Below are 72,089 nucleotides of genomic sequence, written 5' to 3' on the forward strand. Positions count from 1 at the left end.
TAAAATCTGTGTGATGTTGGTGTAATGTAGGAGTCTTGATTCCTGTTGAGTCTCTACAGAGCCGAACCGACTTTTATTCAGCTCTAAAATAGGAGTATGAATCGGCCCTAAGCCTCCACCAGAGGGGGCTAAAGCCCCCCCTTGCCCCCTCCCTGGAGCCGTCCGTGCAGATTCCGTAGCGGTTTCATGGTCGCAGCCTACGTATTTCCTGTAGGCGGACTCGACGTAGCTGCGGGGTTTAAACCATAGAGTATTAAAAGGATAGAGACTAAACTAACGCGAAGCTCCGCCCCCTCTGCTATTCATGTCAGTGGAAGTTGCTCAGTGGCGTTTTGAAGCACCCGGAAGGCTGCCGGAAGTACCGTCTTTTCGCTGATTCAGCATTTCACCGAGGTGCACTCTGGGTGCACTTCCGCATTTGGACACCAAATGTTGGTGTCCAAATGCGGAAGTGCACCCAGAGTGCACCTGGGCTTTACATTGGGCGCTCGGTTGCACGGGGTTTCCTCGTCAAGAATCCACGGGTCCGCCTGCAGTCCTTCCTCTTACCACTAGGGCCCAGCGCTTCAACATTGGAGTGCATAGCTGGCCCCTTGGTTTAAACCCTCACCAGGCGCACCTCTTCCACTACAGTGAACGGTAGAGTGACTGATGTTAGTTTGCCTCAAACTTTACTCTTTTACCTGCTTTTTTACTAACACTAACATTACAAAGATGTCCAGAACATCGAGATGAACCTGTGTAGTTTATGGCTGCTCTAACAGTAGTGGCAACATAAAAAATAAATAAATACGGAATGTCAAAATATCCGCCGCGGTGGCTGAGACCAGAGCCATTGAGTAATGTTTGAGACAAAGCAGTGAAAGGTCCTGAAAGATACATAATGTCAGTCTTACCCAGTCCCATACCCAATCTTTCTGTTTTATGAACACAAGGCTGCTGTATTTTATACCTCATACTAAGCATTTAAAGTATGAGGTATAAAGTACAGCAGCCTTGTGTTAATAAAACAGAATTTGGTATTGGGTTAGACTGGCGTTATGCATCTTTCACTGCTTCGTCTCAACCCTTACTCAATGGCTCTGGTCTCAGCCACCGCGGTGGATATTAGACATTCCTTTTTTCTTTTTTTTTATGTTGCCACTACTGTTGGAGCAGCCATAAACTACACAGGTTCATCTCGATGTTCTGGACATCTTTGTAATGTTAGTGTTAGTAAAAAAGCAGGTAAAAGAGTAACGTTTAAGGCAAACTAACATCAGTCACTCTGCCGTTCACTGTAGTGGAAGAGATGCGCCTGATGAGGGTTTAAACCCCGCATCTACGTCGAGTCCGCCTACAGGAAATACGTAGGCTGCGACCATGAGACCCGCTACGGAATCGGTCTATAGACGAATCCAGGAGCGGGTCTCATGGTCGCAGCTTACTTATTTCCTGTAGGCGAACTCTAGTCCGCCTACAGGAAATACGTCCTACGTGCTCCTGGATTCGTCTATAGAGAAGGAAAGAGAGTTTTACAGCATATTAGGCTGCAATATTTTATATTAAAATATATAAACTATTTTTGCTGGCTACCCCCTGGAACAGAGTAGCCTACAGTTTTTTTTTTATGAATCTATTATGTTAATAAATATCCCATAAACTCAACAAAACATGTCTGTTCACAGGGTGGCAGTCATGTACAAGAAATAATTAGATGATTATGTGTGTGAATATAATTATATATGCTTAAAATTGTTATAATTATAAAATTACTGTGTGTATATATGCCGGTATACAATGTAAGGAAAAAGCCAACTCGGATCATGACAATGAACACAATATTTTGGGCAGATCAAATCATTAGAAGAAAATAAAGGCAGGAGACAACACTATTTGTTTTGTATTTCTTCTTATAAATTCCCAGAGAGAGAGATATAAATGGCATTAAATGGGGGTCAGTAGCCTCTGCATGTCAAACTGGGGGGCCTTTTCAAATGGGGTCGCGTGAGGTCGACTCGGCCCCCAGCCTGGTACCCTAGTCAAAATATGGCCCTCGAGGAGCAGTAGAGGGTACAGTAGAGGGACCGCCACACGGTAACTGTCATTTCTCAACCGTTTCGGACGCTGGGCGGCACGGCCCCCTGGTCGCGTTCCTGGGGGTCTGGAACTTCCCCACCACCGGGGACTCCCACATGGTAACTCTGTCATTTCTCTACCGTTTCAGACACGGTGTGGCTCGCCGGCACCGGGCCGGCACCCTGGGTGCGTTCCTGTGGGTCTGGAGGTGTATTGCACTGATAACACTGGGTGTGTTTGATATAGGTACACTGACCACACTGCCAATACAAACTAATAGCTGAGTGTGACCCCGGTGTGCAGCTAAATTCGCCCCTAAAAATATATATAATTTAAATGTTAAAATGATTTGCCTATAAGGTGACTTGATTGACATAAAAAAAGGTCGGCTCAAACCCACAATACTTTTTTTTATTAAGTCAAAAAAGTGTGGGCACCCCTGCTGCAGGACAGGACAGGTGATCGGAACATCACAGTAAACAAAGCACAGGCATTCATTGTAAATGCACATTGTAAAACAAACCATTAGGAAATTGCACAATGCACATCATACAATGCTAAATGGTTTGAAAACCTTCTTTTTATTTTAGTTATCAGGCGTTTGTGTTAATCTAGTGGGTTGAGCTATCCCCTCCTTGTGCAAATATGCTCCACCCTATAATCAACCCTATTCTGTAGTGTACAAACAAACCAAAATACAACTGTCATTAAAACAACATGACAGCAGCATCAGCTACTCAGCAAGTGGCTTGATGTCCAGTTCCAGTGAATATGACACACAGTACGGAATAGTCTTCCATGTAATCCATGTGTGTATAGTGCAGTTTGGGATTAAATTAAAAGTTCCTACTGTATATCCAAAATAACAGGTGGAAAGTAACTACCGGTAAGCACATTTAACCTACTTAATAAGTAGTAATTTTGAGGGGTTTAGTTTACTCTAGTATTTGGGGGGAGTATTTTCAATATTGGGGCACAAATGGCCAACTATATAGGTTTAGAAATGCGTAAAAAGATCTACCAAAGAATCCAAGCCTTAAGGTATAACATTTCAATTATCGTAGATGCCTGACCTGGAACTACACTGATTGTGTACCTCGGCTGAAATAGACAAGAGCTAGGACCCAGAGTTTCTGTTTCTAGATTTGATTGACCTTCCCAACCAAAGAGCAGAACATTATTACTGGTATGTTAAAATGCCTCAGTGAAAACGGTTTTGATGATGCATATTTGAAGCAGGCAGCAGCACTTAATAGTTTCATTTGCAAGTGATGCTGCCAGTGTCATGTTGGGGCGGAAATCTGGAGTATCTTAAAAAAAAGCTTAATTGTGCACTTATTTAGCGCCTTTATCCAAGGCGCTTTACATAGATTGTGCATTACCACGCTCGCGATGACGTTCAGTAGGCTATTCTGTCGTCTGATAGGATCCTCTTACATCTCTCTCTCTCTCTCTCTCTCTCTCTCTCTCTCTCTCTCTCTGGGCAGAGCGAGCGTCTTTCTTGTTTATCGGGAGAGAGTCGAGGGGGGAAAAACATCTTCATTCACATAAAGGAACACCGAGACACAGGCTATTTATAGGAGAGGTTACAGTAACACCTGTAACCGATCGAATGCTGTGACTCGTCGCCGATTGTTGACTTTTACATTTTATGGAAATTAATTGCATTCTCTATTCTAAGAGAAACGCAGTCATATATATATATTGGCGATTATGGAAAATAGCATTTTATTTGCATCACATTTGATTGATGCACATTCAGATGAGTGAATGTTTTTAAAGGACAACTTTCGTTTTTTAGAAATCAGTTAATTATTAGTTATGTATGTAGGACCTATAGTTATAGTACCTACATAACTGTCAAAGCAATTTAGTCGAATTGCAAAACGGCGACCCCCAAAGTCGCAGGATTGGACGGGGCACATCTCTCAGTGTAACACAGAATCGACGCTCCACCTTTCCCCGTGCAGCAGGAGGATGACAGCTGTACAGTAACACATCATTACACAACATAATTGTACCTCTCCATTCATATCCGTGCCGCATCGCGCACACAACGCGGACGGATTTGAATGAACAAACCGGCTGGAATATTGACAACTTCACCCACGAAGACAATCTAATAATTAATCCCTTGCATGAGTTGATCTCTCCTCCTGCTCATCATCATCATCGCCACCAGGTGCATTCATTCAACATCTCTACCGTGAAGACTGAGGTGAAATAAGACCAGAGAAACCAACCCAGTTCAGAGGTAATTAAAGCTCCGTTGATTGTGCTCTGTATGTAATTAAAATAATGCTTAATTGGCAGTGCTGTTACAGTAATGATAATGCGATTAAAGCAGACACCTGGGGTGCGAACACATTTTTCGGTTCACCTAAAAGAAAAAAAGACAGGCCTGCAGTGCACACGGCTGCGTCTTGAATGATGAGCTTTATTTCCAATCATCTCATCTCATCTGTAGCTAACTCTAGTCGATAGGCCTATTCATTATCAGTGATATATTGACGTGCAGGGTAGGCTATACCTTTTAAGTCATGCAAACGTCTTTTTAGTTGGATGTTGACACCAACTTGTTCTAATTTGATCTGCTTTAACGTTATGGCCAGGCCACCCAGAAATAGACAAACTGCATGGCTTTTAAAACCCATACCGTATTTAGTTTACGGATTTCCAACGCCATAAACCAATATGTGACTGATGGGTGGACTGTATGCCAGCCAGTATAGTAGGCTATAGATAGAGCTATTCGTGCTAGAATTAATACTTGTAATTACAGATCAATGTATGCTAGAACCCATTATGTTTTAATGTGTGGACACACTGGACAGTAATGACAGCCATATAGGTTACTTTATGCATGCTAGAATAAACCTACCATAGAATGACTGCTCTCTAGTCTGAGTCATCTATAGGCGTACAGTAGACCAACAGTATTAGGCTGCAGGCTAAGCTAAACATGGCTGTGTTGGTTTATTTCGACACAAATGAAAAACTATTATGTAGATATATGATCACTAAGTACAAAAGCAAATTCCACCAGTTGTTACTGAATCCCACCCTCACTGCATTCAAAGGTACTGTAATGGACGTTGTTTGCCCCTTAAAATAAGTGTTAAATGTATCTATGGTCTTCTGTCATAATAATAATTCTGTCATCGTTACAATAGATGTGTGTGTTGTTCAGTGACAGGGTCGCTGTCTCAAAATACACTCAAAATGCATCTTCAGGTCATGGTACCAATTTCGTCTGATCAGGAGACAGATCTCATACAGGATATGATTAAATAAATCAATGAGCCAACAGAATTGGAATACTATCAAATTGAAACTGATGAATTGCTACTAATTTGTAACTGAAACTGAAAATGCATTTTCTGTTTAATATTAAGAGCTGGAGAGACAGGGAGACCCCTGTTATTGAACAAACTCCATAGCAGTGATTACGATCAGATATAGAGCTATACGTTTTTAACAAACATTTTTGTTTTAACCAAAATATTGCACTCACTCTTATATTTTTTTTGGACCCGTAAAGGTCCAATTGGTTCAATTTGTACACTACACTAGTATTCTGAGCTAAATACATTGAAGATTTGTGTTTAATTCATAGGTGCATCAATATAGAAACAAACTGGCCTCAAATTGAATTTGTATTCCCAAAGAACATATAACCGGCCAACAAAATCATTGTTGCATCGTAGTGTAATACTTTACTAGTATCTTATAAAGAAAGTGTCGTGTATTGGGGTCCATGGCCCAATTTGCCTATTCATTTGGGGTGAGTGTGTCGTAGACATGAAAATGTTCGAGGACTGCTGCTTTATCCAATGATGGCCAGGTTTACTTTTTTATTTGATTCCAGCCTAAAGTAAAATCAGCCATGTGAACAAACTGTTTCAGACATGTTTTTCATCTCATCAATATATCCATCCAAGATTAGATACACTTTGAGAGATTGAGTTTTAAAGACGGCGAAATGTTGTCTGCTGGAAACCTCATTATGTCCAAAACTGTTACTTTATAGCAAAAATAGCAGATCTACGAGCTCAAACACGATGTCACTGTAGTATGATGAAGTACTACATAGGACATTAATTTACGGGGACAATACATTTCATGCTTTTATTTCTTTGTGCCTTGACTATTGCAATGATGTGTTAAATGGGCATTTCAATTTCAAACATTTTAACATCTACTCGAGTTTCTGCACCGTAGGCATTTTTTAAGTTGCTTGATTAAAATCTGGCCCGGGAAATCTCAGTGACAGTCCCACATACAGGTAGGTAGGAATCGTGTGGACAGAAAAAACTTTGCATTGATGAAACCAGGTACAATGAATGCAAACTAATATATATTTCTATTCTTTGAATGTTATGTTTTTCCACTTTCCTCTTTAGTCTTTTTGATTTGACTGAAACATGTCTCACGTAAAAAACGTGAAACATGAAAGCACTCTTGTTTGACTGTCTCCATATATATATTTTTTTTCTTAACAAAATATCCTACAGGTGCCACATTCAAGGATGGTGCATTTAATTTAATTTATTTTATAGTTCACACAACACGTTATCATATTTTATATATGAATCCTTCATTCTGAATGGTCAATCACTGAAATCAGTGGTGTGTTATTTCTGATAATGACTGCTCTGCCCTATAACAGACCATTCTAAACAAAAGCTCAGCACCTGGCTGCACTGCTTGAATTTATTCTATATCCAACATGACAGCCATGTAAACAAACTAATCGATTTTATTTTCATCAACACTAAATTGTTTTCCGAGGTATGGCTATTCTGACAATCCACCCATGTTTGGTGCGGCTTGAAATTGATTCTATATCCAACATGACAGCCATGTAAACAAACACACAACTCACTCATTCTTGAGATGAGGGACAAAAGTGGAAAAAACATGTCCCACACATAAGAGCCTTATTTTATGTAAAAAATAAATTAATTCATAAAAATAAAAGCACTTGCAAAGTTAAGTGTAATACAGTTGTGTATTATTATGCCCTTAATTTCATTATAATTGTTTTCATATTCCATCTGAATTAGTTAAAAGCAGGCCCTGTACCCAAAAAGGCCTGTATTTAGCCTGTCCCCAGCAAGTGGCCACAATTTCAAACTGCCAAAAAAGTGTCTAATACTGTCACAATCACATAAATATACATACTAAATTAAAGTAGATTGTCAACAACATAGCAAATAATATACACAGTTAATTTTAATTTATATTTTCTATTAAATATCTCATATCAAATGTTCGTCCCACGTCTCCGTCAACTCCGTCAGGTTTTTTTAAAGTCTTAAATTAATCAGAAAATATTGTCGACAGATTTAGCCTGAAGACTCCTTTTCCAAGTCCCATTTATATTTGTTGCAACAGTGGAGTACCTGGTCTGACAAGCATTCAATTGTTTGATATTTTAAACAAACAATGTTGATAACAATGTGGTCACAGCTTTTACATGTCAACTCCGTCTGCACATTTTTATGATCTTTGTTAAGAATTCCAAAATAATGTTTATTATTTTAGTTTAGGGGTTAGGTTTAGCTAACAAAATTAAGCAAAAACAAAATGGCTACATTGTACTAAAGAGGGTTAAGATGAAAACAAATGCCATTTTGTCAACTCCGTCAGACGTCAACTCCGTCAGATTTTGTGTCTGACGGAGTTGACGTGTATCTGACGGAGTTGACAAAAGTGTTCCTAAAACAATAAAATTATTGTTTTTGAATAATGGGCAGTATTCTAATTTGGCACACAGTTAGAGCATGCCTTAAGGAACATTTTTGGCTATGGGGCCATCACAGATTTGTCTCGTGGTGACCATGGCAGCCATATTACAAAAGAGCCGCCACCTGATGTTATTTTACAATAACTCAAGTTCTACACCACCTAGGATCTTGATTCTGGTGACTAAGACCTCATTTTCAAGGATGAGGGATACAGTGGTACAATTTAGACTTTCCCTGTGACCATGGCAGCCATTTTTCAAAATGGCCGCCACCTGCTGTTATTTTACAATAACTCAAGTTCTACACCACCTAGGATCTTGATTCTGGTGACTAATCATACATTTTCAAGGATGTGGGGTACATTGGTAATATTTAGATTTGTCCTGTGACCATAGCAGCCATTTATTTTTCAAAATGGCCGCCACCTGCTGTTATTTTACAATAACTCAAGTTTTAGACCACCTAGGATCTTGATTTTGGCGACGAATCATACATTTTAAAAGATGAGAAATACAGTGGTACTATTTAGATTTGTCCTGTGACCATGGCAGCCATTGTTTTTCAAAATGACCACCAACCTGCTGTTATTTTACCAATAACTCAAGTTTTAGACCACCAAGGATCTTGATTCTGGCGACTAATCATTACATTTTCAAGGATGAACTTTCTCTGGGAGAGGTAAGGGCTTATTTCAGGTGCAGGTTGAGTTTCTACTGACAGGACATTAAAAGGAGGTGGGCTTTCTGGCCTTTGACTTGCCCCTTTCAGGTACAGATGCACAGTTTGACTTCACTGGCCACTGCAGGGAACTGTGGGGGAGAAACTTTGGTCTCTTGACACCCCGATTAGGTTCAGGGTTTTTTTGGTGGAGACTTGCCTTTCATGACATCTTTGCTGCAGCAGTTGATCTCCTTACTGCCAGTGGTGGCACACTCTGGGTCTCTGGGGCATTGTATCTTGGTGGCCTCCTGCCAGTGTTTCTCCATCCTTCTCCTGAGCTCTGTGTTCTGGGGCTCTGTTATAGTCAACTTACATTGTCTTGGCTGGAGATTGCTTTCCTGCAGGGTCCAGCCCAGTCTTGTGCAGATGGCTGCTGGCCCACCTGGAGGCCCCAACCTCACTTGTTCGGTTGGTGTGATTAGGTGGGGTGGTCTTCCCCAATCAGGATGAGGGGTTTGACCCTTTCAAACGGCAGTCTGGCCAAGTGTCTGTATTTAGTTGTGAGTTTAGATACAGGATACGATTGCTCACCCAGCCCCAGGTGACATGAGGTGAAGGCTCCTTTGATTTGGTAACATTGCTTTGGTTAACATGCTGGGGACACAGAGAAAGACACTGATGCCTTCAGTGTCTGCACATCCTGCCTGATGGTCCTGAAGCCAAATCTTCTGTCTTCAGTCTTTCGCTCACTGTTCACTGCTCACTGTTCACCTCACCGAATTTAGCCAAGGGGTCAAGGAGTTTGACCCCTAGTTTGGCCATAGACCCCCTAGTTTGGCCATAGCCACTTGCCCAAATGTGCCGACATGTGCTGACCTCATCACATCTGTGATGATGGCTATGGCCGTTTTTAGCCAACGTTTGTTTTTTGTGTTTTTGTGCAAAACTAATGCTTGGAATGGATCCAGAATCATGAAAAGCCCCTAGTTTGACATGCCACATGCTACTTAAAGCATAATGAAATTTAGAACATTTAGCCTTATATTGGTTGTTGATGGTACCCAACTTTCAGCAGCTGTCAAACATGCCCCTAGGGTGGTCAAATAGAAACCAATGTGGGATATGTTAGTAGACACCTTTACAAACATTGGTGAAGAAAATTCTTGGTAAGAAATGTATTCACAGATTTTATATTATTCTGATAATATTCCCTGAGTAAATTGGTAAAATAATAGCAGGTCCACCATTTTTTTAAATGTCTACCATCCATGGTCACAGGATAAATCTAAATAGTACAACTGTATTCCTCACCCTTGAAAATGTATGATTAGTCACCAGAATCAAGATCCTAGGTGGTGTAGAACTTGAGTTATTGGGAAATAACAGAAAGTTGGCGGCCATTTTGAAAAATGTCTACCATGGTCACAGGACAAATCTAAATAGTACCAATGTATCCCACATCCTTGAAAATGTATGATTAGTCACCAGAATCAAGATCCTAGGTGGTGTAGAACTTGAGTTATTGGGAAATAACAGAAAGTTGGCGGCCATTTTGAAAAATGGCTGCCATGTTCACAGGGCAAATCTAAATAGTACCACTGTATTCCTCATCCTTGAAAATGTGGGATTAGTCACCAGAATCAAGATCCTAGGTGGTCTAGAACCTAAATCAGTTAAACTTGTCAACTCCGTCAGATGTTCGTCAACTCCGTCAGACGTTCGTCCCGTGATGTTTTTGTTAATTTCCAAAGAAATAGAAAATTCGCTGTCAAATCTTTTGTGCTTATGTATTGAAACACCAACTGAAATGATACGTAATGATGATTTTTTTTTTTTTTTACATGGTTTTCATGTTATAATATTGAAAATAAAGGTTGAAATGACGGTTTTGAGAAATTGGATATTTCATAATAGTGTGATATTGGAACAAAATAATATTAAAAGATTTGTATTACTTAACTTGATTACTGAAAGCCATTATAAGATAACTGAGGACTTTATATTATTGTTGAAATGATAAAATTCAATTAAAAGGGATTTTAGTGTGTCTGACGGAGTTGACATGAATCAGGTATTAAGTGCATAAATGTCCCATTTTAGAAAGAAATGTTATGCGAAAAACCTGTTCCTTCTCAAGATTGGTAGTTGAGACCTGTGTCTACAAAAACATCTATTTGATTTGAATGTATCTTAAAAAAAAAAAAAATCCAGTTTGAAAAAAGTTTTGTCCCTTATCTCAAGAATGGGTGAACTAATCGATTTTATTTTCATCAACACTAAATTGTTTTCCGAGGTATGGCTATTCTGACAATCCACCCATGTTTGGTGCGGCTAGGAGAAACGGTGCACCTCACAATTCCGGATGTTACGTTTGTGAAACCCACCGCACCTTCCTTCTAGGCAGGTGGACAGCGTCCCCAGCGGGAATCGAACCCAGGACCTTCTAGCTGTGAGGCGACAGCACTACCGACTGTGCCACCGTGCCCCCTCTAGGCAATTTTAATATAGGATAAAAATGCGGGGAATACAGAAAATTAAATCGTATGAATTTCCAAATGTAAATAATGTGTAAAATATCGTTCTACATAAGATGGCGAAAGTGGAGCAGCGTTACGGACAGAGGGACGGCTCGGACCAGAACTTCGACTACATGTTCAAGTTGCTGATCATCGGCAACAGCAGCGTGGGCAAGACCTCCTTCCTGTTCCGCTACGCAGACGACTCCTTCAGCAACTCCTTCGTTAGCACGGTGGGCATCGACTTCAAAGTGAAGACCGTCTACCGCAACGAGAAGAGGGTCAAGCTGCAGATATGGGTCAGTATACTATGGATACCTACAGGCATGTGCACACATAGACATCAAAGGGGGCTTGAGCCCCTGCCCTTTTACCCTTTTGCAAAGTGCCCGCTCCAGACCATGAATGCAGCATTTACTATGTTGAAAATAGGTGCAAATGCCATACCCGAAGGCAGCATTCAGACGAATTGCCTTTTTCCTCTTGAACGCAGTATTTTACATTGAAATAATGTGTCCATATTGTACACCGCATCTTCAGTAGCTAAAGAGTGCGTGGTCATGCCCCGAAAATAGCTTGTAAATACCATAGACTGTAAAAAATATGGACAAAGCGTTCCCCGGGTCTAACATGAACGTAAATTGAAGCCTGTCAGTCCTTGAATTGTAAATCGCCATCTTTCTAGATCCGTTTTGGCCCAGAACGAGGCGGGACTTCCCCCCTTCTTCTTAGTTGGTTTTTATTTTGACTCGAGTGGGTGGGGAATCCCGATCATACTAGACTGTAACGGTAGCCACGCCCCTCGGAACATACATATGGTCATTTTTTCAATAAATGGGACCATAACTTTCCAAAAACAATATTATGACATTAGAAATGAGACTTTAAACTAGTGACTGGAAGCAGAAAGTATTCATGACAATGTTTATTAAGGTAATACAGTCTAGGTGAAGTTGATTGATGACAGTGCCGCTTTCAGGAAATCCCGATTTCCTTAGTGGCTTCACAAAATATCTGTCTGACTGCCCCCCTGGTAAATACGCTATTTTCAATTTTTTTAAACAAAATTCCCGTTTTAGGTATAGACGTTTTCTGCGCCACGCGTTGTGACCTTGTAGATCCGCTTTTATCCACATTTCAGCCCCTGCCTCTCTCATTTTGTTTTGATCTATGGCAGTGACCCCAGACTAGTACACGTGACGTTGTATAAAACCGTGTTGAAGATTTTGTCATATATTTCACATAGACTTCGCAAGCGAGCTGGTAGATTGGCTAATTTCCGTGAATGTTCCCCAGAATAGGAAAGCTAGGTTTCAAGCATAGACTGGTTTCAAGTGCTTAATGTAAAAGAACAAAATTCCTATCACACAAAGGTGCCCCCCTGGCCTGTAGTAACTCTGAGGATCCCCTAGGAGTCCCAGCAGACTTTTTCTTAATAATATTGGTCAAAAATATTGACCACTGGCTTAAAAACATTAGCATTTTTAAATAAATTATTTTACAGAGAGGGGGCCAGTTTACAGATCTAAACACAGGAGTGGTATGATGGACTTTCTTGGTATTAGTAAGGACCTAACCTAAACATAACTAAAAACCTACGTGATACTTCCTAAATTGTATATGAGCATCAAAACAATAATGTTAAATAAGTGTTGAATAAAAGATGAACTACTTCTAAAATAAAGAACATATTTTTAAGGTGTTTTTAATTAAAGATTTTGTTCGAGGGCAATTATAATTGAAGATTCAAACCAGTTTAGTGCTGTTCCAGAAAGTCCCACCCAGGATTCAGTAGTAATGTTGAGATCCGGCTAGTACTAAGACTGACATGTTGCCACTGTCTGTGTCTAAGTGGACAAACAATTGGTCTGGTCAAACTCCTGACTGAAGCGTTGTTCAGTGTCAGTTGTTCAGTTATTGAAAAATCACATGTGAAGTAAGTGGCTCCTTTTATCACGATGAACTTGTATGATGATGAAAGTCCATAGTCCATAGACTTGGCCACACACACAACGGCTAGCAGGTGTGTCATAATTCTGCGCTTTATTGGCTTGAAGGTGTGTCATTCTGCGTTCTGTCTGTCTGGAGACGCTGTGGGGCGTGTTCTCTCCTCTGCATCATCAGTGACCATACCCTAGGTGGCCAACCGGGGCGCCTGATGGAGGGGAAAGGAACGCCTGGCTGGGGAAATTCTCCCCTGTCAGGTGAAAAGAAGCAGCTTGGACGCTTATACTTGGTTGCGAGCGGGTGTTGCAAAAGTATTGACATCAAAATATACATAAAGGACTTGAATTGAAGTGACGCTTGCTTGCAGGTTTATTAAATGGAACACAATCGGATCAGAATAAAAAGCTGATTTTAAAAAGCTCTCTCGGAGCTTTGCTGACCGAAGTCATTTGCATGACTTGCATGAGAATCTCAGGAATGGACACAGCTTCAAGTTTACTATGACAGTAGTGCTCTTCTCACAATGGCCTCTTGCCCTGACACAAGTCCTTCAGTTATGTGGAAGCTAGTGGTATAAAAAGTATTAAGTACATATACTCAAGTACTCTACTGTACTGTAGAAATTTGAGGTATTTTACTATTTAAAAAAAATGGATCAATTAGGGCATTACTAATAATAATAATACTAATAACTAAAAGTGAATATGTCAAACTAGCCCCTCCTATATACATCTTTTGTCTCTACATGTCTCAATATTGACAATGAAAGGACTCAAGGAGAAATTGGGTCAAATGTCCGCCAAATATGATGTCAATCTTGTCCCCACATGTCTCATATTTGCCATTGACAATGAAAGGAGAAATTAGGTCAAATGTCCGCCAAATATGATGTAAATTTGTACGATGACAAGAGCGCCCCTCACTTCACACGGGTGTGATTTTTCTTTTCTAGCTCATGTGCAGTCAGTGTACTTGGACCGTGGACATGAGCTGGTGATGAAATGTACGTCAGACAGTATGATGGTGGGCCCAGATGATGGACAATAAAGGGAAGGCAAACATGTAGGAGGCCTATAGATGGGGGTAAATAGTAAATAAGACGAGCCTAGTAAATAGATGGGGACGAGATGTAACTACTAAGCATACCGTTGCTGTCGGGCAGAAACCGCTCATCTCCATATTTTAACTTGACATGTTTTGAGCCTGACGATCCGGGGATTAAATGGTCAAGTGGAGTTTGCCTTTTATAAAATGGTGGACGTAGTAGAGGCCTTGCCTCTACATTGATGTGTTCAGTTTAAGAGGACGAGGGGGAGAACATGGGCCGCATGAACCTCAAGTTTGTTGTCGTCTTTGTTTAGGCCCAGTGTTATTTTCTTTAGTGAATACTTTTGAGTGGATTAGGTTATTTTAAAGCTCTCACTCCCTCTGTCTGTCTGTCCTCTCTTTGTGTCTCTGTCTGTCTCGCTCTATAAATGGTGTATTTATATAAAAATCTGTCTGTGCACTCTCTCTCCTCTGTCTCTCTCTCCTCTCTTGATGAAAGTGAAAGATGGAGAACAGACAGGCAGCTTGCAGCTGGCAACGATGGTTGCCATGGCAGCTGCTCTTTGCTCTTTACACACACGCACGGATACACACACATGCACACAAACATACACGCACGTACGCGCGCACGCAGTGTGCTGTCAGCCTCAGTAATAGATGTCTTTGAAAGCCTAATCAAGCAGCAGCTTGTAATGTACAGCTCACATGTCATCTGAAACACCAGGGCACTGCCTTTAAAGGGCCCCCAGATGAATGTGGACCCCCGTCTGAAAATATGTTGTGCCAGGGACCCCCCCCCCCATACAAGATGTGTTGTTAAAATGTTTTAAAAACGTTTTTATTTGAAAAGAAACATCAATACTTATTGTTAATTTATCCTATGTTTACTAATTTAGCATGGGACCCCACTTTGAGAACCAGTGCACTGGGGTTAAGAAAACAGCATTTTTTTATTTATTTTTAAACCGCTTTTCTCTGAAAACACCCAGGATTCCTCACGACTCGCGACATCACAATAGGTATACAAATTCATTTCCAAGCCGATTCCTCGCGACTTGGATGGTATATAAAAGGGGTTCCCGTAGGCCCGCCCCTTAATTCACAGGTACAGACGGGTACAGACAAGTGTGCATCGTTTCCGTATAAGTTACTTTAGTTACTTTCCAACACTGGTTAGCCTTTAACCTTGACCTCCCTATTTTGGGCATGTCATTACAGATCCTTTCCCCTCCAAAACACATAGAGTACTGAGTGACATGCTTATTGTATCATGAAGACGCGTGTGTGTGTGTGTGTGTGTGTGTGTGTGTGTGTGTGTGTGTGTGTGTGTGTGTGTGTGTGTGTGTGTGTGTGTGTGTGTGTGTGTGTGTGTGTGTGTGTGTGTGTGTGTGTGTGTGTGTGTGTGTGTGTGTGTGTGTGTGTGTGTGTGTGTGTGTGTGTGTGTGTGTGTGTGTGCCCGTATGTGTGTGCCCGTGTCCAGAGGCGTATTTACAATAAGGCGAGGGCAGGCCACCATCTGTCCAAGTCTCATTCTCACCTGTCCTTGAAAACGGTGATGAAAAAGAAAGATACAAAATCGCCAAACTTAGAACAATGGGTTGCTCCGGCTTGCTCGTCCATTCGCCCCTCGCCCATTCACGGCCCGGGCGTGTCCATTATGTGGCGCGACCCTCCCATGTGAATACAACGCCTTTGTGTTCACACACACCTTGCTGTCAAAGAACGCAAGGGAGATCCATTTGACACCCTACTAAAGGTATTTGATGCGTGCCCAGCTGAAGTGTTTGCCAGTGTATTGTGCGTGAGTGCGTGCTCGCGTGCATGCGCAGGTGTGCGTGCAGGCGTGCGTGCAGGCGTGCGTGTCTGTTAATAACATGTATGTTTGTTACAGGACACAGCGGGACAGGAGCGCTACAGAACCATCACTACAGCGTACTACAGAGGAGCCATGGGCTTCATCCTCATGTATGACATCACCAACGAAGAGTCCTTCAACGCCGTGCAGGACTGGTATGGGATTGGTCCTCATACTGTCACATGACCTGTTACATTGGTTCTGAGTAAAGCTTGTTTTTGACCAAAAACGCAATCTGGAAAAATAATCTTTGTACATCTATTTACATTGAGACGGACCGGTTCATTTCCGGTTGTATCGGTCGCCTAGCAACCTAGAACCATTCATATGTTGGGGAAGAGCTTTAGCACTTTAGCTCTTTAGTACTATAAACACGGTTCTGACATCTGGGGGTGAGATTACTCTGATTCCGGGAGGTGTAGTTCCAGACTATATATAGCATTCAGAGATTGTGGAATAGTTATCTATGCGGTAATGCAAGACTACTTCAAAGCTAATGAGTCTATGTGCCTGGTTATGTTTCACCTGGTGTGTGCAGGGCCACCCAGATCAAGACGTACTCTTGGGACAACGCTCAGGTCATCATGGTGGGCAACAAGTGTGACATGGACATGGAGAGGGTAGTCCCTGCAGAGAAAGGAAAACACCTGGCCGAACAATTAGGTGAGTCCATTCCTGCATCGTTATTATGAAAGGGGTGGACTTAGTCCATGACTCAGCTATACATACTTTACGTGAACCAGGACTGTAAATGGTCAATTTACTGTCCCGATATAGCACCTTTATCCATGCAAGGTTCATTGCATTTACACACAGGGCAGAGGAAACCATGCAAGGTGCACCCTGCTGGGGTGCCTGCTGGCCAAGTGGTCCAGGCGCATGCCACATATGGGCTTTGGCTTGACAGCGCGTTGCTTGTTCGAGTCCCGTTCATGACGACCTTTGCTGCATGTCTCCCCTTCTGTTCTCTCTCTCTCCCTCTTTCCTGTCATTCTTCACTTCTATCAATAAAGGCAAAAAGAAAAAAGAATCTTACATTTAAAAAAAGGTACCAACCTGCTGATCGGGAGCAGTTAGTGGTTCAGAATCTTGCTCAAATCTTGGATGGAACCGGGAACCTTCTTATTACCATGTAGCATCGCTCTACTGTACTTCCCAAGCCACTGCCGCCCACAACGCAGACCAAAAGTGAAGTGATGCAGATTGTGAGTGCGTACATCACCTATTTTTGGGAACATTTTATGAAGAATTCCACCTATATGACATGCCCATATGATGACATAAGTAGTGTTTTGTTTTTGTTTATCGTTTACACATTGTTTGTGTTGCCCTGCCTTTAAAGGGACACGTACTTCACCCTATAATTCCCATAATGCTTTGGTGCACTGCTCCTCCTTGTGGGTAGGGGGAGGGCTGTCTTACTGAGACAACATGTAGTCCAGGAAGTAAGTGAGCCCAGTGTCCATGACATCAGAGACACTGGGCTCACTGCTAAAATCTAAAATATCTAAAACCACATATTACACACATAGGCCCTCATTTATCAACCGTGTGTACGCCAAAATATGGGTGCACGCCGAAATTACCGCAATTGTCGGCATTTACCATTTCCGCCAAAGCTTGAAATTGTTGAAATTGAACGTGTGCCAGGACAAAAATCACGTCTGGTCGGGAGATGTCGTACGCTTTGTCCTCGGCTGTTTTTCTGTCGTACACAAGCGGAGCAGCATTGTCTGAACTGCTGACACGCTGTTACAGGCATCTAAACATATGTTTTCACTCCTAAAATGTTAATATAAAACATATACATGTAAAAAAGAAAAAAAAGAGATTTCCAACTTTACAAGTAATTCAAATTGCGCAATTAAAAACAATATAACATGTTTACAATGTATTAGTTTGTGCTTAATCAAACAGTGCTTTACTGGCCTTGTTATGCGAGCGCACTTGTGAGATGATTTGGGGGCGCATGCGGCATGAGCGTGACATCAGATGTCTATATAATCACTGTGATATTATAAAAGGCATAAATGGACTGCACGCCTTTATTTCCAAGTGACAATGACAAGCATACAGCTTGCCTATTTGCAATTGTAGCAGGCTATAGGTGTAAGGGGCTTAATCATTCACCATTTAAATAAGTGCTTTGACAGTTCAGATAAAAGCGAGATAATTTTCGGGGGTCGGGAGGATGGGACCGCGGCGTGCGTCGCCAACACATACCAGCACACATGCAAGCCTTCATCCATATGTTTATGATTCGTTCATCAATGATCAAATCACTCCATAAATGTTGATTATGACTGCCTTGACGACATGGTAGCCTATCTCTCATGCAGGCATCACTCACCCACAGGACTTATCACAGCAGTGCGCAGTCTCACTGATCGCCTTCGCCGTGCACTGCGCACAAAATCCACGAATGGGTAAAATTAGCCAGCCTACAAACGTATTCCATTCATGGCGATGCGATGTGTCATGTAGCCTTGAGGTGCGTGCGTGCGTGCGTGCGTGCGTGCGTGCGTGCGTGCGTGCGTGCGTGCGTGCGTGCGTGGACATGACGGCAAGGCAAGCGAGGTGAGAGGGAAATATACATGGTAGGCCTACAGCTTTATTTAATTCATGCAGGTGTTCGTTCTTTATTTATTTAAGATACAACACACCAGTTAGTTGGGCTTGCAAGTTGCGTGTGCGTGCGTGCGTCTGTGTGTGTGTGTATGAGAGAGGGGGGTGAGGGGGGCAAGGCACGGGGGAAACTTTTTTTCCTGTAACCATGGTTTCCAGGTCGTATTGCAGTTGTTCATGACGCAAAAACGAGGGCGAGGCTTGATTTCATAGGGCGTACCAGATAGATTTCAGCCGTCACATTTATTAACGTTGGAACGAAATTAAGGAAGGATCAGCTGTTTGCGATCACTTTATAAATGCCGTGGCGACGTGGGTGTACTACGAAACCTACACTCAAATTTGGGGCAGATTTTACACTCAATTGATAAATGAGGGCCATAAAGACCCCCAGGAAAGTGTTTTAAATCTTCTAAACGCCATTAACATTTTTTTGCAAAAAGGGTGAAGTTTCCCTTTAATGTGGTTAACCAAGAAAAGAATGATAATCAATGACAGAGGTTTTAGTGGAATAAAATGTGAATAGTTTGACAGTCCCAGGAGTGTGACAGTTATGTTAAGCCGCAGTGTAACATGAGAACACAAGCACTGCTGAACCACAAAGCGCTCCCCTGAGGGCGCTGTGTGTGTGTGTGTGTGTGTGTGTGTGTGTGTGTGTGTGTGTGTGTGTGTGTGTGTGTGTGTGTGTGTGTGTGTGTGTGTGTGTGTGTGTGTGTGTGTGTGTGTGTGTGTGTGTGTGTGTGTGTGTGTGTGTGTGTGTGTGTGTGTGTGTGTGTGTGTGTGTGTGTGTGTGTGTGTGTGTGTGTGTGTGTGTGTGTGTGTGTGTGTGTGTGTGTGTGTGTGTGTGTGTGTGTGTGTGTGTGTGTTGTGCGTGCGTGTGTGCTGCTCCAGGGCAGTGTCATACAGGTTTTATGTGTGCTGATGTAAGAGGTTTGTCTCATGTACTGTATGCACACATGAGGGATATTCGGGCTAGGCTTATAGCCTCAAACTGTCGTAATATCTGTACCTTTTACAACACTATCAAGGCACAACAAAATACATTTTTGTCAATAAAATCAGCTGTAGATTTATTCGACTAAAATCTTATGATTTTTAGACAACTAGACTAAAACTAAAACATATCAGATGACTAAGTTTGCTCTCAAATGTAACACTTTTTGTCACATTTCTTCTCTCTCGTCCATGTGACCCACCAGGTTTCGAGTACTATGAGGCCAGCGCCAAGGAGAACATCAACGTGCGCCAGGTGTTCGAGCGCCTGGTGGACATCATCTGCGTGAAGATGTCTGAGCGTGTGGACGTGGAGGCCCCCGCCCAGCCCGGTGCTGCCAACACCACCCGACTCACCGACAAGCCCGCCCAGCTGCCGCAGAAGTGCTGCTGATTGGCCGCCGTAACGCTGTCACATTGTCTTTCTACGATGATTCCACTTCCTGCCATTCCTCTTTTGTCGAGCTCTCGTCTTCTTCTTCTTCTTCCTCTTCCTCTTCCTCTTCCTCTTCCTCTTCCTCTTCCTCTTTCTCTTCCTCTTCCTCTTTCTCTTTCTCTTTCTCTTCTCATTCGCTTTCCAAACCAGCCAAAAGAGAAATAGCATCTGTTCTGCTGTCATACCCTAAATCACATGATTTAGGGTACTAAATAGGGCCCGACCGATAGTGGACTTTTGAAGGCACATGCCGTTATTATAAAGTAGTCAAATCAATTATCTTGATTTAGGTGTTTGCACACTGGTGCGTTTTTTCGGCCAAATATCGGAGCGAATTTCGGAGGACGGAAATAAACAAACAACCTCACTTTGTGTCAATCACGTTTGCACACTGCTACCGAATATATCGTCTGTATAAAGTATTTTCAGACTGGGGTGAATTTTCAATATTATGTCTTTTAAAAAACGATTCACATCTCCGCATATCAGACAACATATCGGCCGGTACCGATGTATCTGTGACGGGCCAATATCGGTCGGGCTGTAACGTGAACAAACAAATATAACTCTTATTATTCTTACTACTACTACTGCTACTAATACTACTTTACTGTTACTATTATTACTACTACTGCTACTGCTACTTGTAGTGTGTACATCTCTATTTGTCACCCAGTACTCTGAGCTTGACCGTGAAGTAAACTGAGGGAACGAGAGGAAGCTTAAAGCAGGCTACACTGGTAAGCACAGCACTGCCTCTGACTCTCCTCCGTGTGTGTGTGTGTGTGTGTGTGTGTGTGTGTGTGTGTGTGTGTGTGTGTGTGTGTGTGTGTGTGTGTGTGTGTGTGTGCTTGTGTGTGCTTGTGCTTGTGTGTGTGTGTGTGTGTGTGTGTGTGTGTGTGTGTGTGTGTGTGTCTGTGTTGCGGTGCACAGCACAATAAGACACACGTGCGCCATAGCTGTTCACAATCATACGTTTACAGGGGTGAAGGTCAACAGAAGGTCATCAGTGTCTAACACCATGAGGCCAGTAAGAACCCATAAGGGTCCATTTTAACTCTTTAACTCAAAGAGAGTGTCAAAGTGAGTATATCTGCTCCTGGCCTTACTTACACACTGTAAAATCCTGAGTGGATTTTAGTGTGCACAGTGCAGCTTTGTTGCACCACCAACGCACAACTCCCAGGCTCGCCTGGAGTCACAGTCAACTATTGTAAAGGGTACATTTATTCCCTTTTTAGCCTTAAAGCACTCTGAATTACATTCTATAAATGTAGGTATACAAATCCAGTTCATTATTATCAATATCAACCGATTTTAGTAACTTGTCTCGTGTAGCCAGATAATTGCGGTTTCGGAAAGGCTTCTGATCCGAAGAAAAAATCTGTGTTGTCCCTGATGTAAATTGAGGGGTGAGAGGAAGCTTAAATTCTAAAAGATTATACTGCCTCAAAACGCCTTTCTGAGTTCTGAATGGCAGACCCCACCCACTCTAATAATCTGCCCTTATACTGTAGTTAAATGCCTATAGTAACACTGCGGCTTGCTTGGTCCGCTCAAGCCACTGACGCATTGCACAGTGCTGGAACTGATAGTACTTCCAGGAACTTCCCCTGAAGTTGCTGTGGCAAATCTGTCACGGCGGTACGGAAGCTTTGCCATTTCTTGCTTACACAGGTGGTGTTATGCATGGTCACTCAGAGAGGGATTTCATACGCTTTGTATTATGAGACTAGGACTTCCTTAACCTCCTTACGGTGAGACTAGCCTCCTCAATCAATCAACTAAAAACGATCACTGCTTTCACCGCTGCAGAATGAAGCCGTGGACAGAATGTGGAAACAAAACTCAATATATTACACTGACCCACCTTGAACGTCTGGCCAACTTCTGACCAATCACACTGTCCGAACTTTCTTCAGCTAGTCAGAACATCTCGGAGGTGCAAGAACGTCCAAAACAGAGTTCTGACAGGCACTGCAAAAGTTCTTGAATTACGTCATTTTGTAGTTCTTGCGTACCCTGTAAATTGGTTGATGTTTGTAGGCTTAGGTTCCAAGTTCTGCCAACCAAGAATAATATTTGAAGTGCTAAAGAGGGTTTTAATCCAGTCCACACATAATCACACTTAACGTTCAAGTTGGAGAAAGACCAACATGGCTAGTACGGTGATGTTGTTTAATATGGTAATATGTTACACAGTAAGAACATGATGAGAAACGATTCAAACGAATACAATGATCAAAGATTGCTGATGTTGGCATCAGATATAAAGAGATACCTTGACCACGGTACTGGCGTTACACTTGGAGTCTGTCCCCAGGGGTCACTGCTGCACCATGGCTGCACACTGCTAAACAATAGTAGCTATAGGATGGGACCAAAATAAATTCAGAGGAGAAATATATCCAAGGGGACAATAAAACATCCAATGCCATATTATGGTATAGTTTCTGTGACAGTCTTATGTAGAGCTGTTGAGTTAAAAGCACACGCTTAGCGCTTATTTATAAACTTGTATCTCCCACTTAGCAGGTAGAGTCATGTAGCCCATATATTAGCAGTGTTTCTTTCATTTTGTGTGTGTGTGTGTGTGTGTGTGTGTGTGTGTGTGTGTGTGCGCGCGTGTGCGTGCGGACGTGTGTGCACATGTGCGTGCGTGTGTTTAGAGTGTATCTGTCCTATTCCATATGCCAGACTATCTATTGCGTGTTGAGTTCTATGGGTTTGGTGTCGTGTGCAGTATCATTGACTGAAGTGTGCTATTTACTGACGTCATGTCAGCTGACATATACATACGTAAAACATAAAACCATGTAGAAAAAGAAAAACAACAATGGAAAAACTTTTGTGGATTTATCATTGACTATTATTACGAGGATGATGATCATTTAAAAAAATACTGTACTAGTATAACCAATATATCCTGCCAAATTGTTAAATAGAAATCACAGCGCACGTTTTCTGTGTGTGAACCCCACCATGTGTGTCTTCATATTGATGAAATAATACAATAATATTATTATTGGTAATGTCTTCATATGATTATTTTTTATTAAGTGACTTTGTAAATGATAGAGCTAGGACATTCTACTGGTGTTTAGTATGGATTTATTTTTATGCTGTATTAAATTCCCTAGAGAGTTTATGTAAAGTTATTGGTGTCTTACTTACAGTCCTCCTGTACGAGGGAGAAGCACAAAGTGATTGTACAAAATATTGTGAATGTTTGTAAATTATAGATACAATTTAGTATAATAATGAATAAAAAAAATTACAATCTTTATCCATAGATTGCTTTGTTGCCTTTTTTGTCTCAGAAAACACAGATTATTTCTTCAGCTGTACTTTTTAAATGTACGGTATGTTGTTTTATAACATATTTACAATGTACGATATACTGTATATATTCAAAAGGTAGATAGAACTAAAACATTGCATGGATGCACCTTGGATGTATCTCGATTCCTCAGTGATGTATCCCAAGGTCATCGGGGTTTCGGGTCTCTCTCTCGAACATCATACCCCTCACTCAGGCGACCCCGACTTACATCCCAGTAGCTACCCTCGATCAGTCCCATTAGGGCAAGACCAGGGCCACACAATCCGTTGGAACTACTCCGGAACTACTCTGCCAGGACTGGAACGTGGAAGGACTAGGCTCTGTGGGTTGACTCCTGTCCGGGCCCCTCCTACGTCTCACCAGGTCCACTCCTCTCCTGCTGGGCGTTGCACCAGAGTCCCAGCACCAGACACTTCATTCAGGAGTGGTGGATTCTTGAGCCGCAATGGTTCCGCAGGTTCCACCTGAGCAATGGTGGTGCTGCAGGCTCCACTTGCGGCTTGAATGGCCCTCCTAAAGGCCTCACCGGGGGTTTGTTGGGCTTCCTCCTCACGGAGGACACAGGCTGGGGCGCCAACCCATACTGCTATATTAGATAGATAGATAGATAGATATATTATGTCTACTTAGCGGGACCGGTCACAAGGACATCCTGCATTAACATGTGGATGTACTCAAGAACAAAACCGGAGCGCAAAGCACCAACGAGCTGCCCAGATGTAAGGAGAACCGGGATGACTGGAAGCGATGATGGAGGGCTCATCTGAGGACGACCTAGAGAGAGTGTGCAGATACCTTGTATAAACTTCTTATACTGTATGTTGATTTGAGAGAGAAAACAATATTGCATAATTATTAAGACAATCATCTGGGGACCCGCCATAATAATTTGGGGACCCCCAGTTTGGGAACCACTGCTCTAAATAAAGAAGTATTACTAGTAACAGATATCTGGGCACTGATTCTCTGAGTATTTGACCAGACCCATTGAGTGAGAGATGTTGAACTCTGTCTTCAATTTAGAGCCCACTCAGACTAGCAAAGGGAGCAGGGGGAAGGCAAGTCCTTAGTAGTTATTTTAGTTTACAGAGTCTAAACAGTAAACAGCAAAATCCCCAGTGTTAAATACACATTTGTGCACTCTTCTGGGTTAAGTATTTTACTGTGTGGATATTGAAATGCATCATACATGGAGTATCATTCACACATTCATTAACATGTGACTGTAAACAAATGCAGGCATAATTTTTTTTTTTATCTATATGACCGTGGCACTATTTATAGACGTGTAGTTCCATACATTGAGCTCCTACACTTAATGCCATGTCACGGTGATGTCATTGGAGTAAAGTAGGCTGAATACAACTCATGTGGTCAGGAGAAGTGATTAAGTGACACTTCTTATTTTATTGCACCAGCTGACCTCCAACACAGGGTTCTTTTTTGTCCTGAATTTCCATGTAAGGAGTTTCATCCTCAATTTGAGATTAGAGATTGCAGATTAGATTAGCCTACACAATTATTATTTTTTCTTTTTAAGCAATTGTATTATTGCTCTGGCCATTTGGCCGACTAGCAATGGTTTACCTTCCTTTTTATTTCCTTCACTCCCTACTCCCAGTCCCTAGTATTAAGGGCATAATATGCCCTCAGTACTAGGTGGTTGTCTTGGCATATTATGCCAAGACAACCACCACCTTAGTAAGTGGCTATTTCTTCTTTAAATAATTTCCCCCTGATCAATCCCTTATATTTTATTTTATTTTGTATTATTATTATTATTATTATTATTATTATTATTATATTACACAATAATACACAATAACCAATACATTTAAGAAGATTAGTCATAAAATTGAACAATATGGCTTAATATACCATTTATTACTGTTATTCATTTTGCACACAAGGCTAAACTATTTTAAATTAACTAAAAATACAAAAGATAATAATAATTAATTATTTTTATTTTTATTTAATATTGGTATAATTTAAATTATACCAATATTCCTGTTGTTAAATAAATTACCTAAACAGGGCAACAGGTACCCCACTCCGTACTTAGACACCAAGCCTAGGGCCAATCAGGCGCTTCGTCTTTGAACAGAGGCATGGGCTCCACCAATCGCGTGCGGCCTTGCAGACTTTGTTTTGACTACATTGGTGTAACCATATGTCTATGGATGTAACATGGTTAGACCGTTAGGTTGGATATACAAATCAGTCACCACGCTCTCACACTAACTATAGGTGAGTTTATTATCTTCATTGATTTAATAAATTACATCTTTGATAAGCCGTCACCCGTAATTCATTGCAATATTGTAACTAATAAGCGGCCATTCATGTTATTGAGGTACATTGTGTGAAGTGTGTTAGCCGGTGTTAGCCTTCATATAGCCTCCTCAAGCTAATGAGCTTTACTTAACTAACTTATGTGTGATTTTTTTTACTCACAAAGCTGTCGCTTGCCGAGCAGAACACACAGCTCGAACAATCTGAAGATCAGCAATTTGTCCCCGAGCGACAAAAGGTCCAGTCAAGGTGGGTTGAGGATAAAATAATGCTAATAGCAGTGATAGAACAAGAAGTACGGTACTCACATTTTGTCATCCATACCCACTAGTCTGTCACAACAAGTACAGGTTAGGTATCCAAAATGTAGTAATCTACGCGAGTAAGACTGTAAGAGTACAAAAGTATTGGTGCCAAAATGTACTTTACAGTACCTTGCCAAAGGTAAAAGTACTAATTGTGCAGAATGTCTCATTTCACTCAAGTTTTCAAATAAAAAAGCTTTAGAAAATAGCAGATTACAAGCGCACAACACACCGCAAATTAAGCGACGCATTGTGAGCTTGTAGATCGGCTATTTTCAAATTGCCAATATATAGGTCTGGTCTCGTCTGGTCTGAACTGATTCAATAATAATCAAATAATCAAAAAGTAACAAAAGTTTACTTTATACATACATGTACATTTACTCCAATTATAGTGGAGTAAATGTACAATATTGCCTTTGAGATGTAGTGGAGTTTAAGTTAAAGTATTGCAAATTGGAAGTACTCCAGCAAAGTAAAAAATACCTCAACATTGTGCTTTTTTACTCTTAGTTTAAACTTAAGTAATAGATGAGCTCTGGAGTCTTCATTGTGTTTTAGAATCACTGTACTGTACTGCCACACCCGAAATCATCATATATATATTGGGTTTTTTTCAATAATATTTTTATAGATTTTTACATTTTATGACAATGCCAAAGACAAGACAAGACAAGACATGAAAAACTAAACAAACAAACAAAAACAGACAGCTGTGGAACAAAGGACACACATACCAAAAACTGAGGGCCCACAAATCTCAAATATGGGTCCCATATTTTATAGAAGGTATCTGTGGTGGAGCGTAGCAGGCAGGTCAGGAATTCCAACGGCATGCACTGCATGATTATTTTGTGCCAATCTTTTTTTGTTGGTGGTTTCTCATTAATCCAAGACAACAGAATATTTTCCCTAGCCGCATAAGTATCATATATATATTGTTAAAGGGGCTTAAATTGATAACATTATAATCATGACTTAAGACACATCTTACAACTCTCGTTCTAAAATAATTGAACAAATCTATGGTGGCCTGCCGCCTGTGCTGAACTATTGCAACTGCCATTTAGCAGTGGATGAGTTAATATGTGTGTGTTAAGCCCTAACCACACCAAAGGGTTACCATGCAACTCTTTGGGTCCAAACGGTTGCAAGGAGTAACGCTAAAACCGTCTCGACCCTTTGGTGTGGTCTTCAAGAATCATACACATTCCGTAAACTAAGAACCTAACAGTGGAATATCTATATAATGAAACTACAGTATGCGTATACACTACTATAGAGTGCGTATAGCACTTGTCTACAAAATGCTATCTAAGGTCGCCTTCACACCAGAAAGCTTTACTGCGATTAAAAGGAATTCTGCTGCACATTGTCGGAAAGTGCGCTTCGTTTGGCAGGTGTGAAGCCTCATTCGAATCCTAATGCACATTAAAGAACCGCATTCTACTTTGCCAAAAAACGGAGGTTTCGCTTCACTTCCAATCGCATTTGATTTAGATTCGGTGCAGGTGAGAATGCAATCCGCAGCAAATAAAGGAAATTAAGCTAAACACAGTTGGAGACGGAGAAGGGATATACATTTTACGCAGCGCAAAGATGTCCCGTTTAACCGTGGATAGATGTGGGCAAATAAGGAGACTGAAGCCCTCATTGAAATATGAGGACGAGTACATTAATCAATTGCTTAAGGAAACATAAAAAACACTGTAGTGTACAGAATATTCAGTCCGTCTGTGCGTAAACATGGAGTGTTGTCACTGCTGCTCTGTGTGGGGAGGGAGTGGGAACTTTCTTCATGTCGATAAACTTGCAAACGGAGGTCGGATTCATTCTGTGCTGTGCCTCCACATGCCCAAAAGAACAGTGCGTGCACGCACGCACGCTCGCACGTGTGCACACAAGAGTGAGAGAGAGAGACGTCTAGTCCCCGACACACCCTAATTTTACTTAAACTAGTACTCAAAGTATTATTTTAACACCATAGATTTCACTGTGTAGTTATGAATGGAACACATTGATGAAGTTCCCTGCTGCGTTTCCAATTGCTGCGGATGGCACAGTGTGAAGGCAAACCGCAGCAAATTAAATAGGCAAGAATCCGAACTTCTCTGCCCAATGCCCATTCGCATCGAGTCTAGCGAAGTATTGGGTGCGAATGCGATCTAATTTACATAGGTTGAGCCTTTGCATACGCCGTGGCCTGTAAGGTTGTCGAGGCTAGGGCAAGTGCTATGGGCTAAGATGGAGTCTGACTTGAGGTGGGTTAAATAGATTTACTAAAATGCATTTATCTCAGATTCTTGGTTACAACATAATTTTTTACTTTACAGTACACAGCCTTTGTTTACTTCCTGTTCACGTCTCGGGACCCGTCGGCCTTCATAATAAGGGTCTTTACTGAAAAGACTGTGACAGTGGGAGTAATAATTTATTAATCAATTACCTGGCAGGGAATGTTAAGGAAGAGGCCCAATTTCTTTCCAATATGGCTGTTGCATAGAACTTACCTATTTGTCAATAAACATTTCAGTCAACCGCTCAATTGTGTTCTCCTCATGGGGCTGTTCCATTGTTTCCCCCGTACAGGAAATGCCTCAGACCAGTAAGTCAATGAGTTTGTCCGGAGGATCCACGGGGCAGGTGGCTGCACCGGACCAAGGGGAGCCTCCACCGCCACCTCCAGCAGAGCCCAGGGCTCTGGAGCTGGCAGCGGGGGAGGACAGGGAACCAGAGAAGGTCTCGGAGCAGGAGGAGGACCTGGGCGACCCAGAAATGATCAAGTCACCCAGTGACCCCAAGAAGTACAGGTGAGACTAGTTACTAAGTGGTTATGTCACATGTTTTGTTTTTATTTATTTAATCAGGGAAGAACAATTGAGAGCTCAGGATTAACCATCTACCAATTATTGCAATGATATTGCATTCAGTTTGTCGGTGTGACTGCTGTGATACTACAGCTTATATGCGTAAGGATGACACTAGCCTGGCCCAGCCAGCGTGATTTCTGGTCTAGAGAGGGGCGGGAATCACGGCGGTGGATCTATTGGTTCACAGATCTGAGCGCCCGCCCCCCTCCTCCCCTCCCCTTCCTCCCTTCCTGGTAGAAAACAGCGGAGAACACAAATTTGGAGCTACGCCCCTCTACACTTTAGTACACTCCCTCTCCTAGACCAGGACATGTGGCTTGTTTTCCCAGGCTAATAAAAATAGGAAAGAAAATAGGAAAAAAAAAATAGGAAAAAAAAAAGAAATGAGAAATAATAATAAGAAAAAATAAGAAAAAAAGAGGGGGGGGAAAACACAAATAAGAAAAATATAGAAAAAAAAAAAAAGAAATGAGAAATAATAAGAAATGAGAAATAATGAGAAATGAGAAATAATAAGAAATGAGAAATAATAAGAAATAAGAAATAATAAGAAATGAAGAAATTGGGGTTGGGGGTCCCAACCCACAGGTTGAGAAAACCCTGTACTAGGAATCCAAACACATTTGGCGAATACCAGGTCTCCCTCTCCTGACCGAGAGAGGCAACTACAATGGTGTCCAATCTACCATAATCATACATCTTTTAGTGTCTAGTCTCACGACTCTCACCGTCCGTCTGCTTCAAGTAACTTTGTTCCCAACCAGTAGGTGTCCTACCAGCAGTGTTGGGCAGTAGCTAGCTACAAGTAGCGAAGCTACATAGCTTACTACATTTATCAGTAGCTTGATGGTAGCTTCACTCCTTTTGAACCAAGTAGCGTTTTTTGTAGTGTAGCTATTTTTAGACCCAAGTAGTGACGTAGCTTTCAACAAAAGCTATAAGTTACAAATTGACTGTTAAATAAAGTTTTGTGGGGGGAAAAAATCCCTGGAAAGAAACCCATGATTGGTTGGTTTAGATAAGAAGAGTCTGACACAAACAAACACCCGCATTCTCTAGTCTAAATCCCTGTCTCTCAGCTGGTGCGCAAATGGCTAGGCTGTGGCAATAATAATAATTTAAAAAAATAACAAAAAATAACTAAAATCGTTCATTTTTTGGAACCATGAACTTTAGTTCAAAATGTTGAATTATGAACTGAATTAGTTCCTTTAAAAAAAATTAACTGTGAACTGAACTATAGTTAATAAAAAAAAGAACTTTCCCAACACTGAACACATGAATCAGCCACACCGCAAGGTACATTAATACAAGTAAATGTGAAAAAGTTGACACCAAAAGCCAGACAGAGGGCTTGTTTCCAGTTTGTTTTTTAATAAACAACCAAACTCAGCATTTTTGCCTGCCTATTAGGCTATTTGTTCGGTGGAAACTTGATCATGAAGTTGATAAAAAATATTAAAAAAAAAAGTAGTGTCCATGTAGCTAGCTACTTTTGCCATGTAGCGTATAGTGTAGCTTGCTATAATTATCTGGGGATAGCTTTGTTGTTGAGCTATATTTAATAGAGAGTAACTGGTAGTGTAGCTTACTACATTTTCCAAGTAGCTTGCCCATCACTGCCTACCAGACACCAGGGTCTTATTGTAGGGAGACAACCTCCAATCACTGCACATGTACTAGTTATTGTAAGGGATAATGTCAGGCAGGTAATTGTTGGGAGATAATTCACAGATGCGAAGCGGACACCATAGAGATGTATTTATTGTATTAGTTATGTATGTTACATAACAACATGAACATATTTAATTTGCTAAATATATTATTTTGCTAGCTTTAGTTATAATAATCATTTCTTATTCTGCTTTCTACATGAATATAACCACATTATAACCATATAAAATTAAATGCTGCAATTTGTAAAAATGGCAAAATACTCCTAACGTCGTTGAAGTGGGACGCATAAAATGTCCCTGGGACTCTTCTAAAAGACCATCTGCATCCCGGGACTTATTACATTGAAAACCTATTTACGTGCATACTGCAGATACATTGAGCTGCCCAACGGCCTCAGAGCGCTCCTCATCTCGGACTTCAGCGCTGCGGACGCAAAGGAACGAAGGAGGGAGGAGGAGACTGAGAAGGAAGCAGGAAGGGAACAGGAAGAGACGGGGCCTAGAGAGGAAGAGGAAGGAGAAAGTGAGGAAGAGGAGGAGAGCGAGGAAGAGGAGAAGACCAGAGGAAGCTCTGAGAAACAGGTTGGTTACATATCGGGTGTATGCATTATGATCAGTTGATCACTAGAGCCTCGGCCATGTAGTGCAAGGGTTTTCAGACCAAGGACCCCTTAGTTAAGAGAGGGATGAGGCAGGGACCCCCACTACATATGGCTTGTTTCCATTTCATCAAAACATTATAACAACACATAACAACACATATACAATACTATGCTATAAAATCATATACACGAGTAGAAATCCGAAGTGCTCTTTTAGAGTGGTTTTGTTAGAATAAGGAAGAATTCACAATTATGACTTGGTAGGTCATTCCATATTTCTGTGGCATAGCAGGAGAATTAATGTAACTTCCTTGTTTGGTACCACAAGAGCAGCACGAGAGGTACTCTCATCTCATAGGAGCCAACCAATTATATCCAGCCAACAGAGGTACTTCTGGGTACTTCAAAACGCCACTGAGCAACTTCCATTGAAATTAATAGCTGGGGGCGGGGCTGTCCGCTCTCTAGTTTATATATAACTCTATGAGGTAGACGGGTACATACATGGGTGTCAATGAGGTGGTGTGTATCTTGTTGACCATGCCCTAGACCTGTGGAGGAGGTGCAAGCCCATTTAAAACAAAGCATCTGCAAAACATTGGTTGCACCCCACTTTTCACAATGCATTATGGGATAAAAATGAGTCCAATAATATCTAGTGTATAATACCATGCATCACCATGCATACATTACGGACACCACTACATAATCGGTGTAATCACACTATATGTATTAGTGAGTAGAGGGGAGTGATTTCAGATACAGCCATGGACCACAGTACCCATGGATCACGAAAACAAATGAATATGACTGTGTGTGTGTGTGTGTGTGTGTGTGTGTGTGTGTGTGTGTGTAGTCTGCAGCAGCGTTGTGCATCGACGTTGGAAGCTTCAGTGACCCTGATGACCTGCCTGGCCTCGCCCACTTTCTGGAACACAGTGAGTCTTCTCTCCGTCTCACACTCTCCCACCCTGTTATTCACTGTGACGTCACCATCTCTTCCACTGTTATTCACTGTGACGTCTCCATCCCTTCCACTCTCTTATACACTGTGACGCAGCAGGACACTGTCATGTTGTTAGACAGGTCTGCTACATTGTAATACTGTTGTACAGCAGAGCATAAATTAAGCTCAGTGGTTCTCAAACATCTTTTTTCTTCTCCAACGTGAACAGATCGTGTCTGTTTTATTTGCTATGGTGTTTATGGGCAGTGAGCAGTGTGTGTTTTGTTACAGTGGTGTTTATGGGCAGTGAGAAGTATCCAGCAGAGAATGGATTCGATGCGTTCCTGAAGAAGCATGGAGGGAGTGACAACGCCTCCACAGACTGTGAGAGAACCATCTTCCAGTTTGACGTCCAGAGGAAGTATTTCCGCGACGCACTCGACAGGTGAGTCATTTCGGCGACTAAAACTGAGATGATTTTTTTTATTCGTCCACTACCTTTTTTCAGATGAAAACTAAATGCCGGATAAACATATTTCCATTCTGGTTGTACTACAGAGGCCATTCCTTCAAAATGCAATTTACGCATTCTCAGGAAGTGAATAATAGAATTAGTACAATTTGGGGGGGACATTGAAGCTAGTGGACAGGAAATGGTAAATGGTGCATTCTTTTATAAAGGAGCTTTACATAGATTGTGCATTACATTCACCCATTCATACACCGATTGCGGCGGAAGCCATGCAAGGTACCAACCAGCAAATCGGGAGCAATTTGGGGTTCAGTCTCTTGCCCAACGACACTTCGACATGTAGACAGGAGGAGCCGGGATTCGAACCGCCGATCCATGGATCATTGGACGACCTGCTCTACCTCCTGAGCCAGTCGCCCCATCTTGCATCAGAGGCACTTTATCTGTAATTTGGGGATTTAGCATTGTGTAAGAGGAGTTCCCCCATAAAATGCTATCTTGTGCCCCAGCCTAAATCCATAAACACCTCCGCTACCTGTTACATTATGCATAGATGTAGTTTGGGTTTTACAATATGAAACCATTCACTGTGCCACATGCATAGAATTCTCCCCAATCCATTACCCAATATGCCCAGTAATATCTTCCCTTACACTATGGCCCATGGAAGAGCAACGCATTGCTGCCTTGGAATACATTTATATTTGTGTTCTGTAGCTCCTCTTATCTATCTATCATCCACTCCACGACCAACACAGTCTCAATTGCAATGAAGCAGGGACTTCGTGCACTGCTCACCCATTGAGATGCATGTTAAATGATGGGATTTCTCCATTTAAATAATCGATCATTTCAGTACCAAGAGCATGAAAATGTCTTCTAAATCTAGTCAACCAGGCCTGCAGTAAGCTATGCACTGGACAAATGTGCATGACATTATATAAATAAACTAGAAATACGAGGAAGTAACAGAGGGAGAACGGTATCCAACGTCAACTTTAATGACCGCCCGACAGGAGTTTTCATGTTGCACAGTAAGACTATGGTCATTACTAGTATTATTGCCATCACCTGGGTGGGTCGGTCGTGTAACGTTCCCGACATTAAGCTGTGTATGTGTTCAACAACACAGCCATGCAAAAAAACATTGACAGCTATGAGGTGACAAAAGCTTGTCTTGCATAGCAACGGTTTGCTAAACTATTTGGATTGGCATTTGACAATCGCTTTTTGGGCTGGGGTTTAGCGAAGGGCTAATTATATAAACACAATGGACACAAGGAATTGACACTGATTATAGGAAAATGACAATCACAGAGATTTGTGGAGAATTAAGACAGAACGAGACCTGAGCTGTGAATGTTCTGCAACATTGTGCGTCGAGGCAGCTCCATCTCAGGAGAGCCTTCTATCAAACGGAATTCACATTACGGGTGGTTTGAAGAGGCGCTTTCCGTTGTCCTAAACCTGTTTGGGCAAGATAGCAATTATAGGGAAAGTGCATCAACACGCCTACAGACACACTTCCACCCGCAAATAAAGGTGTCGGCATAATGTATAGTGGGTAGTGTGGCCGCACGATACCGTTTACAGATAGTGGAAGCTCCTAAATGCGTAATTCACAGAGTGTGGTTAATGCTGGCGGGTAAGGCATGGCATACGATAGAGCGCCTGGTCTTATTGTGTCATAGTTAGTGTTTTACATGGTTGTGTGCGTGTGTGTGGTACTGTAGGTGGGCCCAGTTCTTCATTTGTCCTCTGATGATCGAAGACGCCATCGACAGAGAGGTGGAGGCCGTGGACAGTGGTCAGTACCGCAGCCTTCTCATCACTGATTGGGCGTTTCATCCACCAATGTGGTTTCCTTGTTCATGCTGGCCAATATCATATACTATCGCATACTCTGTGTTTATTCTCATGTTCTTTGTCTGCCTCTCTAAACCCCTCCTACCTGTTCACCTCTCTCTCTCTCTCTCTCTCTCCCCCTCGTTCAGAGTACCAGTTGGCGAGACCGTCTGACTCCCATCGTAAGGAGATGTTGTTTGGGAGCCTGGCGAAGCCTGGACACCCCATGGGCAAGTTCTGCTGGGGTGAGAGAGACACACACACACACACACACACACACACACACACACACACACACACACACACACTTAATTACATACATACAGTATTAATAATACTTAGACAATGCATAGTGATATAAAGAAATGAGGTGAGTGCCAGGGAATTTGAGGAGGTGAATGTTGGGGGGTGAGGTATAGTTTGAAGAGGTGAGTGTTAGGGGGGTGAAGGGAAGTTTGAAGAGGTGGGTGCATGCTATTGGGTGAAGTGACAATTGATTACGGTGATCAGCTGCGTCCGGTTTCCCCTCATAACACTCCAGTAGCGATCCGGTAGAAAAAAACGGGACAAACCGGAAATGGAAGATCCGCTGGCTTATACTTTCTATGGGGACACAGCTTCTTGGAATGTAAATATCTTGGATTCTTCTTTTTAGACCAAAAAACAAGCTTGGTTTGCGGCTGATTTATCTAAATGATAGTATTTTGCTTACAAAAAGTATGTTTTGGGTGCATTAAATGACAATCGCAAGACATTACATTACATAGCAGATTTTTACTTCCTGACTCATCGGTTTCCGGCCAAAACAGCTTTCAAGTTAAAATATCTTTACATTTCATTTTTCAATTTCCATTTCTGCTAAGCAGCAAGCTATACAGTACATGCTCAGATCACAACACTCACGCCGTTTCATGTCATCTCCCAGGAAACGCCCAGACGTTAAAAAACGAACCCAAAGAGAAAGGCATCAACACCTACCAGAGGCTCCGTGACTTCTGGAAGAGATACTACTCCGCCCACTACATGACTCTGGCCGTGCAGTCCAAAGGTAGCTCATGGAAAGAATGTTACATTGAAGATATAGGATGATTTTTCTTTCTTTCTTTCTTCAAACAACACTTTCCCTCCCAGTCACGAGTTATATGAGTTAATTGATGTAGAACAGCTTCCCTCCTGTTCACGATAGCGTTTTCATTGTTTAATTCGTGTTTTAAGACTTAAGTGGTTTCCATCGGACAGAGTGGGATAGGTGACGCGTTCAGATGACGTCACCGGTAAGTGCTCGGTGCACTGGCTTGCAAAGACTTCTGGGAAACTGAGGCGCAATGCAAACTCTATGGGAGTCCAGGCACCGTTTTTTCTTAAAAACAAACAAAATACAAAAAAATACTTAAAATGTGGCCGTGCAAGATACATCGGTAGTAAGTAAAAAACTAAAATGAGGGAGAGATAGCCCATATGAAATAATCTAGTCTATATGTTCCCAGGGCTTTTCATTAACTTTTTATAGTTTGTCCTATATGAGCTTATCACTCTCAAACAACTATCACTCATTAAAAGGTATCTTTATGCAATTGACTACTGATATATAATATATAGTCTAATCATTAAAGCCATGAGTTTATTTTATTCTCCCATTATTACTCTCCAAAGATGTGAGCTGTAGTTGAGAGAATTCCCTGTGCTCCGCCCCCCACCCCGATTGGTCCAATACACTAGCCAATGAGGTTCTAGAGATTCGCAAGTAGAGATTCGTGTTTTCAAGATTCACAGGTATGAGAAGTCACAGCCAAGAGGAAGTCACACAGCTGACACTTTGTAGTTTGTACCACCCACAGCTTGTAACTTTGCAAATTAATTTGTGATCCACACACGAGATTTGTAGAAATTTTAGATTTGTAAAACACCATTTGCATTTTTACAATTCGTAAAATAATGTGAATTATACTTTGGTGGTGCACAAAAAACATACAAGTTATGAAAAACCCATGACTTTATTTTTTGTGGCGCAAAGAAAATCTACAAATCATGAAACACGTGTGAGTTAATGTTTTGTGGTGCACAAAATAAATACAAGTTATGAAACACGAGTGCAAATATTTATGGCACTAAATTAACTCCATATCCATCTTCAATGCTAGAATATTAGCGGTAATGCTACCGAGCTAAAATGAGGTCCATACTTGAAAACGCCAATGTTCCCATTGTGCTCACCAGAAAATTTGAAAAGACCTCCGAACATCGCCAATCTGTTCAACACCACGGACAGCACATTAGTTTCAGAGAAAAAAGCCTTCAAAGACGTGGCCTAAAACAGAAGCGAATGACTATTGACAAAGAAAAGCAGTGCGGGCGGAGCCATGGCAACCGTGCATAGTAACCAGAGCAGTTCCAAAAATGTAAAGCAGCGAGGCAATTTTGTAGTGATATCAAACGTCTTAAAATGAGCCTGCTCATCCTAGTCTGTACTCTGTACCCGGCGTAATTAATTTATATGACAGTTATACTCGTCCTACGGGCTCAATGTGTTAAAGTGAATTTTCGTGAACGATAACGGCCGGGTGCTTCTTCAAAGGATAGTGGAAAAACTAGGCAGTCAACAGGCGATTGAGATTAATTAATCTCGCAGTCAAACTGTTAATAAGTAAAATGCCCTTACTCTCCTTCGGGGGAAAGTTGGATGCTTGGTTATTTTTCCAGTGTTTGCCTGCTGTATCTTTCTTTTACGGTGTGTTCTAATTTAATGACCTCAAAACCTGAGGCTGTGTTGGATAGTATGGATACCTCCCAGCAGGCTCATGCTGTGTGTTTGTTTTCTCCTCCAGAGACTCTGGACACCCTGGAGAAATGGGTCAGAGAAATCTTCATTAAAGTTCCCAACAAGTAAGCTTATAACACTCGGCACACACACACACACACACACACACACACACAAACATGCACGCACGCACGTGCGCACAGTATATAAATGTGTGTGTGTGTGTGTGTGTGTGTGTGTGTGTGTGTGTGTGTGTGTGTGTGTGTGTGTGTGTTGTTTCCAGCGGTGAACCACGGCCAGACTTTCATCAGCTACAACAACCGTTTGAAACTCCAGCCTTCAACAAACTGTACCGAGGTCAGTTATTAACATCTACAGGTCTGAAACCCGATGCATACTTGGTTATGTGATCGTTCATGAAAACAGTGAGACAGATTCCAGGCATCCTGGCCTCATCACCTAATTTTCACGTGTGCGTGCGTTTCAGTGGTCCCTGTGAGGAAGGTTCATGCACTAACCATCACCTGGGCCGTTCCCCCTCAGGGAAAACACTACAGGTGAGTGCACCATACTGCTGTGTGTGTGTGTATACTGTAGTGTGTATTAAGTGTAACTGTGTGGTATGGTCCTCAGATTTAAACCACTGCACTACATCTCCTGTGTGTATTAAGTTAAGTGTAACTGTGTGGTATGGTCCTCAGATTTAAACCACTGCACTACATCTCCTGTGTGTATTAAGTGTAACTGTGTGGTATGGTCCTCAGATTTAAACCACTGCACTACATCTCCTGTGTGTATTTAGTGTAACTGTGTGGTATGGTCCTCAGGGTTAAACCACTGCACTACATCTCCTGTGTGTATTAAGTGTAACTGTGTGGTACGGTCCTCAGGGTTAAACCACTGCACTACATCTCCTGTGTGTATTAAGTGTAACTGTGTGGTATGGTCCTCAGGGTTAAACCACTGCACTACATCTCCTGTGTGTATTTAGTGTAACTGTGTGGTACGGTCCTCAGGGTTAAACCACTGCACTACATCTCCTGTGTGTATTTAGTGTAACTGTGTGGTATGGTCCTCAGTGTTAAACCACTGCACTACATCTCCTGTGTGTATTTAGTGTAACTGTGTGGTACGGTCCTCAGGGTTAAACCACTGCACTACATCTCCTGTGTGTATTTAGTGTAACTGTATGGTATGGTCCTCAGTGTTACACCACTGCACTACATCTCCTGTGTGTATTAAGTGTAACTGTGTGGTACGGTCCTCAGTGTTAAACCACTGCACTGTATTAAGTGTAACTGTGTGGTATGGTCCTCAGGGTTAAACCACTGCACTACATCTCCTGGCTGATTGGCCACGAGGGCACCGGAAGCATCCTATCACTGCTCAGGAAGAAGTGAGTGACAGTCTAGAGTAGACGGTTTATACAATATTTCTAAATGTACTCAAATAAAAAGGAGTGAACCCAGTCAACCCACAAGCTGTGTGGAACTTTCCAACCACATTGACAGTAAATTATCTTTTTGCAAGTTCCACACAGTGTGTGGTTTTTCATATTATCTTATGCACCTGACGCTAACGATGTTCAGGTGTGCCTTTAGTCAAGTGTGTGTGTGTGTGTGTGTGTGTGTGTGTGTGTGTGTGTGTGTGTGCGCAGGTGTTGGGCTCTGGCTCTGTTTGGAGGGAACAGTGAGACAGGTTTTGACCAGAACGCCACCTACTCCATCTTCTCCATCAGCATCACACTCACCAATGAGGGTTATCACAACTTCTATGAGGTACGCACAGACAGACAGACAGACACTCACCTCAACTTTTATTCACACACAAACTCAGCAAGCTTAATTTAAGCATCAAACCATATACATACTTATTGACCATATGACTTTTCTCCTCCTTTCAGGTGATTCATTTAGTGTTTCAATATCTAAAGATGCTTCAGATTATGGGTCCACAGCAGAGGTGAGCACGCACACATACGCACGCACACACATAGATAAATAAATGAATAAAGGCACTGACTAAGTCCTTTCTGTTTGTTTAGGATCTATGAGGAGATTCAGAACATTGAGGCTAATGAGTTCCACTACCAGGAACAGGTACTTCACAAACCACCATCATTGAACCAGCTAGCACTGTATGGCTGGTTTCTCTACCATTGAACCACCTACACCTAGCACTGTATGGCTGGTTGGTCTACCATTGAACCACCTACCTATCACTCTAGACATACGTAGCACTTGATTTTTTTCCAACATCCAAACAAGTGTAAAATCAGTCATTACGAGCCATCATGGCCTGCCAAAATATTATTTTGTCCACAAAATAGATTAATATGGAGGTGTGCCATCTGAATATCCACTCTGATTCCACAGCTTCTAAAAATAGCACTACAACACTTTAGGACTGTATCAGCGCTGTACTGGTAGAAACCTTGTATGTCCAAAACCGTTACTTTTCAGGCAATAGAGAAAAATAACCTGTGTTCCAATAGATCTAATGTAGTTATTACCGGTATTTAGTCACAAGTCAATACTTTTCATTGATACAATATCATATGTATTAAAACCCCACAGACACAAGTCACACTTAACCGCTACCCACCTGGTGTGTTTATTTAAAATATTTGAGTATGATACAAGGTTTCAGCCCAACAGGTATAATGTGACTATTAGGAAATAGGAACCATATGTCAAAGCACTGTGGAGGACAGTTCTGTCTGTGCTGCCAGATCAGTGTGTCTTGTATGGGTAACTGTGTGTGTCTATGGTTGTGTGTATTAACTGTATGTGCTGTTGTGTAACTGCAGACGGACCCTATAGAGTATGTGGAGAACATCTGTGAAAACATGCAGCTGTTTCCTAAAGAGGACTTCCTGACTGGAGACCAGCTAATGTTTGACTACAACTCCCAGGTGGGTCAACAATGTTATGACTGTGGTTATCAGGAACAGTTAAAAAAACTGGCCCTAATGTACATAACTAGAAGTGTCTACGCCATGCAAAAAATACAAAATGAAACATTGGTGTTACACAAAAAACTGTGACCCATAACATTATGTAATGGCAGTCTGCGCCGCAAAAACATTTGCGGCGCGATGATAGAGGGTATACAATTCAATGTTGGGGCGTGGAGGCACGTGGAGCACCGTCGTGTCTGTTGATAGATCCCCAGCAGTGTTAGCCTAGCGCAATGCTATGGAAGAGAGGCCGTGGAATTAACGCAAATGTATTTATGATGACACTGAATGTATTCACTACTGTGTGTGTGCGTGTGTGCGTCTGTAGGTTATCTCAGCAGCTTTGGCCCTGCTGACTCCAGAAAGGGCCAATCTGTTGCTGTTGTCCCCAGAACACGAGGGCCAGTGTCCCCTCAGAGAGCGCTGGTTTGGGACCAGCTACAGCATGGAAGGTACTGAGAGCTGAGCAGGTCACCAACACGGTCATCTGGTCTTTGTCCCTGCATTTGGGTCACCGCATGGGGACTGAACTCACACAACACTCACACATCATTCTAAACAACGACAAAAGTTTTTAAGTGAGCTATTGGTCAAGCTACCCTACCTACCTGGTTACAAATCCTTGGTCTGAACTGGCCTCTAGACATTTAAATTACATTCTTATGGTAATGATTTGGGTTAATTGAAATCTGAGTGAACAAATGTGACCAAATGGATCATAAAGGTCTATTTGTTTCCTAACTCACTGCGAGGCCCCTAGGGGTCCTCAGACGCAATGAGCCAGTCAAGTAGCGGGGCAGAAATGGAAGAATTTAAAGAATAAGACAAGCATGAGAGAAAGAGATGAGATGAGGCTGAAGGAGTTTTGGTATTAGAGTCTAGTTGTTAGGTAACTGTGTGTGTGTGTGTGTGTGTGTGTGTGTGTGTGTGTGTGCGTGTGTGCGCCTGTGCGCGTGCGCCAGATATCTCAGAGGACTGGATGCAGCGGTGGAGACAAGACTTCGATGTGAACCCTAAACTCCACCTCCCGGCAGAAAACAAGTTTATAGGTATGAAGACATATTCATAGTTCATACATAACATTACCCATTTAGGCCTGAGTCTGATTCTAAGAAAGCCGTCTAAATCCTAACCGTTTTCTGAAAAACATGTTGCTATAAATCGCTGCTGTCAGGCATTAACCTCTTATCTACATATTCAAACCTCTAATATAGTTTTGTGCGCTGTAGTACAGTTGAATGATCTATTTGAATCCTGAAAAGTATATGAGGTTTCCACCCAACAGAGATGATATCATTAAGACATTTGTCAGATGCTCTTATGCAGAGTAACTTACAAAGTGTAAGATCAGAATTTAATGTCATGATCTAGTCAACAAACAACTGGGTAAATGATCGTGTACATAGACTGCAAGGAGAACAATGAAGATATTAAACAAATAATATTGTCCCTAACCCTAATATTTTAGCTGTTCTATTATGAACTAGCCTGATATTAAAGACTCATAAAGACTAATTTTCCCTTTGATTATAACATTAACATGATGGTTAAAATACAGTAATGTTCCCTCAGCTTAGGGTTAGCCTTGAGGTTCGGGTTAGTGCTTGTGTTGTGGGAACATACGTACATGTATGTATGTATGCTGACATCCTCCCATACAGATCAGTCAGTCAGCATTTTCTCTGTGATTTGTACAGCCACGGATTTCGCCCTGAAGCCTTCAGACTGTCCAGACACTGAGGTTCCTGTCAAGATCGTCAACAACGACCGAGGATGTCTGTGGTACAAGAAAGACAACAAGTTCAAGATCCCTAAAGGTAGGTCATTATACACACACACACACACGCTCATGGATTAAAGTTCTCAGTCGCCACGACCGATTTCAGTCATTTAGATTCCATAAAAGTCTTCTATGGAAGCATGTTGTTCAGGAAAAAAAATATATACCCGTAATTTCTTCCCATGCTTTGAACCCTGCGGCCTATACAACAGTGCGGCTACTCTATGGATTTTTACAGCTAACTGCCACTAGGGGACCTTCTAAATCTGTCTCTATGGCCACCTACGGCTTATAGTCCAGTGCGGCTTGTATATGTACACATTGTTTTTTTTCCCAAAATTTTGCTGGTGCGGCTTATATTCAGGTGCGCTTTATAGTCCGGAAATTACGGTACTGTATAATATTTTTGGACATGGCGTTCCCGAGTTAGAGCCGATGAAAACGGCATGCATTGCTGAAAAACAGCAGATATATAGATGGTGGTGTTTGCAGTTGCGCTCGGGAGTTTCACTCTGCGACACGTTCTTGTGAGCTTGTAGATCAGCTATTTTGAGCATGTAACCAAGTGTAAAATCAGACATTACGACGCCATCAAGGCCTGTCCAAAATATTATTTGTCGACAAAACAAACTGTAGATTTAGTTGACTAAAATCTTATGATATTTAGTCGACAAAAATAAATAATCTGATGACTAAAATATGACTAAAACTAAATTAGATTTGATTCAAAAGACTATGACTAAAACTAAATCAAAATTTGCTGTTAAAAGCAACACTGCCAACCTGTTACCACCCGGTCATATCACACACGTCGTTCTCGCTCTGCTTTGTGTCGGCTGCGGTCTTTCACTGTACCGTACCGTACCGTCCAATAATCTCTACAACCTCTGGCTTGTTCTTCAGGCTTTGTTCGCTTCAACCTGCTGTCGCCCGTCATCCAGAAGAGTCCAGAGAAGTAAGTTATACTCCAGTGTACACACCGAACACACAACAAGTGCTAAGCATCGTAGCAGTCAGCAGGGGGTAATATACACAGAACATGTTGTCAGTCAGTCTGGCGTTATTTGAACTGTAATCTTTCTCAGCCTGGTGTTGTTTGACATCTTCATAAACATCCTGGCTCACAACCTGGCAGAGCCGGCCTATGAAGCAGATGTGGCACAGCTGGAGTACAAGCTGATCGCAGGAGAACACGGTCTGGTCATCAGAGTGAAGGGATTCAACCACAAACTACCTGTAAGAAACACACACACGCACACCACCAGAGCATGTGAGCGACCGTGAAATCCGCTCTTCGCATTCAACGGCTTTTGTTCCACTCATTCATTCGCTCGTGTTGATCCCCCCCACGCCGCTCTCCGCTCGCTCAGCGCTCACCTTCATTTGCACAACGGGCGCCCCGCGATCCACTCATATAAGCCTGAAAATTAGGGGGGGCGAAAAAAGGAAAATGCTGTTTTCCTGAAATTGTCTAATTAAACACATCGTCATTATTGCCTGAAGGCCTTCATAGCATAAACATTTATGAGTTTAAAAAGTGTTACCAGCGAATGGCGATTAAACATGTTCTTCTGTTTATAATCTAAACACTGTGACACGTTTAAAAACACGTTCACTAGCTTTCCCACTTTAACTAACAGGCGATTGATATCATCATGCTCGTTAACGGCGTCTGATAGCTAACTGAAGCAGATGAATTGGGCATCGCAGGTGTAAACTTGACACGGTTAAGTACTGGTTTACCATAGCCTCTACATTATTAGTAACCGCGTCCACTTGGTTTTGCGAGAGCACAGGTTCCTCCTCCGCAATTTCCTCCTCTTCATCCACCACCACTTCATCATCTTCTCATCGTTCCAATTTTTCAGCATACTTTCATACTTAAATGTGGTAAATGCGCTCTGTCTGCACACACTAAATCCAAGCGTTTAGGTTCTTAACGTGTGCCGTGTGCACTGAGCGGCAGTTCTCGCTCCGGAAGCCATTCTGACCCATTTTAAAACCCGCTCAGCGCTCAAAATCCACCCGCTCCACTCCTCGCACTCCGCGCCACTCCCATGCTCTGCACACCACACACACCCACAAACACACACATGCACATATTTTTAACCCAAACCGTAAAGTCTGAGTTACAAGCCCAACACAGCAAAGCTCATAACATGAGCGGATATACAAGTTCACAACTTGGATCTGAACTTAGATCTGCTGTTTTTTAATAAATCAAGCATAACTCTGAACCCTAACCCATGAACACAGCCTGTAAATGTAAAAACCTGAATCTTATCCTAATCCTAATTGTAAGTCTTAACTCCACAACACTTTCTTAACCATAAAACAACCACGTTGTACACACACGCAGAAATTCAAAACTGTATCCTTACAGTATAAGCCGTTAGTACCAATGCCATTGGGGGCACAGGGAGAACATGCAAACTCCACACAGAAAGACCCTTTCGCCAACCCCACCTAGGGTATGGGAGCTGATTACGCGGAGGGGAGAACTTGACACCTTGGCACACCTGGCGGGAATCAAACCTGTGACCTTCTAGCTGTGAGGCTACAGCGCTACCGTGCTTTATCCATACAGTAAACTGTGTGATTGTTTCAGCTGCTGCTGAAGCTGATCGTGGACCACCTGGCCGACTTCACGGCGGACCCTGGAGTGTTCACCATGTTCTCTGAGCAGCTGAAGAAAACCTACTTCAACATCCTCATCAAACCAGAGCGACTGGGCAAGTGAGTTACAGTATGATGCCATCTACACAGTATCATTTAATCGATACGGCAATACTTGTATTGTATTCCTTGCTGATAATCGTATCGATACAGAGGCTACCATATCGATATGGTAGGAAATGCTGTGTGTTACAGCTTTAAAAATGTAAAACAATCAACTATGGTGTGTTTGTCTGTGACTCGGACATGAGTTGCAGTAAAAAGAAAATAAGAGAATATTTTATTTGCATTTATTATTCAAAATCAAAACATGAGCCTCTTTATTGTGATACGTATGACTATCTATCGCGTATCACTATATTGTGATACGATATAGTGAACTCTCACTGTGAGCCACCTCACTGGGGTCTTCTACATCTCAAACACCGTTGCTGAGTTCATTACATTTCTTGTCAAAACAGACAATGTCATATACAGCTGTGTACGATTACATAATTAGCCAAGTGCCTTGCTCAGTAGCACATGGTGTATGGTAAAACTTCTCCCTCTCTTCCTCTTCTTCCTCTCTCTTTCTCCCGTCTCCTCACTCTTCTCACTCCCTCTCTATCCTTCTGCTCTCTCTCTCTCCCTCTCTCTCCCCTTCTCTCTCTCTCAGAGATGTCCGTCTGTTGGTGTTAGAGCACTGCAGGTGGTCAGTCATTCAGAAGTACCAGGCCATCATGAAGGGTCTGACTGTAGACCATCTGCTCGGCTTCGTTAACAGCCTGAAGGCTGAGATGTACACAGAGGGGCTGGTTCAAGGAAACTTCACCAGTGCGGTGAGTACACAGTACACACACACACATGCATGCACACACACACACACACACACACACACACACTCCTTTTTTGAATTTTTCTCTGCTGTCTGTTAATTTCATGTTTGTGTCTTTCAGGAGTCAGTAGAGTTTCTACAGTATTTCATAGAGTAAGTATTTCATTATCTTTGGATCATACTGTATAAATTGTAAATAGTAATTATATCATCATTAAACATGCCCTCACCTTGTGACCAGAGATGTCCCCAAATTATGATTACTACATTTATGTTTCACTAGTCCATTCAGTTTGCTAGTATATAAATATTCATTATGTTCTGGGGGGCACGCTGGCACAGTCAGTAATGCTGTCATCTAACAGCTAGAAAGTCCTGTTTTCGATTCCCGCTGGGGGGCGTGTTCTCTCCTCCGCGTCATCAGTGTGTCAAAAGATGTGTCCCTTTAACAGACATATTGCACTTTATTATTATATTACAGTGGTACAGGTCAGAGAAATAAAACAAGTTTAAACGTATGCAGGCAACCTTTCTATGATTGTCTTGTTTTATTTGTCTGTAGTTTTAGACCATTAATATTGGCACTTAATATTTCCAAATAATACACATCAGGGAGGTCAGGGAGTGAGCTGGTTCAGTGGAGAGCTGGCCTCAAAAGAATAGTTTGACAGAAACCTGACAGTTTCTCCTCACTGTCAGGTGAACAGAAACGGACTAGTGACTTAATGTGGGGACTAACCAGCAGGCCTCGGCCGTAACAAGGGACTACTGTACAAGGGGACGTGGGATGGGAATTGTCATAATGACTAAATTGTTGGAAGAGAGAGAAAGGATCACTCCATCTAGCCAAACAGAGTATTTTACTGAAACTTGAGAGGTACAGAGCTTCTGTCATACACATGTCAGAGATGGAATTAGACACTAAAATCTACATAATAATGATTCTATTATTTTTCATAACTTTTTAAGTTGTTTAACTTTAATGTTGTATAGATTGTGTTTTTTTGTCAACAAACGTTTTTCACATACAGCTCATAATTTGTGCTGTTTTCCTCCTGGTTGCAGTAAACTGCAGTACCAGCCTCTGTCAGTAGAGGTCCCTGTGACGTTCCGAGTGGTGGAGCTGCCTCAGAAACATCACATGTGTAAAGTCAAGTCCCTCAACAAGGGAGACGCCAACTCTGAGGTCACCGTGTACTACCAGGTACAGATGATTAGTACTAATGCAGTGGTACTCAAACTGTGGGTCGAGACACCCAAATGATTTGGGGGGAGGGTCACCAGATGATTAGCTTGTGCAATGTGCAACATTGGTTTCTGACTCAGTAACGCAAATAGCATGCATTTTAAAACTTTTTTAAATATTTAATATCATATTGTCTAAGTTATTTCTAATGGTTTGAGCCCCAATCACCAGTCTCTGATATAACCAGACCTTGTCATTTCTTTCTGGACTTTGAAAGCAGTTTTGGCTGCAGTACCACAATGTCCTGAGATGGTGGGGGTGCTGATATGCAGATTATTTAATATTTGAGTCATTATAATACTGATGCTAGATAAAACCAGGCCTGTTTCCATTCCATGCCAGTTTGGAAAATCAACAATGGTGGACATAAACAGTGGAAATGCAAATTTGGGAAAATTTGGGACTGAAGACTGAAGAAGAGGATGAATTATACAAAGTAGGGTGACATTGATGACATCACAATGAGGACAAAATCAGTTGAGCTGTTCCTGAGAGCAATTTCCATTAAAACACCAATATGATATGAAAGCCTGATTGTTCAAAATTGATTATTTGTGGGGATAGAAAACACATATGGGAGCCCCAAAAACACAAAATAAATTGAAAAAGTTGAATTTTATGTTATAGGTCATTTAAGACCTTTTAAAAACGTCTACTCTAAACTGAAAAAAGAAATAATAATAATAATATTAATAATAATAAATGAATGAATTAAAGGTGATCTAGGTCGGTGTTGGACCTGCTTCAGACAGAAAACTTTCCGGCTTGGACCCCCGTTAGGCTCAATGGTCCAGGCCCAATGAAAGCTCTGTGATAGATAGACTCATTCGACTGACTGACTTACGCCAGGGCTCCACTGGGCGCGTCTGCGTCGCGTTGCGTCTCCGACGCGTGCGTCAAAAAACGAACCGGTTCAATTTTAATGGTGACGGAGACGCGACGCAACGCGGGGCGTCGCGGGCAGTGGAGCCACCCTACATTGAATAAAAAGGGAACATTCTGTGACGGTGACGCTGACGCGACGCAGACGCGCCCAGTGTGTTCTGTAATTAATTTACGTACGTACTTACGTACTTACTTACGTGTGTGTGTGTGTGTGTGTGTGTGTGTGTGTGTGTGTGTGTGTGTGTGTTGCAGTCAGGACTGAAGAATCTGAGGGAACACACTCTGATGGAGCTGTTGGTGGTGAGTAACTTTACTCCCAGTAAAATGTATTATGTTAAAGTTACTTTACTCCCATTATAACTCCAATTATAAGGTATTATGTAGGCCTGCTTTACTCCCAGTATAAGGTATTATGTAGGCCTACTTTACTCTCTTTTTCTCTCTCTCTCTAGATGCATATGGAGGAACCATGTTTTGACTTCCTAAGGACCAAGGAGACTCTGGGGTCAGTATTCTATTCTCTCTTCTCTCTGTCATGAACATGTTATAATAACCACAGTTTGATATTAATATTACTGATAGCGGGACTATAATTAACAAGTTATAACTTTGTCTGTTGTTGTGAATATCGTAATACAATTATCTGCAACCAATATGTACAATATATATTTTTAAAGATGTATATACAAAGTTGTAAAGAATTTAAAATAAAACGGGGAAAACGGCAGAATAGTGATATCCAAGTCTCATAGTACGTGGCACATTTAACCACATTAACGATGCAATGCCATTTCCTTTGTAGTGTAGGAGCATGCTCATTGAAAATGACACACTGTGTGTCATCCAGGAATAAATAAAATATAAAACATGTAGGCCTAATTGAGTGCTCTACCTCTGTGTCCCGCAGGTACCAGGTGTACCCCGCCTGTCGCAACACCTCCGGCGTGCTGGGCTTCTCCGTCACCGTGGAAACACAGGCCACCAAGTTCAAGTGAGTTAACCCCCCGTGAACAACATGTACTGTATGTGATGCAACACAGACAGCAGCTTTTTTTAAAGGAACCATGCACTTTGTACTTGGACCTGATGCTAAGAGGTTTTTCTATGATTGTTTCTCCTATACAGTATACATGTAACAGCTTTGTGTTTTCTTGGTTTTTACTCATGTTTCTTTTACTATGGAGACGATATTGATGATAAAACCCTGTAAGTCTTAAAACGTATTAAAAACACAGATGAAACGATGACAACGTAACTCGTTATTGGGAGGGAAGCTGTTCTACAGCTATCGATTAACTTGTGTAACTTGTGAATGGGGGGGAAAGTGTTCATAGAAAGGTATATAAATATAATATGTATGCGTATAATATGAAGGTGAAGTGTTGCTGTTGTCCAACCTGGTTTGTCTGTGTGTGTGTGTGTGTGTGTGTGTGTGTGTGTGTGTGTGTGTGTGTGTCTCAGTACAGACAGACTTTAAACGTGTGTATCTATGTGTGTTTTTGCGTGTCTCTGTGTCTCAGTACGGACTTCGTGGAAGACAAGGTTGAAGAGTTCCTGGTGAACTTCGGAGAGAAGATGGTCAACCTGAGTGACGAGGCCTTCAGGTGTGTGTGCGGCTGCGCGCACATGCGTACATGTCTGTGTGTGCGTGCGTGGGTGTGTCTGTGCGTGCATGTCTGTGGGTGTGTGTCTGTCTGTGCGTGTGCGTGCATCTCACTGACACTATTCTCTACTTTTCATTCCAGTACACTGAGTCGCTGACTGACATTTCAATTATTCATAGAAATCCCTCTTTTCTTCCATTCATTGCTTCCATTTCATGTCTTGGTTTTTAAAAGATTGTATTCTTAATCAGAAGTATAGCTACTAATCCCTGTCAGAACTTATTTATTGTAGTAGGTTGTGTAAGGTTTGCAGAGTTGCTGTGAGTGACTCATTAAGCTGTAGAGTTGTGAGTGTGGTGACTGTGTTTATGTTGGGTTGTTGCAGGACCCATTAAGCATTGTGTTGGTTGCAGGACCCAGGTGACTAGTCCTCATTAAGCACTGTTGGTTGCAGGACCCATGTGACTAGTCCTCATTAAGCACTGTGTTGGTTGCAGGACCCAGGTGACTGCTCATTAAGCATTGTGTTGGTTGCAGGACCCAGGTGACTGCTCATTAAGCATTGTGTTGGTTGCAGGACCCAGGTGACTGCTCATTAAGCACTGTGTTGGTTGCAGGACCCAGGTGACTGCTCATTAAGCATTGTGTTGGTTGCAGGACCCAGGTGACTAGTCCTCATTAAGCACTGTGTTGGTTGCAGGACCCAGGTGACTGCTCATTAAGCATTGTGTTGGTTGCAGGACCCAGGTGACTGCTCATTAAGCATTGTGTTGGTTGCAGGACCCAGGTGACTAGTCCTCATTAAGCACTGTGTTGGTTGCAGGACCCAGGTGACTGCTCATTAAGCACTGTGTTGGTTGCAGGACCCAGGTGACTGCTCATTAAGCACTGTGTTGGTTGCAGGACCCAGGTGACTAGTCCTCATTAAGCACTGTGTTGGTTGCAGGACCCAGGTGACCGCTCTCATTAAGCTGAAGGAGTGTGAGGACACACACCTAGGAGAGGAGGTGGACAGGAACTGGTTTGAGGTCGTCACTCAGCAGTACATCTTTGACCGGCTCAGCAAGGAGGTAGGAACACACACACACACACACTAAGGCTGCCCCCAAACCTTCGAAGGTTCAGACATTCACTCGGCACTCGAACCTCAATGAATGAGCTCAAACCTCTGCTTTTTGTCTTTTTTTTCATTGTTAGTTTATATATCTATATATACAGGTTCTGCAAATCCCGAGTCCGACACCAAATTAATGTAATCTCTTTCTAACATTCACTTTCTCTGATTCGTGCACCCGCAACTACAGTGCTGCGTGCCTAGTGCCTACATGCAAACAGACCATATGCTAGCTAAGTTGTAGTTTTATTAAACATAACGTGCAGCCGAAAAAAGCTCTATTAATACCGCGTTCCCCAGCTTGGTTAAATGGTTCGGTGCTCGAAGGTTAAAGATTAAATAATTTTAAAACGATGGTTCGGATGTCTGCTCGAAAATCCCTGCTGAAGCTTGAATCCTAAAAACAGGAGTCGCGGACAGCCTTAACACGCACGCACGCGGGCGGGCAGGCGCACAGACGGACACATTTGAATGTAGTCATTTATCAGACGCTCTCATCTAGAGGGATTTATGAACTCTAGTCACCAAACAACAGGATAAATGTTCTCGTAAATAGTGCAAAGGAAACCAATGAACCCAGGCGTCCCTAATCTGGGGGCAAAAATGGCTGATCTACAAGCTCACAACGCAGCATGGTGAGACAAGTTGTGACTAGTTCGGCTCTTCTCAGAGAAAATATTAATTGTAGAGTAAAAAAACTCTACAAAAAAGTCCAGAGATGGGGTTTGAAATAGACTAACTACAGGCCACACTACAGATTGAGATTGTTTTAATCGTGTGTGTGTGTGTGTGTGTGTGTGTGTGTGTGTGTGTGTGTATGTGTGTGTTAGATTGAAGCGTTGAAGCAGATCACCAGGGAACATCTTATCTCCTGGTTCATGGAACACAGAGACTCTTCCTGCAGGAAACTCAGCGTCCACGTAAGACATGACCACTAGAGTGTGTGTTAAAGGTATTGTCATAGTCCCTCCGGGATATGGGATATTAAAACAGCAGACCCTGGAACTGGACTGTTCACATACTGAGCCTTTTAGCTGTACACTCTCCTTTCTTTCTCCCGTTCATTCGCTCAATGTTTCTCTCTCACAGGCAGGTGCATGATTTAAAAAGACAATTGGACAACACAATCAGCTACCATGCACCGACTGGTTTTGTGACATTGCGATATGTGGATGATGGGTGTGAACCAGGCCTAACCTTTTTGTTCCTCTTCTCAGGTTGTGGGTTTCGGGGTGGAGGAGAACGACCCGTCCCCTGCCGAGAAGGAGGAGCAGCAGTGTGTGGAGGAGCGCTCCTCGTCGTACGGGGAGGTGTCCAAGCTCACCTTCCTCCCTGCCTCCTCTTCCTCTTCCTCACTGCAGGACACCACTCTCATCACTGACATCCGCTCGTTCACCTCCTCACTCCCCCTCCACCCCTACCACAAGATCCTCAAGTGAGACGGGTTCCCCCCGGAACTGAACAACGGCTCCCACTAGGGACCTAACTGTTTGACTGCGACACCAGTAACCTCTTCTTGTTCAAACGAAACAGCCTCTCTCTCGCTCTCTCTCTTTTTAAACCCTTTACTTTGTTCATTTCATAATAGATAATACAATCTTGTGGAAACCTTGCATCTCCAAAACAGCTTGTAGATCACCTATTTTATCTACTTTTACGGAACATTGTCATAGGACGAAGTAGGGTATTATTTTTACAACAGTGGTTTTTCATTTCAAAGAAAGGACCCCAACATTTGTATTTGGTCACAGACACCCCATCTGCAAATGTTTTGTGCCAGGGACCGCACTTTGAGAACCAATGATTTACGGATGAGAGAAACAAAAAAATAGAAATATGGAGATGCAAGCTTTCACATGAACCACTGTAGTTTGTTCAAACTGAAGGACAGTCTTTTGCCAGTGTATTTCCTGTTAATGGTCGCTATGGTAACTCAGGGTGATAACGAGCATTAATTATAAGCTAAGCGGAAAGACCTTATATGCACTTCTTATCACAGTCTGCGAGACGAGGAGACGAAGCCCTTTTTGTGTTCATAACATTAATATTTTATCATTTCAGGATTTGCATATGTATACCTGTTCATACTGTAAGATGTTTGTCAATAGAACAATTAACTGTTTATAGAATGACGGCCAGTGTTAATAGAAGAGAGAGGGCACTTAATGTTTTACAGGTGCTGAAAGTGATATTCTTTGGTTAAAAAAAGAGGACTGTTTCCATGAAATAATTAATTGATGGCGTTAATTACTTAAAATGAATGCATGAGAGTGCAATAGGGTGTGAGATAAGCCATATTAATCGCGAATCGGCGATATTTTGGGCATAGTTAAGAATGGTGATTGGATTTGTTTTTACTGTACGTCCAGATACCCCGTCCAGGACAGGCTTCAGACGCGCCTCCTCAGGAGACTCCTGCTTAATCTTGATTTATTAATTAAATTGTAATCATTTCACAACCCTTTTAAACACATTAAACCTCTATATTCTGATGGTAATCATTGCTATAGAGGGTTTGTTCAGTAATGGGGGTCTCCCCGTCTCTCCTGCTCTTTAAACGGAAAGAAAATAAATTCAGGTGCGCTACAAATTTCTTCCAATCGAGACAGAGAATCGCACAAAGATCATTCATTTGCTTGTACTGTGTTTTAATCTCGTACAATTTCACTTGTTTATCTTTTATCAGTCCTCTGTCCTGAGTGGACAAAGTTGGTATCCAGACTTGAAATTTCCCCACAAATGTCTTTTTACTAAGGGCACTGCACTTACTGAATAAATACTTTTAAATAATGACTGCTATGGGAATATAGAGCCATTTAAAACTTATTTTAACTAAAGAATATCACTTGCATTAACCAACATATCTACTCCACTATTTCCTAGTGTATTGTACTGAAGGACCTAGTTCTTTTGAGACGTTTTGGGGGTCTCGACCCACCTGCATTGTCTGTACAGTATGACTGTCCAGACAAACAACATAACCACTGAACTGTTGACATGTTCTCAACAGTTTAATATTATGTACATATGTATTAAAACCATCTGTAGCTTATTTACCTTTGGTTTTCACATCCTTAATGCCACATAACGTGTGTGTGTGTGTGTGTGTGTGTGTGTGTGTGTGTGTGTGTGTGACATGCATTGTCTACTATGGGTGAGGGGAACTCTGTGGGTGTGTGGAGGCTGTGGCTGATGAGAAAGGAAAAGACGATGGATGAAATGGGGATGAAAGATCACAGGACATGTTGGTATTGCTGTTGCCACTTGCTGGTTCAAGAGCTTTTTATTTAATGTCCAAATAAATGCAACGTTTTGGTCCTTTGACCTTTCTCAGGCAGGAGAAAGGTCAACTCTGATGGAGTTGAGCTGAGTCCGATCTGCTTCGTACCGAACCAATCAGCGTGAGCTAAAGGCGGGATATGTGCAAAAGCGGATGTGAAGCTATATAGACACGTCAATATGATTGGTTGTGTTTGCACTTTGCACGCCCACACTTGAAAAAAAGGAACAGCCCCGTCATCGAATTTGCTTCCGCGATCCCAGATCCCAATAAGCTGTGAAACAAATTTGTGTAGCAAGCTTCTTGGATCTGGCAGCGTCAGGTTATTTCCGGGGGCACGCTGTGCTGGCCATCGCTTATGAAACCTGAGTGCATACATATACAGAAATGGCACTTGAATTTTATTTTATTTTTCACAAGCACTGTACTGCATGCAACACAGTTTCTGTTTGTTTGTGGACAGTAGCCTACTGAAACTTTTGTAAAAATTAGACAAGAAAACATGATTACCGGTAAATCATGTTTAACATGGGCATCAATGGGAAATTGTGACATCACTCACTTATTTCAGCATTTTTCAATATGTAATCTTGTAGAAACAGACTTTCTACCTTCTGTTTCTCTGACAACCAACCAGCCAATCAGCACGCGGCCGACCGTCTCTCCGGGCGATGGGATCTAGAAAGACTCGTATTTCCTCCATAGCAACACACGACGCGTCTATGGTAACCCCTGGGTAGCCCAGACATTTTATTTAGGCTGGTAGTAACTCAATTCAATGCAGTTCACCACAGGAAACTTGTTTTTGTGTTCTAGTAGCCTATACTCACCTGAGCAGGTGATTGAAGGTAGGGGGGATTTGTCAGATTCAATCAGAACTTGACCGTCAGAATGTGTGCATCTCTGAACGCCACGCAGAAGACAGAGTCCACTCATCCATCTCCAACAGCCTCAGAACACAACACAGGTAAATTTAAATAAATGAAATATAAAAATTAAAAAACCTACACAGTGGTAGCCTGACTGTAGCTTGCAGTCGACTCAGAGTGGGCGGGGTCTTTGGGCTGGATCCAGGCTAACACAGTGGTTGATGTCTTTGATGACTTAATGTTGATAAATGGCTACTCTGTCCTGAAATGTTGTCAACTACCTGATTTTTTTTTTTTATATTATTAAAGAGAGGGAGAGACGGGCATATACCACTGTGCCCTCTTACAAAATAAACACTCGATGAGTAGGCCTCAGGCAGACAGGCACAGAATAGACTATAGTGATTTAACCTTTTAAAAAAAACTTTTGTTTTACCAAAAATCACTTAGCCTACCCTACATGATAAAAAATAAGTCAACAATCATTTGGAGAGCCATGTTCTGAAGTGAACTGTATTTCTTCCCAGTGGAGCTTCCTGTACTGAAGGACAAACATGTGCTTCCTGTCCACACTGAACTGATCCCTGACCAGCTGTTGGATACACTAACCTCCACCTGCCACACACACATCAAGGTACTGTATACACACACACACACACACACACACCAAAGTATTGTGTACATAGCTGCATGGCGACCCTCTGGTGTGGTTAGGGCTTTACAGTGCAGTTTGTGTTGTAAAGGCCCATGGAGTCAGACGACCAGACCCTGTGTGGAATCATCCACATGGTCGTAAGAAATACCAACACTTCCTGGACCAACCACCATCCATGACTGGAGCTGGAAGGTCAGTGTGTGCCTGTCTCTCCTACACTGTCTCCTTCTCAGCTGCCGTCCTACTGTCTCTCCTACACTGTCTCTCAGGTGTACTGTCTGTCTCTCCTACACTGTCTCCTTCTCAGCTGTCGTCCTACTGTCTCTCAGGTGTACTGTCTGTCTCTCCTACACTGTCTCCTTCTCAGCTGTCCTCCTACTGTCTCTCTCCTACACTCTCTCAGCTGTACTGTTTGTCTCTCCTACACTGTCTCCTTCTCAGCTGTCCTACTGTCTCTCGCTCCTACACTGTCGCTCAGCTGTACTGTCTGTCTCCTTCTCAGCTCAGCTGTCCTATCTCTCCTATGTCTCTCATCTCTGTCTCCCCTATTCAGGCATGCAAAAGTGTAGCTTTTCGGCGAAAATCGCCGTTTTTATCCCAAATATAGGACCTGTGTGATTCATGCAAATCCGTTAAAAAAATGTTTGGGGGGGGTGAGGGGGTCTGTGGGTGGGGGTGGAGCCCGAGCCCGCTGCCCGGAGAATTATCTGACGAGACTGACAGACTAGTCTCGTGAGTCGATCACTAATGATTCTGAACGATATTTCTGCTTGCATCTGGGCGGCATGATGTGCGCCGCCGCTGGTCGCTCCGCTTGTGTGGACTCGGGACTCGGCGGGAGTTGGGACAGACTGTCTGTGACTCGCCAGTCAGTCCCATAGTTAAGCTGCTACTAGTTAGCATTAGCAACGTTAGCACCTTACGTTATACTGTCTGTGGTGTGGACACGCCGGCGTCAGTTTCTCTCGCTGTGTGTGTGTGTGTGTGTGTGTGTGTGTGCAGTGTGTGTGTGTGTGTGTGTGTGCGTGTGCATGTGCATGCATGCGTGCGAGTAAATAAACGCGCACATGTGTGTGTGTGCGTGCGTGCGTGCGTGTGAGTAAATCATTATAGGCTACTAAATAGATATATTAAAAAATAAAACATGCAGCTACTGTTGAATAAGGAGAGGATGTTACTCTACATGTCTTAAATTGACTAAGGCTAAAATATTGAAGTAGTATTATTATGAAGTTATTATTTTGCCGAATATAGGAGGGGCTAGTGCTCCTCGAGGGGCTAGTGCTCCTGTTGGAGTAAATTAATTGTTCTATGACTATCGGGACATGAATGTTAACATCTTGATCAATAATGACTAGATTTGTACTGATTTAGTAAATAATCATCTGTCATTTTTGAGTGGTGCAGCCACTCAACCACACTATAGACAGCTACAGTATGTGTGTGTGGCTGTGTCCCTGGCTGTGTCATTGGGTCTGTCCCTGGCTGTGTCCCTGGCTGTGTCATTGGGTCTGTCCCTGGCTGTGTCCCTGGCTGTGTCCCTGTGTCATTGGGTCTGTCCCTGGCTGTGTCCCTGGCTGTGTCCCTGTGTCATTGGGTCTGTCCCTGGCTGTGTCCCTGGCTGTGTCCCTGTGTCATTGGGTCTGTCCCTGGCTGTGTCCCTGGCTGTGTCCCTGTGTCATTGGGTCTGTCCCTGGCTGTGTCCCTGTGTCATTGGGTCTGTCCCTGGCTGTGTCCCTGTGTCATTGGGTCTGTCCCTGGCTGTGTCCCTGTGTCATTGGGTCTGTCCCTGGCTGTGTCCCTGTGTCATTGGGTCTGTCCCTGGCTGTGTCCCTGTGTCATTGGGTCTGTCCCTGGCTGTGTCCCTGTGTCATTGGGTCTGTCCCTGGCTGTGTCCCTGTGTCCCTGGCTGTGTCCGAGCACGAACATAGCGTTATAGCATTTGTTCACCACCAAGTGTCACTGTTGCACAGCCTAACACAGACACACAGGCCGGGGAGGAGGGCTAGTACAGTACAGGAAGTAATTCATTTGAACATCTTTCTACATACTGAGAGTAATAGATTTGTGCTGATGACTCTTAAGTGCAGTATATACTGTCCCCCACGACCCCCCCCCAAAAAAGTGGGTTTAGTAGTACTGATAAACGCTCAAAAGATTTGCGCCGCGGCACAGCGTCGGCCCCGCACACTGTCACCTTTTTCACCTTGGGCCTGTTTGCATGCCTGCCTATTGTCTCTCTCATCTTTCCTACTGTCTGTTTACTCTCCCTCTCAGCTTTTCCAATTTCTGTCTCACTCTTATCTGTTTCAGATTCTGTGCAATCACCAATCAGCACTGTTGTAGGTAGCTCAGGTTGTGCTTATGTGTATCGTGCGTGTGCGTGCGTGTGTGTGTGTGTGTGTGTGTGTGTGTGTACAGGGACATCTCCTTCCTATGTGATGCCATGGTAACCTCAAAGAGAAGGATGACCCTTCCACCTCTGAGCGCCAGGAGCAGTGACAACCTGAAGGCAAGACTAGTATCTCTAATTATTACTATTATTATTATTATGAAGGCAAGACTGTCATCTCTACAGTGTATCGTCACTGTCACTGCTACTTTTATGTGACACCGTAGTATGACAAAGTAATATGGCATTCATGAAAAAACAAAAAGGTGAAATACGGAGATATGAGGTTTCTGGCTGACAGCAACAATTGTTGGTTTGTTTGTTTTTATGTTATTGGGACACAAAAGCTACTATTACTACTATCACTACTACTATTTACTATTACTGTTACTATTAGGATGCTACACTCTTATCCGGAGTGACTTATAAAGTTAGAGATTGGATTAAATGACATGAGTCCTAGATGAGTATAGTCACTATAGACATAGTGCAAAGAAAACTATTATGTCTGAAGTGTCTGATGCCTGCCTGCCTGCTTGCCTGCCTGCCTGCCTGCCCGCCCGCCCGCCCGCCTGCCCGCCCGCCTGCCTGCCTGCCTGCCTGCCTGTCTCTCCACTCCAGGATGTGAGTGCGAGTGTGACAGACACTCTGATCCCAGAGGAGTATCACATAGTGAAGAACAGAGGAGTCCAGGGTCTGGAGTTCTACAACGAGTGAGTTCATGATGATAGAAGCTTCTCAGCACAACCTGCTTGAAGTCATGCAGGTCCTGAATTCACCACAAAATTGACTGTTTTGAACCTCTTCCTCACCTCACAGTAAATTCACCATGCAGCTTAAAGATGAAGAGCAACGCCTGAGGCTCTTTCCTTCTCTGTGAGTAGTAAAGCTATGTTACGTATCTTCAAGTCCGGGGAAGAACATGAAAGTTACAGACTAAAGAGTCCAGATTTGATATATAATTTAGTAGGGGTGCAACAGTTCATGAATTTAATGGATTATAAAAAGTGTGTGTGTGTGTGTGTGTGTGTGTGTGTGTGTGTGTGTGTGTGTGTGTGTGTGTGTGTGTGTGTGTGTGTGTGTGTGTGTGTGTGTGTGTGTGTGTGTGTGTGTGTGCGTGTGCGTGTGCACACGCAGGAAGCCCAGTGGCAGGCTGGAGGCAGTACAGTTGATGAGAGTGATGGATGATATGCTGGAGAAGGCAGGAGCCAATCAGAGACCTGAGGAGCTCGCGCACCTGTCACAGGTAATCATCAACTGTGTGGCACCATCAATTAGCTCCCATTAGTTGCGTAGATATAAGAACCTAGATGTCTCATTGGCTGCTGCAGTTCATTGGAGCGACTTATATCGTACGGTAAGGCGGAAGGCACGTTGCCACTCAAGTAACTACTGGCCAATCACAGCAATTCTATGACTTATCAATTGGCAGGAGAAAACAAACGTTTACATTGCCTCTGATTGGCTTACCGAATGCTCCCTTCTTTAATGAGAGTTTCCCCGGCCGGACGTAGCGCGTGGAAGGAACACGTTATTCCGACCAGTTCCTTTCCCCTCCATCAGGCGCCCCGGCTGGCCAGGGGGAGGTAGTTTAGAGACCAGGATTACTGCATGTTTTTTGTGAGGGTACCTACCCTATGGGACACGGGGAGAACATGCAAACTCCACACAGAAAGGCCCTTTCGCCAACCCCGCCTCGGGTATGGGCACTGATGACACGGAGGAGAGAACACGCCCCCAGCACCCACAGCTTCCCCAGCGGGAATCGAATCGTGTGTGTGTGTGTGTGTGTGTGTGTGTGTGTGTGTGTGTGTGTGTGTGTGCGTGCCTGCGTGCATTCAGATGCAGAACCTGCTGGAACTGGTTCGTGTGGAGCAGAACATCTACAACATTGTGTTTCATGAGCTGATCAGACAGGTCAGCGTGGAATGTGCTGAGAGGGGACACCTGCTGGCCAAACTCAGGTAGTGCACCTCCACACAATACATGCAGTACAATCAGTGGTTCCCAAACCTTTCAGGTCAAGACCCAAAAGAGACATTAGACGTTTGCCCGGGACACAAACTAGTGAATATATATCTACAAGCGCACAATGCATCGATTTGTGCAGCGTTCCGAGCTTGTAGATCAGCTATTTTCATTAGTTGTTATTATTTTTATTTATGGAATTTCTCATATATATATTTTTTTGTATACAATTTACAGTTTAGGTATTTTGCAGACGCTCTTAATCCAGAGCGATTTACAGTAAGCAAGAACAAAAACATGGTAATACATCAAATACATAAAAATTGTCATCATGAATCATACGTACTGTAAGCTAGTAACCACACAGTGGAATATCTATATAATGAATCTATGCGTGTACACTATAGAGTGGTATGTCTACATGAAATGCTATCTAAATTGAGCCTTTGTATACGTGCCTGTAAGGTCGTCGAGGCTATAGGACAAAGCCATAGGCATGTAATAAAACACAGAAAAGGTTCAAATTACATTAATTGATTGCAACATGAATTGATTAAATTCAACATCAAAACAGTAAAATTCTAGAAAATAAATAAATAGAAACAGTTCTACTGTATACATGAATAGCACCAGAATAAGTTACAATACATATGACTGCAATGGCATCCTCTAGCTAAAATAATGCAATACAAATACAATTCTTTTGCATTTTTTTAAATTAAAAACAATTATTTTTAAATATTCTTGTAGACCCTTATAGGTCCATTTGATTCAGTTTATGAGAGAACTCATTTTGGCCGATTGTATCTGCGATATTATTCTTATTCCATGACCATAAAAGATTGACTGGTGTATAGAGAGTGACACGATGAGAACTATGCACAAAAACAAATTTCACTGTTTTCCTTGTAAATCTGTGATGTGACAATAAAGCTGATTCTGATTCATATTCATATGTTTATGTGTTCCAGGCAGCGCTATGTCTCATTGTTAGACCACATTCCCAGACAGCTGAAGGGTTGTGTTTATGTGTTCCAGGCAGCGCTACGTCTCATTGCTAGACCACATTCCCAGACAGCTGAAGGGTTGTGTTTATGTGTTCCAGGCAGCGCTACGTCTCATTGTTAGACCACATTCCCAGACAGCTGAAGGGTTGTGTTTATGTGTTCCAGGCAGCGCTACGTCTCATTGTTAGACCACATTCCCAGACAGCTGAAGGGTCTCCACACAGAGACTCTGGCTCAGAGAGCTCTGGACCGCAGGATGACTGAAGAGATCATCTGCTTCAAGACCAACATCCAGGAGATAAACACGTAGGTCTGAGTGGGGTGTCAAGGTTAACTGTGTGTGTGTGTGTGTGTGTGTGTGTGTGTGTGTGTGTGTGTGTGTACGAAAAAGGCACTTTTGACAATCTACAACAGCATTGCTCTGTTTGTTCTTACGATATGCTCGAGGTGTCTCAATACTCAGGGCCCTAGGCTTGTATTTTTTCTTTTTTACCACAATGTTAATGTGTTGTAATTTAGATAGCATGTTATTTAGACAGATGCTATAGGTTTGTTGTTTACTGAGTGGTATTCTATTGGTTCAATGCACATTATTATTTTTGATAGTATGTTGTTTGGACATTAGGTTATTGGTTCACCTAGGATGATAGGACCCTTACGGAGGTTGGTCTGCATTTGATGTGTGTGTTTACAATGCTTACTGCACTCTTCTAGTTCATATTCTATCCAATATTCTTGTGTTATGTTGCTGTTAGCACGGTATTATGGACCTTTCCACTAGCATTTCGCTGTGTGTGTGTGTGTGTGTGTGTGTGTGTGTGTGTGTGTGTGTGTGTGTGTGTGTGTGTGTGTGTGTGTGTGTCTGTGTCTGTGTCTGTGTCTGTGTGCGCGTGTGTGTGGGTGCGTCCATGTGTGCATGCTCAGGGAGCTGTCTGCAGTGAGAGACCATGATGAGTTTGTGTCGAGGCAGGCAGAGAAAAGCCAGGGGGAGTTAGCTAGAGCTCTGGACCAGTGCCAGAAAAACTCTGAGTAAGTTCTATTATGTTCAATTATATATTTCTATATTATATCTATGTTCTGCTTTATCGTCGTATTGTCCCTTTTGCCTAATTATGTTACATTGTGTAGTCTAAGTTGTATATATAGCACATTTCATACTGTACACACACAGCTGTGCTGTGACACAATGTGCTTCAAAATAAAAACAAAAATAGGCAAGGATTAAACATGAAAAACAGAACATATATTGTAAAAACATAAGAAAAGCTTATAACCCCATAGCTTACCACTAAATTGTAACTTATATAAGAGGTGTGTTTTGACAGACTGTGTTTAAATGACCGGAGTACCCCAGGGCTTTATACTAGGCCCCCCTTGTATTTCCCTCTACACCTAAGCTCTTCAAACAATGCGACACCATGTGAGATTGTAGATCTGCATTATTTGCCAAAAGTTGGTTCATGGGGTCGAGTAAGTGTGTGTGTGTGTGTGTGTGTGTGTGTGTGTGTGTGTGTGTGTGTGTGTGTGTGTGTGTGTGTGTGTGTGTGTGTGTGTGTGTGTGTGTGTGTGTGTGTGTGTGTGTGTGTGTGTGTGTGTGTGTGTGTGTGTGTGTGTGTGTGTGTGTGTGTGTGTGTGCGTGCGTGCGTGCGTAGTGTGGTCCATGAGTATCATGATCTGTATGAGATGCAGCGCAGACGTCTGGAGGGTCAGGTGGTCAGACTGACCCGGGAGAGAGACCTCTGGAGCACAGTGACCTACAACCTGGCTGTCAAGGTCACTGCACGCACGCACGCACAATAGGGTCTATCCATTATTATTACCGATATTATTAGACTCTAATAGACTGCATACATTGTTGGAACACATCTATTGGTACATGTCCAATGCAATAATGTCAATGTAGCTACAGGCTAGTCGTTGTTGCCCTCTTGTGGTTGAAGGCAACAACTCCTATCACTGCACAAATGACTATAGTCTTTGCTAAACATTACATTATCAAATGTGACCAGATTTGAATGAGAGCCTGCCATCGCACAAATTCCAGCTTTTTTCTCTTTTTTTTCCAAATGAGTTAATAGCACAGGCAGACTCTTCACATACTAGAGCATGTCTGAAATAAGTGTTAGAGCTGAAATCGTAATGTAAATATGAAATAAATGCTTAAACATGTAGCTAGGTGTAATTAATGTTAGAGACCTCAGACCACAGAAGTGAACCTTTCAAGCCCGTTTTCTCAACTCGCTGCAAGACAATAATATCTCCAAAACTGTTGGGTCAAACTGAACAACCAATATGTCAATTTGAAGCTATGATTCCCTGCATTCACATGACAGGAAAAAGCGAAAATTAAAAAAAAATCCAATGGCAGTCCCTCAGTCAAATTTGGTCACAAATGGTTCTATAAATGTCTGCTCTACACAAGTTTAGTATGTACATGGTTCTATACATGCCTGCTCTACGTGTGTTTAATAATGTAAAGGGTTCTATAAATGCCTACTCTATCAAAGTATGTAATGGAGTTGTGTTGCTGTGTTGTGTCTGTAGGTCATCAGTGTGAACAAACTGCAGCTGGCCAGCAGGCTCCATGTGAGTGAACAGACCTGGTCCACCATGGCCCAACACCTCACCCTGTCCCTGAGCGCTAAGGTACTGTACTGTCCCCTCACCCTGTCCCTGAGCGCTAAGGTACTGTACTGTCCCCTCACCCTATCTCTAATCTACTGTCCCCTCACCCTGTCCCTGAGCGCTAAGGTACTGTACTGTCCCCTCACCCTGTCCCTGAGCGCTAAGGTACTGTACTGTCCCCTCACCCTGTCCCTGAGCGCTAAGGTACTGTACTGTCCCCTCACCCTGTCCCTGAGCGCTAAGGTACTGTACTGTCCCCTCACCCTGTCCCTGAGCGGTAAGGTACTGTACTGTCCCCCTCACCCTGTCCCTGAGCGCTAAGGTACTGTACTGTCCCCTCACCCTGTCCCTGAGCGCTAAGGTACTGTACTGTCCCCTCACCCTGTCCCTGAGCGCTAAGGTACTGTACTGTCCCCTCACCCTGTCCCTGAGCGCTAAGGTACTGTACTGTCCCCTCACCCTGTCCCTGAGCGCTAAGGTACTGTACTGTCCCCTCACCCTGTCCCTGAGGCTATAAGGTACTGTACTGTCCCCTCACCCTATCTCTAATCTACTGTCCCCTCACCCTGTCCTTTATGACTATCCCTTGACTCCTTCAAAAGCGCTCTCAAAGGGCACCTACGGACGGCTGCAATTCAAAGCTGGCCCCTGTAAATAATGTCGGAGTCCCCCCCACCCCCTTTTCCCCTTACTGTATAGTGAATACAGTATGCTTTTCCCTGTTTACTTTACTTTTAGCTCATCCTATGTATACAGCTTTTGTCCCCACAAAATGTCTGCAACACAAACATTAAATGACATTGACAATGAAGGGAAAATATACTTGATCTTGTCTCCACACGTCTCATATTATTTGCCATCGACAATGAAAGGAGAAATTAGGTTAAATGTCAGCCAAATATGACGTAAAATGTCCGCAACACAAACATTAAATGACATTGACAATGAAGGGAAAATGTACGTCATCTTGTCCCCACACGTCTCATATGTGCCATCGACAATGAAAGGAGAAATTCAAAGTGGCATTCTGATTGGTCATGCAGTATGAGATGATGCATGATAATGTACGATGATAAGAGCGCCCCTCACTTCACACGGGTGTGATTTTTTTGTTATAGAAGTGTATTTGTACGTCTCTAAATGTTCTGATGAATTAAATATTCTGAATAATTACACTTGTTGTAAACAAGTGTAATTCTTTATCATGGTGTCGTCCACAGTTTGAAATGTACCCATTCTGCATACTGTGAAATATTATTTTCAATCAATCAATCAATGCAATTTTTATATGCATACATATTGTACCATGTAGATTAGTCATGTAATATTCACTTTCTTTCTATTAACAGCAATGATGAGCCTGCACAAACAAGAATTTCACCCAACTTACTTATAATGTGATGTGACAATAAATTCTGATTCTGATCAATCAATCAAGTCCCTGAGCACTAAGGTACTGTAATGTCCCCTAACCTGTCCTTTACCCACCTCGCCCTGTCCCTGAGCGCTAAGGTACTGTGATGTCCCCTAACCTGTCCTTTACCCACCTCGCCCTGTCCCTGAGCACTAAGGTACTGTAATGTCCCCTAACCTGTCCTTTACCCACCTCGCCCTGTCCCTGAGCACTAAGGTACTGTAATGTCCCCTAACCTGTCCTTTACCCACCTCGCCCTGTCCCTGAGCGCTAAGGTACTGTGATGTCCCCTAACCTGTCCTTTACCCACCTCGCCCTGTCCCTGAGCACTAAGGTACTGTAATGTCCCCTAACCTGTCCTTTACCCACCTCGCCCTGTCCCTGAGCGCTAAGGTACTGTGATGTCCCCTAACCTGTCCTTTACCCACCTCGCCCTGTCCCTGAGCGCTACGGTACTGTACTGTCCTTTACCCCAACAAGCTCACAGGGCGTCATTTCGTGCCGTGATGCAAGCTTGTACATCTGCCAGTTTTTTACATTTTCGGAAAACAATCTTGAAAGTGTGAGAACTACTGATTTAGAACGGCCTCAATCGGAGTCAATGGTGGCGGGAAATGATTCGGAGGTCCTTGACATGAAAAGGTTTGAGGTAAGACAGTGATTGTCTTCAGGCAATGGCCTGGGTCTCCCTGATCAACCAATCCAGGGCCTCCCTGCGGCCCTGCCTCTCCAGCTCCGCCCCCACCGTCTCCCGGCACTTCCTGTGGTAGTCGTTGAGCCAGTGGCGCTCCCTGGTGGTGAGCAGCTGCGTGTCGATCATCCTGGCCTGGAAGGGGACCAGGGTGAGAGGCTCCATCGTCAGGCTGCCTCTGTTCCTGTAGTCGTACTTGGTCTCGGCCGGCACCACCAGAACCACGTTCTCCAGCCTGACGCCGAAGGAGCCGTCCTCGTAGTAGCCCGGCTCGTCGCTGACCACCATGCCGGCCTCCAGCGGCACGTCGTTGACTGTCTTGAAGCTGATGCCGCACGGCCCCTCGTGCACGTTGAGGAAGCAGCCCACGCCGTGTCCCGTGCCGTGCAGGTAGTCCAACCCCGCCTCCCACAGCGCGGCGCGAGCCAGCGCCTCCAGCAGGTGACCTCTGGTCCCGTTGGGGAAGACGGCGGCGCTGACGGCGATGTGGCCCTTCAGCACGCGCGTGTAGCATTCCTTCTCGAAGGCGGCGGGCGTTCCGAAGTGCACGGTGCGCGTGATGTCCGTGGTGCCGTCGGTGAACTGCGCTCCGGAGTCGATCAGGTACACTTCGTGCGTTGACAGAGTCCGGTTGGTTTGGGGCACGGGTTTGTAATGTATGATTGCTGCGTTTGGACCGACGGCGGAGATGGTCGGGAAGCTTAGGCCTACGAAATGCTTCTGCTGACTGCGGAATTCCTCCGCCTTGTCCGCAGCAGAAATCTCGGTCACCGTGCCTCTTGGGATCTCTTTCTCGAGCCAAGCAAATAGTTCGCAAAGGGCGACGGCATCCTTGATGTGTGCCGTTCTCATGCCCTGAATCTCGGTGGCATTCTTCACTGCCTTGGCCAGGCAGAGCGGAGTGTTGGCGACAGGGCATCGGTGAACCCTGGGGATGAGCTGGGTGAGGGCGTGGCTGGCTTTGTCACAGATCCACACGCTGTCCTTGGCGTCCAGGGAGGCGCAGACGGTCTGGAGCTCGGTCCAGACCGAGTCGTACGGGCGTGTCTGGACGTCCAGCTCAGGCCTGTCTGGGGCATCGAGCTGCAGGTGGCGCCGCACAGCCGGATCGGCCAGCCGATTCTGGTCCACAAACAGTATGACCGTGCTCGTCCCCACCAAGGCGTACGCAAAGAACACGGGGTTGTACTCGATGTCCGAAGCGCGGAGGTTGAAAAGCCAAGCGACCTCGTCCAACGCCGTGGCAACAAACCAGGTGATTCTCCTCTCTGCCATCGTGGCTCGGAGGGCTGTGATCTTGTCTTGCCAAGACAGTCCGGAGTGCTCCAGTCCAAGGGTGACTAGCGGTGTGCTGGGTCTGGCAGCGCGGTCCTTCCACACAACATCTATCAGGTTACTCTGCACCGCCACGAGAGAGTGGCCCGCAGCTCCCAGGGCCTCCGACATGCTTTTCCACTGGTCAGCAGCTATGATCCGAGGGTCCACACCCACTTTGGAGTTCTCTGGCAGAACGCTGATCAGCCAGTCCTCCTGGGTCGGCGTCTCCTTCAGCCCCGTCCTCATGAGGGTCCAGTTGGCGTCCATCTGCTGACCGGCCTGAAGGAAGTAACGTCCGTCCGTCCACATGGCTGCATGCCGCTCCGTCACAACGGCCGTGCCGGCGGAGCCATCGAACCCGCAGATGAACTCGCGTCTGCGGTCACACGGCGCGATGTATTCACTCTGATGTGCGTCTCCAGGAGGGACCACGTAGGCCTGGACGGGCCCGGATGAATGCTTCCCATCCTTCATCACCTGGCGGAGCTGTCGGAGCAGCTCCGTGGTGACCTTCGGAGACGTGGCCGTGTCTTTGGAAAACAACTCCTGCACTTCTTTGATCACCTCATGTTCATTTACACATGCGGAGGCTGCCATGTTAGCGTTGTTTGAAATGTATGTGCACCTTTATTTTTACTAGACACTATTTACTCTTAGAATATTGTAACTAGTAAAGTAGCTATTACTTTCTGTAAATACAGGTAGTTACTTTTTAAAAGTAACTTTCCCGATACTGAAGGTCAGTCATCTATGACGTATCTATGTTATATGCCTATATTTGGCCATAGTTCAATTACTAACATTGTTGCTTTCGGGTTGGAATATCTCTAGAATATCATATCTCCATATTTCAACTTTATGTTTTTGTTTTATTAAGTAGTGAAAATAGCAGATCTACAAGCACACTTGTAGATCAACAAGACTTTTATGATATTTAGTCAATATAAAACATTTCAGATGACTAAAATCAGATGACAAAAAATGACTAAACTATGACTGAATGAATAACATTTTACTCAAAAGATTATGACTAAAACAAAATAAAAATGTGCTGATTACTTTTACAGTATATTGTAAAACAGTGGTTCAAGTACCCTCCATGTGGAAATATTTTGTGCCAGGGACCCCTCATACGAGATAAAAAAAGGCAGATACAAGCTCACAACGTGCCACATCATGTTACAAGTTGTACAGTATATAGTTATATAATATAATAACATGCTATTATGCTGTAATGGAGTTCTCGCGATAACAAAAATCAAACACAGTCAAATTAAAACTATAAAGTAAGTTATATTTTAATGTGCTCATTGTGATGGTTTGCAGGACACTGAGGACCTGAACGTCGTCGTGCGTCTGACAGAACAGTGGAAGGAGCATGTGAGCAGCTTCATGGACAGACTCACACACACCGAGGAGGAGCAGAGGGAGCAGCTCACCTCCATCCACCATGGACTGTCCTCCTGGTTGAGCTTCTGCTGCACACACAACACGTACTGTACCTTTATCCTACTGTTATCCATTCTGCTGCACACAACACGTACTGTACCTTTATCCTACTGTTATCCATTCTGCTGCACACAACACGTACTGTATACCTTTATCCTACTGTTATCCATTCTGCTGTAAACAACACGTACTGTACCTTTATCCTACTGTTATCCATTCTGCTGCACACAACACGTACTGTACCTTTATCCTACTGTTATCCATTCTGCTGCACACAACACATACTGTACCTTTATCCTACTGTTATCCATTCTGCTGCACACAACACAAACTGTACCTTTATCCTACTGTTATCCATTCTGCTGAACACAACACAAACTGTACCTTTATCCTACTGTTATCCATTCTGCTGAACACAACACAAACTGTACCTTTATCCTACTGTTATCCATTCTGCTGCACACAACACGTACTGTACCTTTATCCTACTGTTATCCATTTTGCTGCACACAACACAAACTGTACCTTTATCCTACTGTTATCCATTCTGCTGCACACAACACAAACTGTACCTTTATCCTACTGTTATCCATTCTGCTGCACACAACACATACTGTACCTTTATCCTACTGTTATCCCATTCTGCTGCACACAACACATACTGTACCTTTATCCTACTGTTATCCATTCTGCTGCACACAACACGTACTGTACCTTTATCCTACTGTTATCCATTCTGCTGCACACAACACGTACTGTACCTTTATCCTACTGTTATCCATTCTGCTGCACACAACACGTACTGTACCTTTATCCTACTGTTATCCATTCTGCTGCACACAACACGTACTGTACCTTTATCCTACTGTTATCCTTTCTGCTGCACACAACACATACTGTACCTTTATCCTACTGTTATCCCATTCTGCTGCACACAACACATACTGTACCTTTATCCTACTGTTATCCATTCTGCTGCACACAACACGTACTGTACCTTTATCCTACTGTTATCCATTCTGCTGCACACAACACATACTGTACCTTTATCCTACTGTTATCCATTCTGCTGCACACAACACGTACTGTACCTTTATCCTACTGTTATCCATTCTGCTGCACACAACACATACTGTACCTTTATCCTACTGTTATCCATTCTGCTGCACACAACACATACTGTACCTTTATCCTACTGTTATCCATTCTGCTGCACACAACACGTACTGTACCTTTATCCTACTCTTATCCTCCATTCTGCTGCACACAACACGTACTGTACCTTTATCCTACTGTTATCCATTCTGCTGCACACAACACGTACTGTACCTTTATCCTACTGTTATCCATTCTGCTGCACACAACACGTACTGTACCTTTATCCTACTGTTATCCATTCTGCTGTAAACAACACGTACTCTACCTTAAATTGAAATATTTAAATGTTTTTTTATTATTAATTTCCCTAAGCCCAGCTTTGTGTGTCTGTGTGTACCACGGAAATGATTTGCTTGGCTGAGTACGGAATGTGATGTATGATGAATGTGATGTATGATGAATGTAATGTGATGTAACGTGATGTATGATGAATGTAACGTGATGTATGATGAATGTGATGTATGATGAATGTGATGTATGATGAATGTGATGTATGAGGAATGTGATGTATGATGAATGTGATGTATGATGAATGTGATGTATGATGAATGTGATGTGAGATGAATGTGATGTGAGATGAATGTAATGTAACGTGATGTATGATGAATGTAATGTATGATGAATGTAATGTGATGTATGATGAATGTAATGTGATGTAATGTGATGTATGATGAATGTGATGTATGATGAATGTAATGTGATGTATGATGAATGTGATGTATGATGAATGTGATGTATGATGAATGTAATGTGATGTGATGTATGATGAATGTGATGTATGATGAATGTAATGTGATGTGATGTATGATGAATGTGATGTATGATGAATGTAATGTGATGTAATGTGATGTATGATGAATGTGATGTATGATGAATGTAATGTGATGTAATGTGATGTATGATGAATGTGATGTATGATGAATGTAATGTGATGTATGATGAATGTGATGTATGATGAATGTAATGTGATGTGATGTATGATGAATGTGATGTATGATGAATGTAATGTGATGTAATGTGATGTATGATGAATGTGATGTATGATGAATGTAATGTGATGTATGATGAATGTGATGTATGATGAATGTAATGTGATGTGATGTATGATGAATGTGATGTATGATGAATGTAATGTGATGTAATGTGATGTATGATGAATGTGATGTATGATGAATGTGATGTATGATGAATGTAATGTGATGTAATGTGATGTATGATGAATGTGATGTATGATGAATGTAATGTGATGTATGATGAATGTGATGTATGATGAATGTAATGTGATGTGATGTATGATGAATGTGATGTATGATGAATGTAATGTGATGTATGATGAATGTGATGTATGATGAATGTAATGTGATGTATGATGAATGTGATGTATGATGGATGTAATGTGATGTATGATGAATGTATGATGAATGTAATGTGATGTAATGTGATGTATGATGATGCATGACGAGTGAGTGATTTTTATTAAAACATTTTGCGGGCGGATCGCGGAGCCGCCGGTGCGCAATTGAAGTTGAGCGTGGGAGAGGAGGGGGGTGGGGATAATCATGAGAGGAGGGGGGTGGGGAGAATCATGAGAGGAGGGGGGTGGGGAGAATCATGAGAGGAGGGGGGTGGGGAGAATCATGAGAGGAGGGGGGTGGGGAGAATCATGAGAGGAGGGGGGTGGGGAGAATCATGAGAGGAGGGGGGTGGGGAGAATCATGAAAGCGAAATGCGGAGCGGGACAAGAGCCGTCTGGACTCTGGAGATCATGTCCTCTGCCCTTAATGGCGTATATTTATTGTATTAAATGTATGTATTATTGTGCTGTTTTTATTTTCAGGAGTCCAGGTGTAAAGCATGAAAAGAGTACAGTGGAAGAGCTTCATGCTGACTTCAAACACTGGTCACATGTAAGACACAACCCTGTGTGTGTGTGTGTGTGTGTGTGTGTGTGTGTGTGTGTGTGTGTGTGTGTGTGTGTGTGTGTGTGTGTGTGTGTGTGTGTGTGTGTGTGTGTGTGTGTGTGTGTGTGTGTGTGTGTGTGTGTGTGTGTGTGTGTGTGTGTGTGTGTGTGTGTGTGTGTGCGTGCGCAAACCATTTATTATGGAGTTATCATGTTGTCTTTCTCCACCTCTGTCTCTCTCTCGTCTGTCTCTCTCTCTCTCTCTCTCTCTCTCTCTCTCTCAATTCAATTCAATTCAAATGAGCTTTATTGGGATGAGAAAACATGTTTACAATACATTATCAAAGCAAATGTGAAGTACAACTAAAAGAAACTAGCTTACAAAATGCATTGCCGTTAGAAATAGAAACATAGGCATTAGGCAAGGGTCGCCTTATAGCGCTTCTGAAACAAACAGCAGCACCTTTCCCAGGTTTTGCAGTCACTTGGTAATATAAATATAATACGCTGTACTCTGCAGACACTGAACCAGCAGTGTGAGCGCTACGGGGGCGAGGTGTTGCTGTGGTTCCAGGAGAGGCTGGATGTTATGGGACGCCTGCAGGAGAGCTGGGTGGAGGTGGCTCTGCAGGTCTTCAGGAGACACCCGTCACCGGACGGAGAGCCCCCTAGAGGCCAGGAGGCCATGAGGGAGCTGAGCAGAGCCGTGCGCGAGCTCCACAGACAGCTGGGCGTACGGGTCAACGGAGAGAGCGGTGAGAGTTTGTCACCCAGCTTTCTTTAAGACGATGGCCGTGGTTATATGCCTAACCCAACCTCACAGAATAATAACCTCAAAAACACACCCATGGGTAGAAAGCTCTGGGAAAGCTTCAGTCTCTTGGAAATAAGGGAGTGTCATGGGGGGGGGGCTAGTGTCATCAGCATAACAGTGATGAACTTGTGATCAGAGAGCCATGGGATCGGGTGTAGATGGAAAAAAGGAGGGCATTTGTCATAATGTTCCAGGAAAGTTGGACAGCTAAGCTGGCGGTAGTGCTGCTATATTTGGTCCTCTGTGCGCCACAAGGATTGATGGATCTTTGATGTATGGAGGCGAGTGTCCAAGGTTGGACACTGGCCAATACACTAAACCCCTCTGACGTCTGATTTATGGAAGAACAGGGATGGACCGGAGGACCAATTAAATATTTTACTGTCAACATTGGGGAAACTAATTGCAAATGAGTGCTTTCCAGAAACGCTGCCTCTGTTTTTTTTATCTATCAGATGAGGCTTTGCCAACTT

The 72,089-nt window shown here is 43.0% G+C and overlaps 4 protein-coding genes across 5 annotated transcripts in view; 3 read left to right on the forward strand and 1 right to left on the reverse strand.

Annotated features, from left to right (window-relative positions):
* The window catches only part of atpaf1 (ATP synthase mitochondrial F1 complex assembly factor 1), a gene marked incomplete at its 5' end in the record, with an annotated part of 12,030 nt that extends 9,148 nt beyond the window's left edge, over positions 1-2,882 (forward strand). The window contains one exon of the mRNA XM_080769771.1: positions 2,207-2,882. The remainder of the gene's footprint in view (positions 1-2,206) is intronic.
* Positions 2,883-11,058: 8,176 nt separating this feature from the next.
* rab3b (RAB3B, member RAS oncogene family) lies at positions 11,059-19,845 on the forward strand (the record flags this gene model as incomplete). Its single annotated transcript, XM_080769539.1, has 4 exons — positions 11,059-11,283; positions 15,870-15,988; positions 16,372-16,496; positions 19,658-19,845. 4 exons carry the CDS (start codon positions 11,059-11,061, stop codon positions 19,843-19,845), a joined length of 657 nt encoding a protein of 218 aa, XP_080625665.1.
* A 5,540-nt stretch (positions 19,846-25,385) lies between these two features.
* LOC308320029 (nardilysin-like) lies at positions 25,386-53,160 on the forward strand. Of its 2 annotated transcripts, none has more exons than XM_080770328.1 (33): positions 25,386-25,480; positions 25,692-25,774; positions 28,420-28,640; positions 30,748-30,958; positions 31,835-31,916; positions 32,216-32,369; positions 34,130-34,203; positions 34,391-34,486; positions 35,167-35,289; positions 37,067-37,124; positions 37,283-37,356; positions 37,487-37,556; positions 38,318-38,395; positions 38,657-38,777; positions 38,903-38,961; positions 39,044-39,098; positions 39,809-39,913; positions 40,287-40,410; positions 40,921-41,007; positions 41,656-41,775; positions 42,642-42,693; positions 42,824-42,974; positions 44,347-44,474; positions 45,070-45,232; positions 45,350-45,381; positions 46,294-46,432; positions 47,612-47,659; positions 47,812-47,864; positions 48,267-48,350; positions 48,880-48,963; positions 49,910-50,033; positions 50,908-50,997; positions 51,295-53,160. In XM_080770328.1, the coding sequence occupies exons 3-33, from the start codon at positions 28,423-28,425 to the stop codon at positions 51,514-51,516; spliced, it is 3,279 nt and encodes a 1,092-aa protein (XP_080626454.1). In that variant the 5' UTR covers positions 25,386-25,480; positions 25,692-25,774; positions 28,420-28,422; the 3' UTR covers positions 51,517-53,160. The 2 variants fall into 2 exon arrangements, with proteins under 2 accessions (XP_080626454.1, XP_080626455.1); XM_080770329.1 differs by having other exon boundaries at positions 25,421-25,484; positions 25,707-25,774.
* An 11,794-nt stretch (positions 53,161-64,954) lies between these two features.
* LOC308319461 (xaa-Pro aminopeptidase 1-like) lies at positions 64,955-66,820 on the reverse strand (the record flags this gene model as incomplete). Its single annotated transcript, XM_080769557.1, has 1 exon — positions 64,955-66,820. Exon 1 carries the CDS (start codon positions 66,767-66,769, stop codon positions 64,955-64,957), a length of 1,815 nt encoding a protein of 604 aa, XP_080625683.1. The 5' UTR covers positions 66,770-66,820.
* Between the last annotated feature and the right edge of the window lie 5,269 nt (positions 66,821-72,089).

The sequence above is a fragment of the Protomyctophum bolini genome, assembly GCF_963924005.1.
Source record: "Protomyctophum bolini genome assembly, chromosome: 8".
Lineage (NCBI taxonomy): Eukaryota > Metazoa > Chordata > Actinopteri > Myctophiformes > Myctophidae > Protomyctophum > Protomyctophum bolini.

Coding starts and splice junctions, on each gene's coding strand:
- LOC308320029 (XM_080770328.1), top strand. CDS start 28,423: ATGCCTCAGACCAGTAAGTCAATGAGTTTGTCCGGAGGATCCACGGGG. Junction 37,557..38,317: donor CCTCAGGGAAAACACTACAG/GTGAGTGCACCA, acceptor TATGGTCCTCAG/GGTTAAACCACTGCACTACA. Junction 47,660..47,811: donor CTCTGATGGAGCTGTTGGTG/GTGAGTAACTTT, acceptor CTCTCTCTCTAG/ATGCATATGGAGGAACCATG.